Source organism: Electrophorus electricus, unplaced genomic scaffold, assembly GCF_041902795.1.
Source record: "Electrophorus electricus isolate QZ-2024a unplaced genomic scaffold, ASM4190279v1 Scaffold103, whole genome shotgun sequence".
NCBI classification, from domain to species: domain Eukaryota; kingdom Metazoa; phylum Chordata; class Actinopteri; order Gymnotiformes; family Gymnotidae; genus Electrophorus; species Electrophorus electricus.
In genome coordinates this window covers 19,309-91,397 of record NW_027658385.1, presented here as the reverse complement: position 1 = coordinate 91,397, position 72,089 = coordinate 19,309, and the positions used below count along the sequence as shown (strand labels likewise).

The 72,089-nt window shown below is 40.5% G+C and overlaps 2 protein-coding genes, 1 long non-coding RNA gene and 2 other non-coding genes across 5 annotated transcripts in view; 2 read left to right on the top strand and 3 right to left on the bottom strand.

Moving 5' to 3' along the window:
• Positions 1-13,905: 13,905 nt before the first annotated feature.
• LOC118242346 (eukaryotic translation initiation factor 4 gamma 1-like) lies at positions 13,906-32,208 on the top strand. Its single transcript, XM_081708671.1, has 11 exons — positions 13,906-14,814; positions 24,566-24,881; positions 25,079-25,203; positions 25,297-25,416; positions 25,542-25,694; positions 26,871-27,068; positions 27,252-27,398; positions 27,557-27,793; positions 28,755-28,859; positions 28,952-29,146; positions 32,200-32,208. Exons 1-11 carry the CDS (start codon positions 13,906-13,908, stop codon positions 32,206-32,208), a joined length of 2,514 nt encoding a protein of 837 aa, XP_081564797.1.
• Positions 32,209-34,887: 2,679 nt separating this feature from the next.
• On the bottom strand, positions 34,888-41,478 carry LOC145653993 (uncharacterized). The gene is made up of 4 exons (XR_014120228.1): positions 41,356-41,478; positions 36,065-36,112; positions 35,654-35,836; positions 34,888-35,379 (listed from the first exon to the last, which is right to left on the bottom strand). It is a non-coding gene; the product is annotated as an uncharacterized LOC145653993 (long non-coding RNA).
• trnai-aau (transfer RNA isoleucine (anticodon AAU)) lies at positions 37,495-37,568 on the bottom strand. Its single transcript has one exon. It is a non-coding gene; the product is annotated as a tRNA-Ile (tRNA).
• trnae-uuc (transfer RNA glutamic acid (anticodon UUC)) lies at positions 40,756-40,827 on the bottom strand. Its single transcript has one exon. It is a non-coding gene; the product is annotated as a tRNA-Glu (tRNA).
• A 28,492-nt stretch (positions 41,479-69,970) lies between the features above and the next one.
• The window catches only part of LOC118241219 (eukaryotic translation initiation factor 4 gamma 3-like), a gene marked incomplete at its 5' end in the record, with an annotated part of 4,736 nt that continues 2,617 nt past the window's right edge, over positions 69,971-72,089 (top strand). The window contains 4 exons of the mRNA XM_081708670.1: positions 69,971-70,103; positions 70,301-70,425; positions 70,519-70,638; positions 70,764-70,916. Coding sequence (XP_081564796.1) covers positions 69,971-70,103; positions 70,301-70,425; positions 70,519-70,638; positions 70,764-70,916 — 531 coding nt within the window. The remainder of the gene's footprint in view (positions 70,104-70,300; positions 70,426-70,518; positions 70,639-70,763; positions 70,917-72,089) is intronic.

Here is a 72,089-nt window from a genome sequence, read left to right as displayed (position 1 = left end):
TGAGTGGCAAGATGCTGCAGATTAACAATGACCCGCAATATTTTTGGCAGGTCTTCACTGACCTGAAGAACATGATGCTTCATTAAAGGATTAAAGAATAAAATATTTTATTAATTAAACATTTTGTTAAAATTTAATTTAATTTTAGTTATAAAAAAACCCACATAACTGCAAAGTCAGTTGTTATAATGTGTGATGTAATTTCTCCCCACCTAGCGTTATTACATCTCCTAATCTTACCAAAAATGTGCCACTTGATTTAGTTATGTTAACTTCATATCAAAGATGTCAAAAGCAGCTATTAATGTCAGCTGATGCTTGTTGGCATAAGCATTTATAAATGTTCAAGTATGTTTATGTCAATTGTCATTAAGGGCTTATGTGGGAGTCATCTAGCACTCTGAACAGTGCCCTTCAGTAATGTTACCCAAATTTCTTATCTGCACCATCAAATGAGCTCCACTAGACCTAATCTGCCATATGACAGCACTCAAACACTGCCAGTTTGAAGTGGTTCTGCTGTGCCCCACAACTCTAGATATGTCTCCCTATTCTGAGGGAAAACATTTATTTTCACAAAATGAATTCTATACTCAGCTCAGCAGTGAGAATACTGTGAAGTAAGAACTGAAGCCTGAACCAGGCCTAAAAGCTATTTAACTTTGTGGCTCAAGGTGAAGATGCACTGACATGCAAAACAGCTCTCTGATGTATTGTGGTTGGGTGGAATGAGTCTTTGATAACTAAGATTGTAACTAACATTGAAACTGCTCACTGCACTACAACAAGTACACAAGGTGTAATGAACTTGCTATGAGAATGACCTCAGTAAGTAACTCAACAAGGATAGGCTCATCATCATGCATTAGCTAACATTCAGCACTCATACACAAGGGTGAATGTTCAATTTTTATTCAAGCATCTCATGGTCACAGTCTGTAGTGTGTACAAAAGGAATCTAAAGGAAAGGTGTGAGCAAGTACATCTTCCACTGATAAGAGATGTAAATTAAGACTCGAATTGTAACATTAGAAAAAAGATGTACAGTTCTATCAATTTATTTAAGATGCCACACCTTAAACATTTAAAGCTGTTATTTACAGTACATTTATTATAATGCAAAATAATTTTAAAATGTTATTACAATGACATCTCATGAACTATTACACAATTATTTTACAAGGGACAGACTGACTAAATTTAAAATTAAGAAAAGCTTAAACAAATTTTAAACAATACAGAAACTCTACATATAGAATATAAAAAGTTAATAACAACAATCACAATAATAATAAGAATAATAGCAATAATACAAACAAGGATGACAATAACAGTAACAATAATAATAATAAAGTCAGTGTCTTCGGCTTTTCTTCTTAGGCTGTTCAGGCATGGGTTCTCCACTCATGTCCACTTCAAAGTGCGGCACGAAGCTGTTGAAAATTGGAGTAGAGAAGCTCTCAGTCACGTCGAACTGTCCATCAGGCTTCACTTCCTCTCGCAGAGTCGGACAGAAGAGCGCTTCCCACAGGCGCTGCTTGATCCTGCGGCCCAGTACAAGGCTGTAGGGCTTGGCCTGTCTGGAGGGACTTTAAGTTCAAGTTCAAGTTCAAGAGGTTTTATTGTCATTTCAGCTATATAGAAGTACACAACAAAAACGAGACAATGTTCCTCCAAGACCATGGTGCAACCTGAAAACAACAGTGCAACAGACAACATGCTACACAAGTGCAAACAGTCCAATATAGTGCAAAATGTCATTAAATAAACATTAAATAAACAATAATAAACACAGGACAGGACAAATAAAAAATAGAAAATGAGTAGACAGTGCAATTTAGTACAGTACACAGTACTGGGCATATGTAAAGCGATTTGTGCATAGCAATCAGTGATATGCTACCCTGAACATAGCAGTCACCGGTAGCAGCCAGAACAGTTCAGAGTACAGTGTTGGTTTAGTACAGTACTCTAGCAGCAAGTAGGATAATGTGCAAGACTTCAACAGGAGTGCATAGTTTATTTGTGTGACGTTTGACTTCAGCACTGGTCCAATGCAAAACAATGTGTGAGTGTGTGTATAGATATGTATGTATATATGTATGTATGTATGTATGTATGTATGTATGTATGTATGTACGTATGTATGTTTGTGTGTGTGTGTTTGTGTGTGTGTGTGTGTGTGTGTGTGTGTGTGTGTGTGTGTGTGAGTGACTGTCTATAAGCATGTATAAAAGTGCCCATTTTGGAATCTGAATTGGAATTGGAGTTAGCCAGAGTTCAGGAGTCTAATGGCTTCTGGGAAGAAGCTGTTGCACAGTCTGGAGGTGCGGGACTGGATGCTGCGGTACCTTCTTCCAGATGGCAAAAGGGTGAACAGTTCATGTGAGGGGTGTGTGGGGTCTTTCACAATGTTGGTGGCTTTCCGGATGCAGCGTGTTATGTAGATGTTCGTGATGGAGGGAAGAAAGACCTCAATGATCTTCTCAGCTGTTCTCACTAATCTTTGGAGGGTCTTGCGGTCAAAGGTGGTGCAGTTCCCAAACCAGGTAATGATGCAGCTGCTTTTGGCCAATGTTTTTTTAAAAAGAGATAAGGAGATACCAGAACAAAATAGAAAAGCAAATAATAGAGGAAGATGGCATGGGATGGAGGGATGGAGGGATGGAGGGATGATAAAAGACAGGGGTAGCAACGGATAATTTATTCTATTCCCTCAGCTATTTAACTAATTCTGAAGTCTGCATTTTTATTTTCTATTTGAATGTTAACTTCACAACTAGCTGATTGGGGATTTAGGAATGACACTAGCATTGATTTTGATTCTAGCCACAGTTCTAGTAATAAGCAGAGTTACAACTCTGCATGCAAACTCACTGAACTTTTGACTGTTAATTCTGTAGTAAGCATAATGCAAAAAATACAACAACATGTTTTGTTGTGATTGAAAAACTTACATGTCCTAAATGCATGTGTTGTAAATACATTGACATTAGTATTTTTAATTAATTTCTATCATTCGGAGACATTCAGAGGTGTTTCTATAAGGCCCAGAGTCAGCTAGGTCCCCACTCTCTAATTACTCCATGAACCTCAATGGTCTCCCAATCACATCTTATCTAACGGTTAAAGATCTTGGAGTTATGGATCCCACCCTCTCGTTCGAAGCTCATGTACATAAATAATGTTTCTAGGACCGCCTTTCTCCATTTTTAAATTGACTTTATTAAGAAAATTCAATTCAATTCAATAAAAACACTCCATCACAAAAACCTCACAAACAATATCTACCAGAGGACACAGACTACCTTCACTCTATACATTAATAATTAACAATACAATTTACATCTGTAAATTAGGTATACATCATCCATTTATATGTCTAAAAGAGTCCAGGGAATTTTTCCTCTCATATCAAACGTCTTCAACCTTTTCAACTCACACACAATCCGTTTAAAAACTATTTCTGCAGGTATTATACATTGCTCACTAATAATAATAAAATAAGGAGCATGTTTCTTTTCTTCCACTGATTTACATCTCCTACCCAAATTGCTTTCCGAAATATAGCTTTCGTTACATTTTTGCAAAAGGCATTTTCTAATTTCCGAGTTAACTCAACTCCCCCTAATCCGCCTTTATCTTTCGACTTGTACATAATTTCCCGTTTTGTCACTTCTCTGTTATTTCCCCAAATAAAATGAACACACATTTTATTCAACCTCTTAATACATTTCTCATCCGGAGGGAAAACCGTAGTCAAAAACAACAATTTCGACAAAACAAAGGTCTTAACCTCCTGTTTTCTAGTCTTATAGTTTGACACCCTCCATTTTCCCAATTCTAGTTTAATTTCACAATCCTTCTTCTCCCAATTCCATTCGCTACATCTACCATTTACTACCATCAAACCTAATATTTTAATTTCATTTTTTATTTCTACATCTATTGGTACAGGTTGCCCATCTCCTATCCATACCCCTTCACTTTTACTTTCATTTAATTTCCCTCCAGCCACAACTTCATACATTTCAAAGTGTCTCTTAACTATATGAAACTCATTTTGATTCTTGACATAAGCCGTCACATCATCTGCGTACGCAGATATTTTCCATCTTTCCATAACTAACATTCGAACACCTTGTAATTGCTGATCATTTTTTAATTTTATATAATAGTGGGCTAATAGCGATGACATATAATGCAGCACTCAATGGGCATCCTTGTTTAACCCCTCTATGTATTTCAAAATCTTCAGTTAACACACCATTAACATTAATTTGTACTTTTGATTTACTATACAATAATGTAATCATATTTACAAACCTCTCTGGAAAACCATAATGTTCCAATGTACACCATAAGTAGTCTCTAGAAATATAATCGAAGGCCTTTTTCTGATCCAGTCCTATTATATAAAAATCCCTCTCAGACCCTTTAGTAACCAAACTCCTTATTTCTCCTAAACTATCCCACATGTATCTTCCTCTTATCACACATATCTGTTCCAACTCTATGATATCATTCAATATTTCTGACAACCTATTAACAATTATTTTTACACAAATTTTGTACTCCAAATTCAATAGGGTTAACCTGTCTCCAATTATCCAACTTACAAGGATCTCCTTTTTTATATATTAATGATATCACACTATGATAAAATGAATCATGCAATTGCCCCCCATCTAATGCTTCATTAAAAACATCAGCCTGAAGATCAGCAATTTCACTAACGCACACCTTATGAAATTCAGCAGGTAAACCATCGGCTCCTGGAGTCTTGCGTGTGTTTAATTCCTCTATTGCTCTGATAACTTCTTTTTTCCTAATTAATTCTTCCAACTTCTGCAGCTCCTCCCCTTGAATTCTAAAATAATAACCTGGAATGTAAACCTAGCCGAGGTCCACAACGAGGTGCAATTTGTAAAAGGACATTTTTTTTTCTCTCAGAGTTAGAAATCTGGAGAAATAAATATATTAATTTACTACCCCTCATCAGAGGACCTTTAGAGCTTTATTATTAAAAATAAGACAGACAGATGAACAGACAAACGCAAAATGTATATAGAATATTTTTAAGTATTTGCCATCTGCACCATTACAGGAATGATGTGTGTGTGTGTGTGTGTGTGTGTGCGTGTGTGTATGTATGTATGTATGTATGTATGTATATATATATATATGTGTATATATATATATATATATATATATATATATATATATAGTTATGTGCAAGTACATGTATGTTGGATTGTATATGTACACGTATTAGAGTGTGATATTTATCGTTTATGGATTGGCTCTGTATGGATTTTATCAAAGGTGTCCAGTCTAGATTATTGGTTCTGTTATTGATTAATTCTGAGAATTATTCTATTGCTATACAGTCTATCAATAGATTTTTCTATTGGGTGACACTAACGTTCTTTTTTGTTTTCCAGTTCATGAGTATGTTTTTTTGTTTGTTGTTTTTTTGCAATAATATTTTTATTAAATCAATATTATAATGTTATACATAGTATCCTGTCATATTGGTTGATGATATGTCACCTAGGAGACATAAAGATGGTGTTGGATGGATATGGTTATTTAAAGCATGGGATATGATGGTGATGACGACTTGCTAAAATTGCTTGATAGGTGTGCTCTGCCATGTGGCGTGAATGTAATCGTCAGCTGTGTTTTGAGTAAAGTATGTACAGATTGCTGAGCTTGTGAAACCAATTTTAAACATCCAATGTGTAGTATAATGTACTCTGTATTATTTTGTACTGAATGCATTGTAGGTTAGTGTTGCTGTCATGTGGTAATTATTAATCCAAACTGCGGCGCCGGGGGCTGGTAATAAATCTTCCTCCCATTGTCTCGATGGTAGGGTAATTGTGAGATTTGATTTCACTATTATTTTGTATATCTTAGATAATAGGTTTTTTGTATTAAGAATGTTTGTTTATAAATTCTGATATGGATGTAGGTATCGGAATTGATTTTTGAACACATAGGCGATCTTAGCTGATGGTATTATAGGAACTGGGTGCTTTCTATACCGTATTTTGGGGCTAGTTGTGGGCGTGACATGAAAGAAGTCTTATGATAAATATGTTTAAGGTGTGTAATGCCCTTTTCTATCCAAGATGTAAAGTTTAATATTTTTGTTCATGGTAAAGCCTGGCTTGTTCCAAATGGGAGAATGAATAGTTTGTGTGAGTGTGGAGTTTGATATCTTGTGGAATTTCCACCAGACTGTTAGTGTCATGGCCACCTTCAAACTGTCGAAACATGGATATTTTTGAATATGAGTCTGGGCACATTTGGAACACCTGCCGCAAACATTACTGACATTATATCTTGTTTATGTGATTGGCTGTGTTTCTCTAGCCACAAGTACTTTTTGATTTATTTATTTTTTAATTTGGTAATTTTATATATAACAGCAACAAATGACATCTTAAGTTTTATGACAAAATGTGCAAACAAGCTGGCATGAGAGGTGTGTAGCGGGATATGACTCAGTGCATCTCTGCTGCTGCTTTTGATGAGTACAGTGTTATGAGTGTGTCTGTCCAGCAGTGCAAAGAGGGGATACAGCTTCTTCTCCCGGAGGTTTCCGATAAATATGTAGATATGTTAGTATGTAATAGAAAGACAGCTGTCCATCCTCATAGTCTAGGTACATGCCCACATTCCTGGGCAGTTGTGTCAGGGGCAGAGGGGTCTCAGGCATGGTGCAGGTGTACAACTTCTGGGTGTTCCTCCAGAGCACCCAGAAATCCTCACAGTGGCTTTCTCAACTTGCTCAGACTCAAATCTGAATATCGGCGTCCGAAAGGTCTTAGAGAAGAACAAAAAACACAACACATTTGATTAAATCGTTCCAGTATAAATATGGTTATCAAACATGCTTTTAAAAATATACTTCCATGGAGATGGTGCCCTACAGGGTAGTGTTGGAACAGTGTGTATAGGCTTAGTGTCATGTTGTGGCCCCGCCCCCTCCTCAAACATCTTGGTGTGTGTGTGTTCGTCTGTGTTGCCACACCCTCTCGTGTCGTTCACCTGTTCTCTGTTATGTGTAATCGGCTTGGGTGTATATATGTCTCGTGTGTCATAGTACGTGTGTTGGTGTTTGAGATGTGCATAGTGTTCGAGCTTTGTTGTATGTTTTGCAAATTTGCAAAAATAAAAGTGCGTTTCATCGTGCCTCGTCCCCGCATCCTGCTTATCCTCGCAACGTCACAATTAGACCACTTTAGATGTAACTTTTAACCTCCAGTGACCTCTGTATGTGTTTCTTTAGTTGTATGAGCTCCACTGGAAGACTCTGAATAGTTGACAATGGAAGAGGGGTACATCACATTCACCCCTTCTGCCTCGGTGTGACAGATTAACACACTGCATTAACATTTAGAAATAAAAAGATATGGTAGACACAGTCTAGAAAATATTACCTTGCAACAATTCATTCAGTATATGAACTGTTTTCTGTGTCCTTATGTCTATAAATTAAAAGTAATAAAACATTTAAATGATAAATAAATTACATAAAATGTATAAATGTTCACAAATAAGAAACTACATTGGTCTGCACTTTTCTCCACAGATTCAAGGAACTCATGAAAGTTGGAAGCTATAGAAACACATAATACAGAATTATAGACTGACTGATGTGTGAGCAGAAAGATCACTGTGATGTTCTCCTATCTAAAGCACTCAAAGCATTGATGTTATGTAAATGAACTGCGATCTGATTGGTTTAACGAAATAGATTCACCTACTTTGAAGTTCAAGTTTTTATCAAAAGGTTAGAACTGGTTGACTATACTTTGTCTGTTCTGCAACAGGAAATTTAAACATTTATATCCAAAGTATTACGCGATAGAAATCAATTGAAGACTACCCGTTATTGACCGCTAGATGGCGGAAGATACGAAGAAATAAATTAGTCCAGATCCTCCTGCGCGACTTTACGGTGAGACTCTGCTTTTACGTCATTAAAACGCTAAAGAAAAAAGGCCGCCATATTTGTAGTTCCACAACATGAAAAGGCGTCATTTTGTATGCCAAAGAATGAATAAACACCATGCCATGCCTTGAAGACCACGCAATTGCAATCTATTTAGCTAGCCATAAGAATAAGAATAGCTGTATGATTTACATAATCACAAATATATTACATGTACATACATCTACATTTCAGTCGATCAAAATGTTTCACGTACTCATAACCGCAACTTTATGTTACAGCGGTCATATCAGAGATTTACCAGTAATCGTCATAATATAGACATTTAACAGCTTTTCACAATAGCCTTTCCTAGGTAGCTCGCAAATAATAATAACAAGAACACCTGTCGAGGAAAGCGCCGTCATTCCGGGTGCCCTGCTGACCTCTCCATCGGTACCGTCAAAAACCAACAGCTCTACGGTAGCTTCAACCACCTATTTTGACTGGTACCTACCTGGTGCTGTGATTTGAGAGCAGAACCGCACCCTGGTCGCCTGGAACAACGGCGGAAAACCGAGACGCGCACCTGCTTTTAAAATGGACTGCTGCTCCACAAAGTCCTGAGAGTGCGTCGCGCCTTCAGATGGAAGCAGAGCTGCTCGCTTGCCCTCCTCGCTCGAAATGATTGAACTGATTATGAAAACGCCCGCATGTGGGTTGCAGTACTGTTCATGTAAAAAATAAACAAATAGCAAACATGAGCCCTTGTGTTTGGCTTTATGGTGTATATGTACTGAACAGACATAAATAGCCAGTATATTGTGAAAATACATGTACGTGAGTTCTACAGCAGACTACTGTGCCCTGCACACTTTACACTTAAACGCAAGATAGTATTGTTTCCCACGTATCTCATCAGTGTGGGACTGTTGTGTAGAAATGGCTGTTCATTTGATCCTCGTATGCAGAGTTTGGATGGAAAAATACAGGTTTTGCATGGTGTTTGCTTTTTCCAAAGCAAGTAGTATTAAATTATCCTTATAGAATTAATTTCACAAAGACATGGACTTATCAGTTGACCGTGGAAAGAGGTTAATTGTATTTAATTTCTTTAAAGCGAATCAATGTGTGTAGGTTACCACTGCTACGCTTCACCACTATCAAGGTAAGACCTCGAAAGGACGCCAAAAATGTTCTTAATAACAGCTTCTGCTGATTTATTCAATAACTGTATGACACCGTTCGAGTGTATGTACCGACTGAAAACAATCTCAAATTATTAGAGACACTCTTACTGCGTCTCCACATTGAAACATATCAGTTAGTTAGCTAGGCTGGCTAACTATCTTAGCTTTGTTAGCTAGCTAAGCTAATGGCGAAGAGGATTACGTTAAATAACCCCTGGTCTACAGTTGTGCACATACAGGAAAATTAATGAATAGCATGGTAATACATGCATTTATTGGAACAGTTATGTAGCTAATATGTATTTGTAGTATGTGCGCCTGGCGTAGAAATGAGTCTTTGTTAGCCCATTAAGGCTATCTTAGCTAGGCTAGTTCGATCAAGCTAAGTGCTGGTTGCTATGACAACGCGCTTGGTGTATTTTGCGAGCTTGTCGGGTACATAAGACAAGTGTTTATTGCTTTACTACTGCGGTGAAATGTTATTATTGTAGCGCTCTGCTAATTCCAGATGTGTAGAATAACTCACTAGTGATATTTACTCCGAGACTTTGGCAGTTTTAAGATGGATAGATAGCGAATGATCCAGCTTGTTGTCCTAGCTAACATACAAGCTTCTGTACATCCCTGAAAACATTCAGGGGTCTTCTAGGTGATATTCAGTAAAACTATAATATGTGAAGAATTTTGTGGTAAGCATTCAACTATAAGAATGTTAGTTTCATCTTGTGAAATATTATAGAAACATTGCATATATTGTTAATCCATAAATAATCTTTCAAGTGTGTTGTATTTTAGATATTTAGGGTATTCTCACAACCTTTTAGAGAGAAGAGAATTTGCTGTTTTGGGTTGTCACTAACTCTTACATAGCCATGTCTTGTCTAGTGTTTTGAAATGGCACATTCAGTTTGTTGTGTTCTTACTCATTGTACACCCCTCAGATGAGGTTTGCCTATTTAATCATAGCAAGAGGAAAATGTTACACATCATTGATGTTAAATGTTGGAGTGAGAGAGCAGGAGGCTAGGCCAGTAGCCTGTCAGTGTAGTCCAAACATTATGACCCTCATAGTAAGTTCATCCATACTTTGTAACTCTCGTATTAAGGTTTCACTGTGGCCAGGCCATAGTTAGGAACCTCTTCCAGGAGTGTGAAAGCACTTTAGGTTTGCAACTGGCAAAGTTTTATTATTTCATTCCAAATAATCCAACTAAGCGTCTCCCATTTCTGACATCCTGCCATTTATACAGTATTCTATCCAAGTAATCCCAACACCCTTTGCTTGTAATCCATTTAAATCCAACTTATTTTTATACATGCCGCTTTAAAAAGAAGAAAGGAATTCAGTAATAGGATTAGGGCCGGAAAGACGCACGGTGTGAAGGGAGGGTTAAAAGGCAGTTAAGCGGAGGTGACTGTCGCGCTGTCCAAACTGGGGACACGTTACAGGCAGAGCACACAAGCAGAGAGCCAGCCGAGAAGGTAAGAGCAGGCCGGGCCGATTCTTTAGCCCCATCACCAAGGGCAGGAGAGAGCCACGGCCGACTTGATCACGGGGCAAGCAGCTCCAACCCCCGAGTAGTAGCAGAGGGTTGAGTTAGCAGCCTAGTGCCTATTATATTTTTAATTCTCTTTTCTTGTAAAGCAATCAAAATATATCAAATAACAGTATAATCATTTGGATGGTGTATACATAGTCAAAAAGCATTTAAAATTACATTTATATTTCTGGCATTTGGCAGACTCTCTTATCCAGAGGGGCTTAAAAAAGTGCTCTGTCATTTTCTCATAGTGGTACATATTTTAATTATCTAAGATTTACATTTAGAAATTGAAAAGTATAAAACAGATAACTGTTACCTAATTGACTGTGGATAAACTAATATTAAAATGTCCAAATCCAAATCAGACATTTGCCACACTGTATGATTCAATCTTAATCATTTCAAAACAAGGTGTTGCATGAAGGCTGTTGTACTGGAACACTCTTCCTTCCTGCCATTATAACTTTTCCCATTGCAGAAATGTCAGCTGAATAACCGAAACCATGGCAAAGTAAGAACTGACATATTAAGTCATCCCAATGTCAACGGGCAACAAAATTTGCCCTGTCATGCAAGGTTTTTAAGTGAGAGGAATTCAATTTTCCAATAAGTATATATTACATATTCATAAATAAGTGTTATTACACTTAAATATATACAAGATTACTTTCTATAATGGACAGGTGTGTGAGTGTTGCCCCTGTCTTTGCTACCTCTTTTCCATATCATACTTGATATTCCAGTATACTAGAACAAAAAAAACCCTATTTGGATTCAGTGCACAAACATACATAAGAAAAATATTTATTTATATGTTTGCTTGTCTGTTTTTGCATTGGACAAAATCTTAGTTAACCTGTGTATGTCTCAAGCCATAGCTCGCAATCCCAGAGAGGATGCGTGGGGAGCCGCACCCCTTGGGAGGGGGTTCTGTCACGGGACGCTCCCCCCCCACAAGTCACTTGGTACGGCTTGCCGCGTGCAGTGGGGGTTCACTCTTGTTTGTGGCCACACCCCCGTGGCACGCACCTGTATGGGGCTAATTGTTAGTCTTCGTCAGTCTATGTAAAACCCCGTCGGTGCGTTCCTCGGTGTTGGTCACTGTTTGTTAGCATCTGACAGAGTATGTTTGTGTCCAGATTTGTGTAGCCATTGTATTTGTTTGTCTCGCCCATGTTAATCGTCATTAGTATAATGTCATTAAATGTTGCACAAAGTCCAGGGAGTCTGTGCATCCTGTTCCACGCCCTGTGGCACTCAGGCCGTTACAGTTGTACTGTCAGTTGGATGGAGCTGTGCGTGTGTGACTGTCTCTTCTGTCAGTTGGGAGGGGCTGTATGCGTGAGTGTAAGGTGATCCCTGTTCCTCAGCTGGGAGGCGCTGTGTGGGTGTGTCTGAAAGAGCTTACTTTTCTCTCTCCCGACTGCGCTTCTTTCCTGCTGTTAGAACTCACTCTCCTCTCCCTTCTCTTAACCTTGTCCTAAATAAGATTATTTTTCTATACGGTCCTGAGCCTGGTGGAGAGGTCATCCTACCCTGAGGTCCACCAAAGCCTACCCAGGATCCTTTGCTGAAGCCTTCAGAGGCCTTTACAGAGGCCTCTGCCCTGTACGCAAATCATTCTGAAAGGGCAAAGAATCTCTATACTCCCTTATGTTTTATGTTATTAATATGTCACATAGTTTACACTTGTTACTCTGCTGCGCTCCGTTCATTGGCAACAAGTAGCTGCATGCATCAGATTTAAAACCTTGATACTTGCCTACAAAACCAAAAATGGACCAGCCCCTTCATACATGAGGTCAATGGTCAAATTCCGATCCGTACCTTGAGTACTTCGAACCTAAAGTACTGCTCGGCTTGAAATACTTCATGGACGACAAGCATCGAGACTATTTTCTGTCCTGTCTCCAAGATGGTGGAATGAATTCCCACTTGCTGTCCGGACAGCAGAGTCCCTTGCAGTCTTCAAAAGCAGACTGAAGACCCATCTATTTGCAGAATATTTAAAGGACAACTGACACTGCTCCCATATTGACTGACTAAATTAGTACTTATTGTAGGGTATTGTTTATTACACTGATGTTGTTTAACACACTCTAGCACTTATTGTTTATTGCACACATCATTGTTTAAGATAGACCTTATGTATTTTGTACTTCTAAGTATCAGCATTGATCCCTGTATTCTACAGTATTCTAGTTCATTGGTATGTTGGACTCTAACCTACTGTACTGCACTAGGATATTCTATGAGTAAATGACAAAGAACATTTGTAAATCACTCTGGATAAGAGCGTCTGCTAAATGCCGTAAATGTAAATGTAAAATGTCTAATACAAATAATAGGCCTGTTTTCCCTGCTAACGCTCTATTACTTCATTTCCCCCCTTTTTTGACTTTGTCACAAACCAATCTACTATTATTTTATGCTCTATTTATACTCTTTCCTCTTAAGCTTGTCCTAAAGAAGATTGTTTGTCTATATGGTCCTGAGCCTAGTGGAGAGGTAATACATCTTACCCTGAGCTCCACCAAAGTCTACTCAGGATCCTTTGCTGAAGCCTGCAGAGGCCTCTGCCCTGTACGCAAATTATTCGGAAAGGACAAAGACTCCCTATACTCCCTTATGTTTTATGTTATTAATATGTCTAATGCAATGTTATGCCTCTTTTCCCAGTTAACACTCTTTTTATTACCTCAAACTTATGCTTATTTTGCATCTCTTCTAGGTATTTTAGCAGTATTCTAGTTCAGCAGTATCTTTGTCTCTAACCTACTGTACTTGCTAGGATACAGTAGATGACAAAGTATTTTTGTAAGTCACTCTGGATAAAAGCATCTGATAAATGCCAAAAATGTAAATGTAAATGGAGGGTTGTATTAATATAGAATCCTGTTGTTGTGAAGCATAGTGTCATAGCATTTAAATTGATACTGTATGTATATCAACTTGGCAACTCAGCTCAGCCAATCAGATTTTAAGGCCAGATCTCTCTATGCCTTTTTATACTTCCAGCCAGCTGCTTCAGCAGTGCGCAGTGATGTAGCTATCCAGCTGAAATCTAGAACTGTGAGAACTGTTCTGCAGTGACACCCTTGCTGACATCACAAGTCCAGAGAACCACTAAGAAACAAGATCTGTCTGTTTTAGTGCATTTGACACTTCTTGGTCTGTGATACCACATTTAATTTATAAAGAACAATTAAATGCATACTGTATCGCTATGGGACAAAAACATAGCGAGATGAAAATCAGCCCTCTGCCAACTGAACAAAATAAGTCAGAGCAGCAGAGGAAGAAGAAAAAGGAACTCTCTCTGCCAGCCATCTACTTCAGGATAGCTGCCCTGCTGTGCAGCGTCAAGGGAAGCGTCTCCGTTGCAGAGGATGTCTGCTCAGTCAGCTGTAGCAGGCAGTCTTCACGCAGGAGCACTCAGAGGCCTGGATCAGCTTCTTTGAAACCGACATCCCGAACCATGGAAAACTGTCCTATGAATACGGTTATCGATTTCAGCAAGAGTGCTGAACATGTGGAGACTCACTCAACCAGCCAAAGAAAGCACAGTGGACTAGCTAAAAAAGTGCAGAATCTGGTTACTGAAAATGAGCGTGACTCCTGGACAGCTATTTCCCAAACCCAGAGATTCCCGACATGGCAATCAAGAAATTCAGCAATGACTACACCAAGAAGCCTTATGATAACGCCTGTTGAGGAAATCTGTTTGAATCTGGGCACCCTATTTGCCACTCCACGAAGTTCCAAGTGTTCATTTTCAACTAGAAACAGCCCTACTTCTTCACTGATGTGTTTTGACCTACCTAGTGTGCCCATTTATGAGCTGGACCACACTTTGACTGTCCGGGACAAAGCTAGAAGTTGCTCACCTGATCTTAAAATGGACACAAATCCACAAAGCCGCAAGTGTGCATCTGCGCCTTCGGCTGGACGCAGAGCTGCTCTCTTGCCCTCTGCTTTGGACTTTCTGCCACACGATGTTCGTCCTTCTGAGCCAGCCAAATCTCGGACTTTCCTGGATGAAGCTAACAGTAGAGCCCTCTTACTTGACCTGGATGAACTGAGTGTGAGGACGCCTGAGCTGTTTGACCTGGAAGAGCAGGACAGCTGTCGTGTGGTATATGTTATTACATATCCCATGCTTTAAATAAATAACAATATCCATCCAACACCATCTTTATGTCTCCTAGGAGACATATCATCAACCAATATGACAGGATACTATGTATAACATTATTATATTGATATAATAAAAATATTATTGCAAAAAAAACAACAAACAAAAAAAACATACTCATGAACTGGAAAACAAAAAATAATATTAGTGTCACCCAATAGAAAAATCTATTGATAGACTATATATCAATAGAATAATTCTCAGAATTAATCAATAACAGAACCAATAATCTAGACTGGACACCTTTGATAAAATCCATACAGAGCCAATCCATAAACGATAAATATCACACTCTAATACATGTACATATACAATCCAACATACATGTACTTGCACATAACCATATATATATATATATATATATAATGTTTCTCTCATACTCGAGGTTGCTTCACATAATTCATACGACATAGAACAGTTAACAAATGAAAAATCAGAAACCCTAGAGGCAGGAGTCACTGCTGAATAAAAGCAAACCATAGAGGGCATGAGTTCATGCTGGATTTACATTTATGGCATTTAGCTGACACATTTTTATCCAAAGCAACTTACAATTATGACTGAGTACAACTTGAGCAATTGAGGGTTAAGAGCCTTACTCAGGGGCCCAGCAGTGGTAAGTTGGCAGTGGGGGGGCTTGAAGCAGCAGCCTTCTGATACCTTAACCACTGAGCTACCACTGGAAAAAAAAAAGCTAACCCTAGCAGACCAGCTCTACTGTCCATCCTGCTCTCCAATGTCTGTTCCCTGGTCAACAGGTCAACTCTAGCATAGCACCCAACGCGAGTGTAGAGACTGTTGTGCTTTAGTTTTCACAGAACTGTGGCTCAGTGACAGAATTCCTGACACTGAGGTAACAAAATGATATTATTTATGTAATAATATGATGGCAGGAAGTGTAAAAGACCAAATTAGGCTGCATGTAGACATCTGAAAATCGGTAAGCAGGTAATTGTTTTATTCCTAAGAAATGTTATCTCGAAAAATGTACTGCACTTTAAGAATATTGGACGTTATAAAGTGATTTATTTGAGTATGCCAGTGTGAGTTCTCCCGCGGGCCCGCTAGGGGGCGAAGTGCAGCATAAAGTTAGCCCTAAGATGCAGTAACCGTTAGTGAGCAAAGCTAGCCATCAAGCTAGGATAGCTAACGTTAGCTAGTTAACTATTCATCCCATTAAATCACGCTTTTAATACTGTAAATGCTGTAATACTGTAAATAATTGTATATTTCCTCGTTTATACATTTTGTACCAGAATTATGATCGTAGCTAGTCCATGCTAGAAGCCACTGAACCAACGCTTAGCTTCCAGCTCATAGCTGCCCCCAAACAACTCCACGTACACATCAGCTAAAATAAGCCTCTTTTATTCCATGATGTCTAAAGGTATCGGCGATCAAATCATTCTTATGGCTGCATAAGTTTCATCAAACGGCGTCAAACTATTTATCTGCCTAACGGAAACGCAGTTTGACATTTCAGACCTTTAAATGGTTAAAGGGTCTAACCTAGGTTAGCTATCTTAGCTACCTAACGAGGTAAGATAAGGAACGGGGTGTTTGCAGTTGTTCATTTTTACACCTTCCTGTGTGGTCCGTTTTCAGATATTACAGTTACGTTAACAATATTGTGAAAATTGTAAAGGATACTTTATTCATGTGCTCATTGTTAAAAATTGTATCGCTTTATCGCAGCGATAAGCTAGTTAGCTAGCTAATAGTTGAGGTCAGCGAGTGTCTAACTCGGGGCTATAAACCATTCCTTGTGGAACCATTTCATTGTTCATCTTTCAACTTTGATCGTTTAGGTGCTGGTAGTTTGTTAGCTAGCTAGCTGTTCAGAAATAGAAAACCTACTTTTGTCTGATTTAGAGACCCAAATTCACAAACCTGTGGGTTTTCAAATGTATCGTTCTCTCTAAATAAGCAAAATGAGTTAAGCCATTACTACAGCTATCGGACTGTTTGAACTACAATATTCGACTGTTCATTTATTGTTAGTTAGATTAAATTAACTTTCATAAACATTCTTAATTAATAGAATGTGTTTTTTTAATGACTGATTAACTGTGTATATTTAACATGAAGCTATTTATATAAAGTTTCAAGTTTGGTTTATTTGTCACATACATTTGTCACTTTCCAGTTCATGTCATTGTGAATTGCTGGTTCTGTAATCAAAACACTGAGGTTCCATATGGGAACAGAAACTGCTGGGACTGTCCATTCTGTGTGGAGTACAATGGCTTCTAAGAGGTATTGCTGTATTTGAGACATGGTGAGGACATATTTTAGTGAAAGTCTTCCAATGATGCACCCTTAACTGAACCATTTTTTGTTGTTGCTGCTGTTAAAAAATGCAGAATGGTGATTATAACGAACCGATCCTTGCACAATATATGGAGCACCTCAACCATGGGGTATCAGCTGGTGTCCCTGTGCTTGATGCATCCAAGACTCAACCAGACACTGAAGATCAAGCAGCTGGCTTCCTTCACTCCCAGAAAGGAAGTAGGTTTTCCATTTGAACTGTTGCCTTCTTAGTTAAGACATATGCAGGGTTGATTGCAGTGCCAGAGTTGTGAAACTATGAAAGGTAATGCATGTCCAGTGCTGGAATTAAGATCATAGCTGTAAATAGTCTCTGACTTGGGCAGAGATTGTGAGTGGGTCTTCAAGGGCAAACAGGATCTGATGGCCCACATGTAGTTTGATATTATTCCTAAATAACTAAGTTGACATGGCTATTTGAAAGAATCATGTAAGCAGCAAAGACAGAATATCATTCTCTGACTAAGGATTTAGTTGGCTCATGTTTAGCCCAACTAAACTGTGGTCCTGGCTGATTTTAGTTGGACTATTGAGCCACTGACTCATGCACAGAGTTTTCTGAGTATTTTGCAGTTTCTTACTGTACTGAGTTCTTACTGAGTATAACACCAACTTTGATGCATTTGTTTTCTTTTCACTGAACAAAGCCTTCAACCTTGAATGTGGTGACATGAATTCCAGATCTGCAGAGTGTTTTTTTCAGTAATGCATCTTTTGCCCGTGCATTTTGATTGCAGTGTTAGGAGGTCATAACTGCTGATCAGAACTTTGGACAAGAGGGCTTATCCTCATGGCTCACTGACTTTCATATACAACAACAAACAATCTTTTCTTATTTATTTTTTTCCAGTTGTAACAAACCGTTCTGCTGTTTTTTAACTTCTGTCAAATTTTTAATGGTTGTACAGGACAATTACGATGGAAATTGAGGTGTACAAGCGCCATCTTGAACAGACCTATGAGTTGTGCATGCCTGTCAGACCGCTGAGCAGTATGACATCCAGCACCAGAACCGACAGCTGCGGGCCCTGCTTTTCAACCACCAGCTCAGATGCAGCCAAGATGCGGACAAAGCATTCATTAAGGTGAGTAATTATTGTCAGTGGTTGTCTTAGAATGGTGCTGAAGTGCTTAAGATACTTTTTGGCGATTCCATAGCCAAGAATTCTCAAGGTCACAACAAGCTGCATTCCTGTTGGGTGTGAATGACAGTTGCTCCTTCCCGGTTGATACAAAGTGACGATAGAAAAAAAGGCGTACACGGAACTGGTACACTGTCCTTCAAGTGCATATAAGTGCATACAGTGTTTGAGCCTGCAATCCAGTTCATTACCCTGTCCAACAGGCTCCCAGGTTCCCCTCCACATCTTCCTTGTCAGAGATGAAAATTGATATAAAAAAAATGGGGAACAGTTGAAATGACTGAGCCAATACACTGCACATTTTACCTTGAATACTTTTGGTTACTTTTTTGTTCCTGGCTACCATGCTTTTTTAAGCATTGATTATATCAAACTCTGATTTATCTAAGATAAGCAAAGACCTGTTCTCTCTTGCTGCATTTTGTTGGGTTTTTTGTTTTTTTTTTCCAAATGAAGCTGTTGTTTTCATTTTTGGTGGGTTTCATACTATCCACACCAGCTTCCAGGTTTCTCTCCTTTTACATACCAAGCAATCAGCTTCCTTTCTCTTTGCTACAGAGCACCTCTTTTCTGTCCACACCTGCTTGGCTGGTAGCTTTCAGAAGCCTTGCCTTCCTCACCTGTGCTTTTCTGGTTGCGGTGGCCATATGTGGGTCTGGATGTGACTCTGGAGACACATCCTCTCTCCACAACAGCCCGCACACTCTCAGCGGGGGAATCATCCCACCCAAAGAAGCCCACCAAAGTGACATTGAAGCCAAAGCAAAGAGCATCACCAAAACTATGCAAATGTGGAATGACCTGGTGGGTATTCTGCCAGAGAGAGGCAATAGAGAATATCAAGCTGATCTGGTAGTCTGGAAGCAACCACCAGATGGCTGTTGCTTCTGTTGGCCTTTTGACTTCCATCAACATCTACTCAGGCAGTAAAAAGAAATGGTGTACTGGGAGGTAGTAAATCTTGCTAATCAGTACTTGTTTTTGGCCTGTGAAAATACAAACAAACAATACACATATTCAAACACTTCTGAACTACAATTGCTTATCAGGATTTACACAGGCTTATGTTCTTAATGCCTCTTTGCTTACAACTTCATCAAAGCGGTTTTGTTCTACAGTATGTGCAAAGTCTACTTTCCCACACAGTTCACATCAGTCTTGGTTCGTCCTGCTGGTTCTTCATGTCTGTGAATGTGAAAAATCAAACTTTTTTGCTTGGCTTCAAGCAGTGATCCTTTGATTGCATCAATCATGATTCATTTAGGATTACAACCAAGTGGTTCAATATCCAGCCAGAGGTGTACTCAAGTGAGGTAATAAAATGAAATTATTAATGTAATAATATGATGGCAGGAATTGTAAAAGACCAAATTAGGCTTCGGAAGTAAGCAGGAAGTGAGAATGACCAAATATGGGCTCTGTGGCAAGTCCGGGATTGAGGCCAGGATACCACCTAAAGATACAATTTTAATAAAAAATGGTTTTGTAACTTGATGAAAATGTATAAAGATTGAACCCACCTGAGACTGTTAGACATTCTGTGGACAATACCTCGTCTGTATGCAACATTGAGCTCAGAATAAAGATGGCACCGGCTATTCTCTTCAATTAATTACTGCGTCTATATCTTTATTTTCTATTTAAAGTGTACTTGAGAAAAGGACTGGAATGTGGGAAAAATCTAGGAACCACACAAGAATGTCTGGAGGTAAAAATTCAAGGCTGCATAGCTATACCTTAATGTGAGAGATCCTCCATTTCAGAGTCTGCTGTGTGAGAGTCCTGTGCCTTTTTTCTCTAGCTTGGACTAGGACTGTTGCTTCTGCTTCTTAAGGTTTTCAATCAACAAGGACGGTGGCTCCACCTGCAATGAACCATGAGCTTGTTATATTGAACTGCACAAGACAGTAAAATAACTCTTGTATTCATTCTGTATGAAGTGCACCTCACTTGAGATGTCAGCCAAAGTTTAGCAGTAAATATGCTTATCTGCAGTTAAGTGTGTTGCTGTTGATAGACATCTTCAGCTAAAAATAAGTCTTCCTTGACCCTACTATACCAAGCCCAGATACAACACAGACATGCATGTGCTGTAGTTGGCTTCAAAACATTCAATGAACTTGTCAGCAACATGGTCCAGATTCCTGCAGCATGTGACATGCGTCTGCACGCATCCTGCCCCCACAGTCTCTGCCTGGCTCCCCCCACCCTCCTCCACCCTCAGTTTGCTCTCTCGTATTGCCCACCAGCAGCTAATGTCCGCCGCCGCAGCGCAGCACCTCCCACTGTATGCTGCAGGCCCCTCTGTGTGCCTGTGGTAAAACCTCGCCAAGTTTAGTGTTCTAGCCACTGCACTCCCCTCCCCAACTCACACATCAGTCTCAGAGGCAGATGGATTCCTGTCTCCCAGCCGCATCCCAGCTTTTTGACCTGTACACATACTTGGATAAATGTTCTCTGTGAATACAAAACAGCAACATTTGTCTAGTGTACCGGAGACCTCTTGGAAGTTTTGTAGACAGATGAGGCCGGGCTGTGCTAGCTGAGAGAGACGATATTTGAGCTTGAATCTGACTAGCACATGCACAGAAGCATAGGGTATTATGAAGGCTCTGCATGATATCGTGACCCAAGGTTGAGCTTACAGTAGGTGGCCATATTGCCTCATATCAAGGGCAGTGTACGTTGGAAGACCATAGCAGAGACGTGTGACCGAACTATGTGCACGAGTGCATAACATGCCGCATTCCTTGTTTTCTCCCATTTTTGAGTGAAGCTAATTGATAGTGCCATCTGCCATCTCCTTTTAGAAAGCCAGTGCAGTGCCTTGGCTGTTGATGTGAGTTGTTTTGTCAAAGGAAAGAATTGAAAATGTGAGCGGTGATCTCCATGTAATACTTAGGCTTTAATGCCCTTTACCACTCATTCAGTGCTTGTCTGTGTTTTTGTTTTCAGTGTTACAGTGTGATTTTATTTAGGTGAAATTTGTTTTCAGTCTATCTGCAGTAGTGCACTTAAAGGGCCAGGAAGGTTAGTGGAACACATTTGCTCTGCCTCTGACCTCACAATTCCACTGTAACAACAGTGTTCAATTCCGTCATTTAAAAAACAAAACAAAACTTGGTTTGGTTTAAATTTGTTTAAAGATTTGTTTAAATTGTGTGTGCCAGTGTATTTGAGCGTGTTACAGTCTCTCTGACCCTCCACACCCATTAGTGCGTTCTTCCACTAGCTTCTCTCTCGTTCCTGCTTCAATATTCAAGGGAGGATTGAGATCCATTCAGGTAATTTTGCAGTCTTGAAAAAATGCATTGAAAGACATTCCAGTAGCTCAGTGGTGCACCTGCGCTCCACTCTGCTCCCCAGTTCGGAGGATGCCAGCACCTATGTTTAGTCTTTTATGTTTAGTCTTTTTTAGTCTGTTTCTCTTTATTTCCTTTGGACTCCAGTGCTTTTTAATAATCTGTTTTGGACATGGTATGGCTGCTCCATTACTCAGGAGCACATACAAAGGTTCATTTCTGCCTGCCTGCATAACTGCTGGAGGGAGGATTTTATGTCCAGAAAATGTTAAGACGGCAACAGCTCGGTGGGAGACAGTATGTGAGAATCACCTCTTAGGCTCATTTTACTGTTTCTCATGTACAAGGAATTCCCTCACTATGTTCCCATTCTGAGCATCAAAGCCGACTGGGATGGGGGTTTGTCACATTCTGAATTCTAGCTCATGTCATGATATTTTGTCAGCTTTGGCATTGATAGACTCAGGTTATCAGTACAAATTTACGTTCAAGATTGGTTGTCTTTTACATATATATCCCCTCTCCTGCAATCATGGTTAATTAGCTGCATCCGTCATTGTAATTGTTTAATTTTTCATGCTAGTTCATTCACCCTTGTATTAGTGCCATGCATGTGAAACAGACTCTTGAAAGGTTTTCTTTTTGTATCTTGCATGCCTAGCATAATAGGACATTCAAAATCCCTTGAAAATATTAAACTTTTTTTTTTTATGTATATATCTCCTCAACATTCCCAGTACAACTGCTGTAGAGTCCACGACTCAACTCTTGACTAAAGTCTTCACTCCGAGCGTCTGAGCCGGCTGCTGCGGCATACGCCACGCTGCTCTGTGACCCTCACTCTCCACTCCTCTCCTCTCCCAGCTTTTCCAGATCCCTCAGATGCAGACAGCCCAGCCTGCCATTCCAAGTAACAGCCCTTCCATTCGACCCGTGTCCAGCCAGCCCATCATGATGTTCCTGACGCCCATGCCCTTCACCTCATCCCAGACCGCCCAGTACTACGTACTCCAGTATTACGTGCCTCAGGTACCCAGAGCAGAGAAAAGCGCCTGTGCAAATATGTACACAGTGTAGCAAATGGGTTGAAAATCTGTCTATAAACAGGTTGGCCAGCAATAAATAAACTGCTCCTAAAATGTGTAGATAAAAATATGTTTTATCTTGGAAGCAGAAATGAGAAGTTCTAGTTTAGTTTTTTTTTCAGTGTAAAAACTAAATGTTTTTGTATTTTTTGTTTGTTTACTGCTTCGAATATCTCTTTTAGGAGTGTCCTATATGAATGGCCATGTCTGGTGCTAGGCCCTTTACCTCTGCTGTTCTGTTTCATTCTCAGTATCGCCACAGTGGCCTTCCCTCCGTGGGACATCCCCAGCAGTACTCCGTCCAGCCCACAGGACCCAGTACATTCTACCCTGGGCTCTTTCCTGCAGACTGCCCACTAGCATATGGTGAGTTTGGACTTCCCTTTCTCTACCCCCACCTGGGAAACACACATGCGTGCTCTCACCGATAAAGAGACCTTTCTTCTGGGTATTCCCGCTGGCTGAAACTGTTTTTTCTTTTGCTCTCTTACTGAAACAAGTGCTTTTTTTGGTCACCACTAGTGGCAGGGCCTTCATACTATCCTGGCCAGACCATATACACCAAATCTCCATCCATAATAGTGCATACAGCTCAGCAGCCTCCACCCACTAAGAGGGTAAAGAAAACAGTGAGTATTCCCCATGCCTCAGAGGTGAAATTAATTTAATTGTAGCTTGACTTAATAGATGCAATAACTTGCTGTTCGCTAAGATCCGTATCCGAGACCCTAACCAGGATGGCAAGGATATCACAGAGGAGATCATGTCAGGAGTAGGCATTAGCCAGAACACAAGCCCACCAGTGGGACGTCCCTGCACTACCCTTACTGCTCCACAGGTAAGCCATTCAGTCCCACAGCCCGAGCCCCTGATCGGCTGCAGACTGCTGCTTCGCGTGATCCACTCCACAGGTCAAAGTACTCTCTCATCTAGTCCTCCCTCATAATGAGCTCTGAGCTGATTGTTTGGTTGTTTGGCTGGCTTTCATTGTCTTGTCCTGTTAAAAGCATCATACAATCAGCAACAAAATCTGATGGTGTAGTTTGATTTCCGGCCATTCTCTCTTCCTTCTTCAGTGATTCGGTCGCACCGTTGACCCTCCTCCGTCATATTTGACTTGTTCCAGTAGCTTGTGTGATTGTGGCTGTTCTGATTTCAAAAGGCTTCTCAGATGTGTTTTGATGTTCCGACTTGCCGTGCCTATTCTTTCGTCTGCCTCCATCTTAGTTCTCCCTCACAGCCACTCGAATCCTCCTGATCTTCCCTCGTGTTCCCTCTACACAGACAGCCCACATAAAGGCCCTGTAAGAAGGATTCAGCCAAACCCTGAGCACCTCAGCTCCTCTGAGGAAAGGCCTCTCTGTAAAGGGAACACTCACTACTGCGCTGTTGCACTTACTTTGTGTCCTCTTTCCCTAAATGTTAACAGTGTTCCTCTTTCCTCTCTTTCTCTATTTCTCCTGCCCATTTTTTTAAGCACCCCATGCTTGTCTGCTGTCTCTTGCTGTCTTTGTGTCTTCACCCTCCACACACACACACATTTTGTGCCTTTGCAGCTGGATCTTTTGCCCTCTTGTGCTTTCTCATTTCCTCTCTCTCTCTCTCTTTGCCTCTTGCTCTACTCACTTCTCTAATTATGCTGTGCTGTGCTGTGCTGTGCTGTGCTGTGCTCACCCCCCCACCCTCGTTGCCATTCCCCTTCTTCTGCATGTGTGTGCAGTATCTCTCTCTCTCTCTCTCTCTCTCTCTCTCTCTCTCCATCTTTTCTGTCTTTTGCTAGTTTTTATGTCCACACCCTCATTATCCTCACATTTTATACCTCAAATCCCAGCAGCTGAACAGCCAGGTAGCAGAGCAGGGGAATGTCAGTGTCGGCCTGGCCCTGGAGGCCCACTGTCCGGCGAAGGTTGCAAGTCCAGCAGCCGGAGAGGCGGTTGCCTCAGGCACGCTGACGCCCTCATTGCCTTCCAGCACTGCTGCTCCTTCAGGCCTCACTCTCCCAGGCCAGGCTGTTATAGAGGCAGTCCAGGCCTGTGGAGCCTCCACTGGGGCAGAGCTGAAAGAGACTGGGAAGGATCCAGAGGTCTTGCTGGAGGATAAAGTGGGGCCCATCTTACAGTCCAAGCTTAGGCAAAGCTTGAGTCAAGGTAAATAACCACATGCATGACATGCTATGTTAGAACACTAAAAAGACACCAGACTGATTTGTTATGTTTTACAGCTATTAGTTTATCCAACACCTGGAAGAAGCCAAAAGAGGACACTCCTGTGGGGCAGGCCCAGTGTCCTGACAGAGAGGTGATTCCTCTCTCCAGGTGCTCACTGTACCCCTCTCTGCATGCAGAGCCAGAGCTGAAGGATGGGAAGAGGCAGTATGATAGAGACTTCCTGTTGGCCTTCCAGTTCATGCCTGCCTGCATGCAGAAGCCAGAGGGGCTTCCTCCCATCTCTGATGTGGTACTGGACAAGGTTAGCCTGCTAAAACATTGGCCTTAGGGGACCTTTAAAACCATTCCATGGAGAGGGGCTGATGGACTTCGACTTGACTCTGTTGTTTTCTAGATCAAACAAAACAAGCTGCCCCTGCAGCAGGTGGACCCTCGCCTTATCGCCAGAGACCCAGGCTTCAACCCAGCCTCTGCAGACTTCAGCAGGGCAATTCCTGGAGGCAGGGGTGCACCGGTGGGTCTCTCCGCTCGTCCCTTCTCTTCTGTCACAAATTAATGAGCGCCTGGTCATCTTATGTGACCGAGGTCTTTGTGACATTGTTACCGCCCATAATAAAGAGCACCCATTCGTTGCTTCAGCTGCTCAGTGTAGGCCCGAGACAGCCGTCTCCCCGCAAGATCATCACCAACGTGTCCATGAACGACGAGGTGCAGCTGAAGAAGGCAGAGAATGCCTGGAAACCTGGCAGGAAAAGGGAGAACACCCAGAACCCCGAGACCCAGAAAACTCAGGTCAGCACCTCACTCCGCCATGCCCTGTTTTCAGATTTCAGAGTCACAGCCTGTTATGGTTGGCTTGAAAGCTACTTAATTTTTTTTGCGATATGCTCTTCAAGAATTGGATATTTAAATTATAGAGTCGTTGTTTAATTGGGTGGGTGTGTGGGGAGTGTGCACGAATGTAGCTATGCAGGGGGACATTGGTTTCTAGTGTAAACAGGGGGTGTGATGATACTGAGGGCCAGATCTTGTGTGCTTGTTGTTCCTTTTGTTGATTGTGGTGTTGATTTTGGTGAGAGAGTATTGTTGATTATTGAAGTGAGGTGTTCAGACTTGAGTTAAAAAAGAGTAGTTTTGTTTTTGATGCATGCATAAAACTTTTGCCATTGCAATTCAGTAGTAAGTTTCTCTAGTGAGTAATGGTGCTTTCTTGTTTGTCAGTTCAGAAGTATGGTTTTCTTGGATTAATGGTGTATGCTTTGGAGGCCCTCTCTGTCCCAGTGATTGCTGATGTGTCTCCTAGCAGACACTGCTGGAGATGAGGACCGAAGGATATTTAGAGAGTGTGATAAAAGGTTGGCAGCTTCCTGCCAAAAATGTTTTATGGGTGTACTGTGCCATATGGCATGCATAGTTATCTACGGTGTTATGTGTGAACAGTAGTGTATTCTGTGGATGATCTTGTATATATTATAGGTTAGCGCCCAGTGGTTGTGTTTAAAATATTCTTGCAAATTTGTGCGCAATTCAGCATTGGGAGAGATTGACAGATCTTCATTGCATTGTCTGGTCGGTAGGGTTATTATTGGATCAGATTTGGTTATTATGTATATATTATTTTGTTTGTAGGAGTTATATGTTGATTAAATCTGAAATTCTTGTAGGTAGTTCTAATGGGTTTTCTTTTAATTTGAATTTGGAGCACATGAGGGGTTTTAGTTGATAAGATTTGATAAACTGTTTGCTGCCGGTGCTACGCTTCTCGGAAAGTGTGATTGATGTATGATGCCTTTATCTGTCTATATAGTAAAGCTGAGTGATTTTTGTTCATGACAAAGTTCCAAATGGCAGAGTAAATATTTGGTGAAAGTGAGGAGTTAGTCATTATGTGGAAGAACTGCTGAATTTAACAAAAGATTGGGTTCTTTGTAATGGAAAGCTTAGTTGGTAGTCTGTTTTCCTCTCCAGGAGCTTTTCCAGAAGGTGCGCAGTATCTTGAACAAACTGACACCACAGATGTTTAACCAGCTGATGAAGCAGGTGATGGACCTCACCATCGACACGGAGGAGCGCCTCAAAGGCGTGGTTGACCTGGTTTTTGAAAAAGCCATCGATGAGCCCAGCTTCTCTATGGCCTATGGCAATATGTGCAGCTGCCTGGCTATGGTGAGTAACATGTTCCCATACATTGCTGCTGAAGTTCCATACAAAAGCAAATGCCACACAGAAGTGAACTCTGTTTGAACCACTCTAAACGGACATGGAGCTTTAATCAGCTTCTGTTTAGTAACAGAACTCTCAACACTATCTTATACCCAAGTGTTTCTCCTACATGTCTTTCCTGTGTAGTTAAAAGTGCCCATGGCAGACAAGCCCACCAGCACTGTGAGTTTCCAAAAGCTGCTGCTGAACCGCTGTCAGAAGGAGTTTGAGAAGGACAAGGTCAACGATGATGTTTTGGAGAAGCTGCGGCACCAGCTGGAAGCGGCCACTTCAGTAAGCAGCACTCCTGTCTAGTTTACCCGACTCACCAACCCACAGATCAGGAGAAAGGGGACTGAAATCGGCAGCAGTGCTGGGAGGCGGCCAGGTCGTTATCGGGTCCAAACGCGCTGTTTCTTGCTTTTGTCTTTGTTCTGGTTACTCCTCGCAAGGCCAGCGAGCGGGAGAGGCTGGAGGAGGATCTGGAGGAGGCGAAGGACAAGGCCCACAGGAGGTCCATCGGCAACATCAAGTTCATCGGGGAGCTGTTCAAGCTGCGCATGCTGTCGGAGGCCATCATGCACGACTGCGTGGTCAAATTATTCATGAACCACAACGAGGAGAGCCTGGAGCATCTGTGCCACTTCCTCACAGCCATCGGCAAAGACCTGGACTTGGAGAAGGCCAGGGTAAGCAGGCCGCGGGCCTGGTCTGGATTGATTTAATATTCTCAGCAGATGCTCAGCACTTGCATCGGATTATCTTTAATATGTCATGTAAAGGTTTACGGTGCATGTGTAGATGAGTGCTAGTCTGCAGTGCAGCGTCTGTGCACATTTTTCCGGATTTTGTCCATGATGTGTTTTTCACAGCAAGTACTTTACACAACAAAACTGAATGAAGATGTTTTGAATATTGTATCTTGACTGTCCATTTTGTCTCTGGTAGGAACAACAGTTGTAATGTTGACAGTTCAGTCACCACCTAGTGTGACAGTTATTTGTGTTTCATTTTCCTGGTCTTTTTTATTGTATATTTTTTTCTCCATGCACGCTTTTAACCAAAAAACAAGCATGTTGAAATGTTGTCTATAAAAGTTTTGCTGTCAGTGTTTTCTGTTGCTTGCCTGTTGCCTGCACTCTGACTACAGGGTAGCCAACTAATTAGGATCATCATCTATAGTGCGACTAGCATGCTGTGCTGATATCAGTGTATTATTAGGCCTTGGCAATGATTTTAAAAGTGTCCAAGTTCATGTTGTTTAGAGAAGTTGTCAGTGTGGTTGTTAGCTCTGCTCCTACTGCAGCTGACAAAATGAAAGGCTTTTATTCAGGACTGGTCAGCTGTTAGAAGGTTTTGCTCTCACAGCCTCCTCCACGTTTGCCGCCTCCTGCTGCTGCACCCTGGATTCCCCAAAGCCAAGTGCAGCTGATGACAGCACAGCTACACCCACAGTGGCAGTGAACTGCTTTACAGCACTGACCAACGTGCAAGGCAGCAGGGTTTACATAAGAGTCATAAACGTCTTGCGACATGAGTTCAGCTGAGAGCACACCTGATCGAATCGAAAGGGGAAGAATACCTGAAATTTGTCGACTTTTCTCTCACACTCTCTCTCTCTCTCTCTCTCTCTCTCTCTCTCTCTCCCAGCCAAAAATGGATCACTACTTTAAATATATAGAAAAGACAATGAAGGAGAGGAGGGCTTCCTCACGCATTCGGTTCCTGCTCCAGGACGTCATCGACCTGCGACTGGTTAGAGACTCTGCCTGTGTTTGTGTGTTTGTGTTTGCCATTCCAGCGCATGGTGATGCAAAAGAATGCATCTGCTGATTTTGCTTTTCTAGCATAACTGGGTGTCGCGGCGAGCTGACCACGGGCCCAAGACCATCGAGCAAATCCATAAGGAGGCCAAACTTGAGGAGCAGGAGGAGCAGAGGAAGGTGCACCAGCAGCTGCTGTCCAAGCAAAACAAGAGGCAAAGGTGTGGCCCTCAAATCCGTGACAGCCTTTTTCACCTGGTTGTGCGAGGCCGAGGACAGGTCCAAGGACAATTGACAGAAGGATGGACACATTTGCCAACGTGTGCTAAAAGACAATTCAATAATTCAAAACAATAATAAAACTGTGTGACAAAGAAACAAAAGTTCTGACTCTAATGTATTTTTGCTTTTTCCTTTATGAACTGCAGTTAAAACTAAATGTAACATCTGCAGATGTTCCAAACAAAAGGCAGAGATGAATATAGAAATATTATTATTTATTTTTATTTTATTCTTCCTTGGCTTTTCCTGAATTCAGATAGGCTCTGCCCATTAGATTTAACTTTTTTTGTTTGTTTGTTTGTTTGTTTTTGCTAATTTCATACCAGTCCTAGGATTTTCACACAATCTGAGTGAAATTTGTGTCAAAATATTTGAATCTGAATTTGAGTCTGAATCTCAATAATTATTTAAACAAAAACCTGACATAAAAAATACAGCTGTCCTATTCCAGTCTAATAGTAGTACAAAGTAGTAGTACAAAGGTCAGGCTTTAACTTTAACTAGCTGTCACTCCTGAAGGACATGTTCAGATTTCATGAAATTTAAAAGACTTATACCAGTATTGACTTTGAGGTAGCTTACCAAATGTAGCAGTTTTGTCAATATGGGGCATTATAATATGCAAATAACTTTCTCAACAACTGTTCTTCTGATCAAGATGAAATTTTGCATACTGCTTCTGTAAGCAAGCTGGAAGATTCCTAAGGATGACTCAAACATTGGCTAATGTTTTTCAGGTAATTGGCTAATCATAGAACTGGCTTCAGTGGACTGCTATAACATTGATTCTTGTAGAAATTACTTTGAATTTAAATATCCTACTGCTTTGTATGTTGCTGATGAACTGTAACACTAGTCGTAGGACCTTTCTCCAATCTTCACAAATTTGGTATCAAAATGTTGATGAGACTGAAACATGTTGATATTTGTATGGTATATGGCCCCTACATACATATCAATCCTTCCAAGGTGTACTGATTCATTCAAAACAGCTGAAAAAAATTAATACTTCTTTGAGTAATTCTTATGAAACTTGACATGAGTACCGATTTATGGACTTTGAGCTAGCATGGCAATTATAGGACATTTTTGCCAATAGAGCCCCTCTGACATATGAAAAGGTATTTAAAAACAGAAAAATGAGTCAATCCCATTGTGTTCAAATTGTGCATGAGAAATGTGGTACAATACTTTGTGACCATTCCACAAATAAATTCAATACGTTTCGTAAACCTTTTTTTAGCCTGTTTTTGATACCTAAATTAGTTTGTCAAATGTACCTTTCAAACAAGTCAGTGACCTTTTGATCTAGAGATACCCTTTAAATGTAAAAAATGCAGATCTTCTCGTAAATAATGCTCAAAAATATGTGTATTTAACTGTCAATCCCCAAGAGCAGGATTTTTCTTAATTAATAGCATAAAACTTAGCCATAGAGTGTTAGATTATCACCAAACTTCAATGGTGTATATGAACATACTGTGAATGCAAGTACATTTGGGGTGAACTGACCTTCTGGGGGAACTATATTTCTTACTCATGTCAAATCAGAAAAAAATATATTTATATAAAGCAATTCAGCAGAGAAAATTGAGAGATTAGATTTAAACTACAACATTCCTGGGAACAAAACCTCAAAACCAACCACAGAGGCTGGTGAACTTAATGTGGGATGTGATCAGCAACCAAGTTGTGCAGCTGTGATAAAATGATTGGACCCCTTAATTGCCACCTGCAGCTATAATAAATGTAATTCTAATGTATGTTATGAATTCAACAGATAAAGGAAATTAGACATTTCAATAGCAACACACCTCCCTTGATGGAATGACTGGGTACAGAAACTAGTTGGAAGGGCAGAAAGGCCAGAAAAATAGCACAACCACCGCCTTCAAACCAGACAACAAATCTGTTTAGTTCTGACAAAGTTTTTTTTTTTTCAATTAAAAAATACAGACTCACTCTCAATAAATAACCATTTGATGAACTAATGCAGAATATAAATTAAGACAGTGACACAAGCTTTACTGTAGTTACTAAGCATTTAGGTTTCAGTGTTTTTAGGACTTGGTGGGATGGTTACGAGAAAATATTGGCATATTAGATAAGCAGAAAAATACTACGAATGGGCTCAACACCTGATGTGCGGACTCGTTTGACTTTGGATCTTGAGTATATGGCACAGTAGATTTCACGCCAATAACTGTTGCAAAGAAAAACAACCACCTGAATGCTAAAACATTTAATGGAAATAAATGTTTTATGCAATACGAGAATTATGGAAATCGGATCATCTTTGGAATAGAGAGGAGCGTTAGGCACATACTGATAATACATTTTCAGAGACAAACATTATCCCTCATGTAGATAATACAAACTCGCTAGACCTAATGGTACAGAACCTATTATTAATACAAACCCACTAGACCTAATGGTACAGAACCTATTATTAATACAAACCCACTAGACCTAATGGTATAGAACCTATTATTAATACAAACCCTCAGCAAAATGCCATCAGAGGCACAGACCAAAAGGGTCAGGAAATAATTGGAGACAGCAACAGTACTAAAATGAAGCAAGTCTAAAATCAAAAGCAGACAGAGACAAAAAAAACAGGTAGCAAACAAAACACCGGGAAAAACAGTTTCAGAAATGCCCACAATGAAAGGATGGCAAGACTCCACAAAGATAGGGGTTTAGGCCTGGGTAATGACTGTAGACTAATAGGTAGACTCACCTCTGAACCAGTTCTGGAAACGGTTAGAATTCAGAGGATCTTTGGCGGTTATAGCTGGTGGTGCCTCCAGGTTGATGAATGAGGGCAGACCTGACACTGAAAAACTGTCAAATGGCTAAAACAAAACAAAAAGTTTTAACTCATCTTAAGTGTGCAGCACCAAACAACAATCACTTTCCTTCTATAAGCCGATTTATCATTATTCAGGGGTGACAAGCTACAGAAACCTCAATATAGTTTCATCACATCAAATTCATGTCACCTATCCTGCTTACACTACATGATTATCACTGTGTTAACTATCTGCTAGGTAAAGTAAATTAATTCACCTGGTCACCAATTTAACTTGGGCTGATAAATGACATTATTGAATATTGTCATAATTTTTTAATTTGTGACAATATAATGCAAATGATTGTTCTGTTGATTTGTGTCACATATCAAGACCACTTTTTAAAGATTTTGCCTTTATTTAATCATATTCTTGTACAAGCTTTTTCATCTGTGGCTAGTTAACATGTATACAGTAGAAAAGATTGCATTTGATTATAGCCCACACAAACACAAAATTGATACATTTCTTAAAAAGAAACTTAAAGACATAACAGATTTTTCAGTCTGGCAAAGCATGCTGCAGTCTGTGCAGATGAAGCAGAGACTCTGGTACCAGTGACCTCCTCTCCAGTAGACAGTGAGAATGGACGAGCTTGATCAGAAAAAGGGGATCAATATGCCAGTTAGACAGTGTTTTGGTTTCCAACCAAATGGACAACACGGCAAACTTGTTTAATTATCAAACTTGTTTAGTGTTACATAAAAAAAATAAAATAAAATCTCAACTCGGTGTAACTTCTTTCATTTAAATTCACTGGGCTTCCTGCTTATTTTCAGCCACTTTTTGGTAACTGCATTTATATTATGTCAAATGAGATTTTAATGCTTTAATTTCTGTGTATTAAGAAATGGTGCTTGATCAATTTATGTTATTTATCCTCATATGGAAAGATTTGCTTCCATATTTTCCATATTTCAAATTTTGTGGGAAAAAGATGTCTGGAGATTTTACACTCTCTTATAGCTTGCAAGTTATAGGACAGTGCCAGACCTGTGAAACAGTGCCACTTCATCCAGTGTTTAGATGACGTTTGATGCTTAGACCTCATTAGTCATATGCTAATAGTAACTTTGATACAATCTTCAATACAGTGTTGAATAAATGTGCTTTGCAATAGTGAGCTTTGATGCCTCAGTATCTAACATCCCATCACTACATTGGAGTTCTACCATATGTATTCTTGCTCTGCCTGTTCGTTTTCCATATTGTTCTCCGTTCCCGTGTTCTTAATATCTGTGTTATCTGACTTTTACCTCTGTGTTTTCTTCTTCCTGGTTAGCCTCTCTTTGTTTTTGTTTCTCATGTATTCTGGTAACCTGCTCTTGGATAATGTTTCTGCTCCTCCTAATAAACAAAGTTCGACAACACGCTTGTGTCTTGCCCTGCCTGTCTCAGCATTACAGCTAATCTAAAGGTCAAAGGATAAACTTCACTGGCAGATACACCTATTTTTAAGCATTACCACGTATGTACACAGTTTTCTAAATACATTTACATATTAACAAATAAGCAGACATCTAGCTTCTGGACATCTGAATATTTTCAAAAATTAGATTCTTTAAAAGGTGGGTTTAAATGATACAGCACTACAAAAAGCACGCCAACCATAGGCAACAAGCAATCCTTGAATTAGAATAACTTAATATTTCTGTACGTGTGCAAAATAATAATATGATTCTTAGTCCACGTTATATTTAGGCTCCATGCATGTAAATATATCTTTTATTTAAAAATGAACACATTGTCTTTTTTTTACCACTAGTCACTTTGAAACCATTTAAGCCCACTACACTCCATTTAAGATGACCTTAGAGTGTTTTAATGAGGAGTTCCTTCAAGTACAAACTTGCATCAGTTTTCACTGTACTGGCTGCAAATAAGAAATTATGATATGCAAAATAATTGCTGTTTGATGGAATAAATGAATAACAAATATGAAGTTACAATGTGATCATAAAATGGCTTAGGCTAATGTGTCCATGTGTTCTTACAATCCTGGCAGGTGATGTGTGACTTGTGGTTGGAGCTTCACTGAAACAGATGTTTTACATCTTGTTCTGGATTAGAATTTGGCTAGTGGAATTCAGAGCCCTTTCCCCAATGGGAGAAAATGATTTTATTGTTTTATGTGAGATCATCCTGAGCAGACCATTCACAAATCAGAACAGTTTCCTGTGGCTACAGTGAGGACCTCAGCTGATACTGGAATATTCACCCACTGCTTTGATATGCTTATCTCACAGATTTCACAACAAAATCCCAGAATATCTACAATGTAGATGAGACAGGATTTGTCACTGGTCCATGACAAATCCTGTAAGATTATGTACCAGACTACAGGTGGAAGTGGGAGGGAACAGATAACAGTCCACATCACTGGGAATGTTGTTGGGCAGATTCATCATCTACAAAGGGAAACGGTTGTACAATTCTTGGTGTCAAGGAGGTCCAGACCGCAACCCCATTTTTGGATGGAACATGGATGGTTGGACAAATCTCTTCCTTAAACTATTCACTCAGATCTCAGACTGAACATTTCTCAGGGTTTTAATATTTGATGGTTAAACCTCGCATGTGACTCTGGGACTGGGGGACTAGGGGGCTTCTTAACATTTTTTCTACTCCTGAACCTCTTACTGAATAAATGTTGGGCTGTTAATTCTTTCAAAACTATACATTTTTTTAATATTTTGTCAATACATCATGACATGATCTTACTTGGAACACTTAAATGGACTTAAATGGTCCAACTGTACCTATTAAGCTGATGCCAGACTTTTCACTTATTTAATAAAATATCTTTATTTATATTATAAAACAGACATGAACTAATGAGCACATTTTGAAATAAGACATTCATATTTAAATCAATTCAAAATCTATGAAAAATGCCTGGAAAATTATTTTGGCAGGCTTATTGCATAAAGGAAAAGAGTAAAGTTATGTTAATATGGAAAGGACATGAAATTCTAAACCACACAGCTATTTTTGAAAGAAAGACTTAATTCCTTTAAATCCTTTCCATACAATCGTAATACGAAATCTCTTCTTCTCACATTTTCTTGCTTCCGTGGCTCCATTCGCTTCTTTCGTTGTCTGCTCTATGTCTTTTTGCTGACGTTTCAGTTTCTTCTTCTCATGTGTCTCCTTGAACAGCTTCTTCTCTGCATTTGGTGCTGCCCTCACATCTGAGTGATAGGACAGGGGAGGCAGTAGTGGACGGCTAGGTCTGTAGGGTCTGGATGATGGGGCTTCTTGGAGCCAGTGGGGCTCACCAGGTGCAAATCTGGTAGGCTGTCTGAGGGAGAGTGAGGGAAACCTGTTGTCTCGTGGTTTGGGAGACTCCAGGGGGAAACTGGGCCTTGGGCTTTCCAACTGTGAAAAAGCATTTAATTTAGCATCACTATTAAATACATGCATGTGCACACACTTTGATATACTATCAAAAATATAATATAAGTTAAGACTGTGATATTGTAGTGTCATAGGCAATCCATTTGTTGATTTGCCCTAACACATTTATGCTCACTATTTACCTGGATTTTAATTATAGTTCCTTATTTCAATCTAAAATCATCTCCTGTGTATAGCAGAACATTGCTTCATTGGATGTGCACTGCAGTGTAACTAAGTGTTTCACTTTTCCTACTTTCTCAAGCTGTGCTCTCAGCCTGCTCAATTCAGCTTTGATCATCACATTCTCCCTCTGCAGTTCTTGCACTGCTAGCTCGAGGTCTAGACCTCCAAGATACCGCCCAACACGTGCAGCCTTCCGTCGGTTGTCCTCCCTTGTCTTCCTCCGACATTCACCCAGGGTCTCTTCCTCCTCCACCTTATGGTTTCCCATTTGAAACATGCAGAGACATATGACTCAGCAATGTGTATTCGGTCCCTAGAGATCTTCGGCCATCAAAGATTCTATATATATATTTTTCAATCTGAGATGCTGCAGAGCCTCATTCTAATCCCTAACAGGCAATCTCTATCTAAAAAGGGCCTCATATCAAAATTTAAAGTGGTGTGTTAGTTGTAACAGTCGCCAGCTGTGTTGATAACTCACTCTACGATGCGCTGACACGGTGGAATCTTCCAGCTGCTTACCGTCCTCCTACAAAACAGAAACCTGCTTAACACACTGATATCCAGCTCAACAGGAGGATGTCTTACAATGTAGGTCGGAGAATTGTGTGAATTGCTGCAACTAACTTCAAAAGGATGAACGCTGTTCTGCCAAAAATGCATCTCACTTTTGTAATCTTATCTTTTTTAAATGTTTGTACTACTGCTTGTCTTCTGTTTATTCTGACTAGCAGTTGCTATCACACCACGCGACTAGAATGTTATACGTATGACGCCGCATGGTTACAGAATTCAAAAGATTACAGCTCGGACGATATTGAACGCGCGTTAAAATACGCTCATGAATGAGTTTAACAGACACCTGTTCATTTCAACACAAAGGGAGAAATTACTCAGCTCACAGAGCTTAGTAACGCGTTAGAGGAAAATTCGCTGCTGCTCTTTAAAACACACCAAGTCACTGCACTATATTGCACTATATTGGACTGTTTGCACTTGTGTAGCATGTTGTCTGTTGCACTGTTGTTTTTCTGTTGCACCATGGCCCTGGAGGAACATTGTCTCGTTTTTGTTGTGTACTAGTATATAGCTGAAATGACAATAAAACCTCTTGAACTTGAACTCGAACTTGATGATGACTTGCCAAAATTGCTTGATAGGTGTGCTCTGCCACGTGGCGTGAATGTAATCGTCAACTGTGATTTGAGTAAAGTATGTACAGATTGCTGAGCTTGTGAAACCAATTTTAAACATCCAATGTGTAGTATAATGTACTCTGTATTATTTTGTACTGAATGCATTGTAGGTTAGTGTTGCTGTCATGTGGTAATGATTATTACACATTTTAATCCAAACTGCGGCGTCGGGGGCTGGTAATAAATCTTCTTCCCATTGTCTCGATGGGAGGGTAACTGAGATTTGATTTCACTATTATTTTGTATATCTTAGATAATAGGTTTTTTGTATTAAGAATGTTTGTTTATAAATTCTGATATGGATGTAGGTATCGGAGTTGATTTTTGAACACAGGTGATCTTAGCTGATGGTATTGTAGGAGCTGTAGGAACAGACACCTAACTTGCTATAATTTGATGGGGAGGATGCAGGTCATCTGCATGCCTCTGGAATGGCTTCCTTGACCAATTCACACAGCGATCGAGAGCCTTACACTAATGCCAGAGTCCCTCTGATTTCATACTTTTCTCCGCAATATCCAAAATTTGTAAATAAGCACAAATCCATGGGTAAAGTTGTGTAATCAAGAACATACTCTCAATTTCCTGTACTTGGAACATGTCTTAGCAGATTGTGGTTTACAAGCAATGTTATAAGCAACACAAGTTCAAACAGGTGCCCTTTTTGCAACAGGTGGTTTGTTGACAAGGGGTCGTTCATCAGCCAAAACTCACATGGCCTATATGGGGATCGAACCCATGACCTTGGCGTTATTAGCACCACGCTCTGACCAACTGAGCTAATCGGCCTTTCGCAGGTAGCTTCACAGTTCTTGGTGCAGCAGTGAAGGGAACCTTTCCATAAAATTGTAGACTTGGTATCAACAAGATTTTCGACCGAGCATAGGTGAAAGTTGACACATATTGTTCCCTCTGACAAATGGTTATTCTGCAGCCAACTTTTGAATTAAACTTCAAAAGCAAATGTGCAGAAGCTTTTGTTAAAGAGCAATTCAGTGCAGTTGTACACTGAGAAAATCATCAATTGCAAAGTCCACCTAGCTTTATTGCTGTGAGTTACATAGTGCTGTCTATTACACCATGAAATCTGCCTTAACAACAAAAATGTCATGTCTGATTCTGTGAGCCAAGGAATATAAACCTTTTAGGGACATATTTGATGTATGGCTCACATTGCACAACTCTATGTCTTGGAATCTGGAGTCCTTAATTTGTGGTATCTCAGTGGCAGACATAATCAGTGATAAACCACTGATATGTCAACTGGTCTTAACGCAAACCAGATTTAACTTTCTCTGTGGAGACTGTGTCTAACTTAAACCTTTCCTTCAAATAGAAGAGATCCTTGTTGCAGAGGTAATGTTTTTACCTTTATATGGTTTTCCCACTCATAGTCAGGCAACACACACAAATGCAAACCTCTCACAGACTCTCTCACACACATCCAGAGCAGACATTAATATCTGACAATGTATATTTTACAGCACACTGCTGGCCATCTGAACACATGATGGATAGATATGGTATAGACTGTAGATATGGTATTATACAAAATGGATCTGTACATTCTGTAGATTGTGTACATATATACCCAACCATATACATTGTACATTGTGAATATAATCATAATATACATATATTGTACATACATTGTTAATATATTTTTGTACATACTTAGAATATATATATTTATCTGTATATATATATATATATATATATTTTTTTTTTTTTATTTTTTTATTTTTTTATTTTTTTTTTTATTATTTTTTTTTTTTCTCTATGCACCCCTGGTTCTCTTCCTCAGTTTGGATAGAGCACTCTCCACCATTTCACTGCGTGTTATACTGTGTATGACTATGTATGTGACGAATAAACTGAACTTGAACTTGAACTTGAACTTGATATGATTCTAATCTGCACTATTCATCTAACACATTCATAGTTATTCATCTGAACACATGATGTTTCTGTCTCTGTACCGCTATTAGTTATGCAATGGTGCCTCAATACTAGCAGTAACTGAACAGGGTTCTGTATAAATATGATCTTTATAACAGCTGCCATAACAGCAAAAATGTAATGTCTGATTCTGTGAGCCAAGGAATTATTATTGATATTGTGAATATTTAATAACCTCCAATGCCAGCAGATTAAATTTTCACAATATTGTGAAAATTGTAAAGGATACTTTATTCATGTCCTCATTGCTAAAGATTGTATCGCTTTATCACAGAGATAAGCTAGTTAGCTAGCTAACAGTTGGGGTCAGCAAGTGTCAAACTCGGGGCTATAAACCATTCCTTGTGGAACCATTTCATTGTTCAGCTTTAAACTTTGATCATTTAGGTGCTGGTAGTTTGTTAGCTAGCTAACTGTTCAGCAATAGAAAACCTACTTTTGTATGATTTAGAGACCCAAATTTACAAACCTGTGGGTTTTCAGATTTATCGTTCTCTCTAAATAAGCAAAATGAGTTAAGCCATTACTACAGCTATTGGACTGTTTGAACTACAATATTCGACTGTTCATTTATTGTTAATTAGATTAAATTAACTTTCATAAACATTCTGTATTAATAGAATGTAGTTTTTGGCTGTGATTCATTACATTTTGGCAATTGTGAAAACAAACTGGATGATACTTCTAAAAGTAATTGTGTTTGCAGTTTATTTGCACAGGTACATGAACAACACTGGTAGCATAGTCAACAGGCTTGATGGTTTTCCAGTGCATGACACTGTGATACCAGGGCTGGCCCAATCCTGTGTGGGGCCCTATGAAGAAATTTGAGCTGCCACTGACATAACATAGGTAAAAAACCAAATAGAAATAAATACATGGTCTTTGGCACCCTCTTGGTGGCCTTAGCAGGCTCTCATTTTGCTTATATGGTGGGACAATTGTTCTGCTGTTATCCTATCTATCGAGCAGTCCTACCTAGATTTAATGCACTTATGTACATTAGCCTTAGTCCAGGTTTCTGGTGTTTATTTTAGATGCATTTTTGGTTGTATATGTTATAATTAGGCTACTGTGAACAATTGTATACCGTATAGCTACAGCACCTGTACTTCACACACATGTAGTAATCGGATCTAGAAAGTTGCCAACCCTATTAAAATATTAGGTTTATAGTATAATATTTGAATTAAACAGACAAAGCGTTAATCACAATCATTTGCATGATGATTAAATCTTGAAACAAAAATGTATCAGAGAGCTCTAGTGTTTTTTAGAGACACACACCCAATAAAACTGTGCTTGACCATTTCTTGCCCTCTATATCATTCTCTGCAGTTTACTGAGAAAGACCTGACACTGGGTAATGCCGTTGTCTATTCGAAGGCCAAAACAACAACAATCTTGGTTATCAAAGACTCACTCCACCCTGACCACAGCCTCTTGTTTTAGAAGCCATGATAAAGCCACCATTGCAGCTTGAGAGCACAAATCTAGCCTCTTAAGAGGTGTTATGTTCCACAGGCAGTTCGATATCTCAATGCGGTCCACATGAAAGCAATTTTCTTTCCATGAGTGCAAATTGCACTTTTAATGCCTGATATTTCAGCCGCTCATTTCTCTCACTACATGACAAAACTCTCGAAACTTTTCTCCAAAAGCACTGAATGTTATTCTAACCATTTATGGCCTTTCTCCATTCATGTACACAAAGTCCAGTATGATTCCAAATGTCATCAAAAGGTATATCTGTTTGTAGCTGAACAACTTATACAATGTGATCTTTCTTCTTTCTATCAAATGAACTTAACAATTGAAACATACAAAACTGGCTGTGTTTCTTGCCAACATACTTGTGTTTGGACATGTGGGATCACTTGCATGACACTTTCAATAGCTCAGTTGGTAGAGTAGAAGTTAAAACTGTCATCCTTAGGCTGTCGGTTCAACTCCGACTCCCGCAAACTTTATGTTTTAATGCAGAATCTGTCATTTTATATGAGCAAAAAAAGAGATTTTCCCTGACCGGGAATCGAACCCGGGCCGCGGCGGTGAAAGCGCCAAATCCTAACCACTAGACAACCAGGGACAAAGCTGCAAAGTCTGCACTGCATACTGGAATTGGTATGCATGAGTGGAAAAAGGCCATAAAGTGAGTTATTAATCTTTCTCTTTGTTCTACAAAAAAATGAAGTTTGCAAGAGTCAGGGCTCTTTTTTACCATCTGGGAAAAGAGGGAACGCTGGTGTCACTAACACATGGAAAGAGCTGTTATAGTATTCCCCATTTGTCCCCTTAATGTTTCTGACATTTTAGCCACTCATTTCTCTCTCTACATGAAAACACTCTAGAAAATTTTCTCCAAAAAGTACGGAATGTTATTCTAAGTACTCGGAAAATAGTCTTTTCCTCCCCCTTCTGACGCGTGAACTTATAGACGCCCTTGATTGCACGGTGTCTCTGTAATTGACAGGGGAGAGAGCGTATGCCACTCCCTCTCTCCCTAAGAGTACAGCCAATTATGCTCTTTTAGACTCCTGGCCACAAATGGCTGTGACACCATCAGTTTCAAAGTTAAACACAACTCCTATAGTACTAATAAAAGCTTCACACTCACCTCAGCTGGGACATGGCAGACACTGAAGGAAACTCCTCACTTCACTCTCTTTATCTGACCAGTCATTAAGCTCCACTGGTTTCTTCACTGTTTGGAGTTTCAGCACTTCTAGGAAGAGGGAGGTCTTTCTCTCTGAGGTCTATGTACCAGACTGCAGAAGCTAACTGGTAAACTGGCTGTAATGCTGGAAGGACACTCCTGCCTGTCTGAGTCTCAGAGTCCTTCATATGAGATTACAGATCCAGCAGGAAAACTTGTTCATCATATGCATATGACATCAGTTTCTTTATAGGTCTGTTAATAGTCTCTCTCTGATGAATAGCTGGTTGCAGACTCAGGTTCAGCAGAAATTTAAAAAAATAATAATTTTCCCACTTATAGGAACCTGTCTGATCCTGTGTTGAATCAAACCTGCAAACACAACAACCCATTTATTACATTTTTTTTCATTTAAGTTTGATTCAAAATAGCTTTATAGTCAAGACTATCCTGTATAATATTATGGAATAATTAAAAGGCAGGTTTAAAGTTTAATGCAAAGAAACAGCAAAGATCATTTGAAGATGTCATTTATCAGAACACTGGACATAGTGATTTGTAATATTAGAATAGAATCCCTTTATTTACTAAAGGTACACAGAAATGTACACAGGTACACAGAAACTTACTGTATGTAAGAGTGCAAGAGTTCAAAGCAGTATAATTGCAGATAAAAACCACTACAGTGCCATTGCAGCTTTTAATGCTGTTTCAGTGTCAGGGTCTTCAGGAAGGCTCCACCTGGCAACTCTGAAGTGCCTTGCTATGCTTAAAACTGCACACACACACACACACACACACACACACACACACACACACACAAACAAACACTCAACAAGGTGAGTTCTGCTTATTTGTTATTGGAGATTTGTTAAGAAGGCTGATCGCCATTTAAAATTAGATTTCACACACTGTAATTGTTACACTGGTGAGTTTGAGGTAGAGATGCACTTTCATTAATACTGCTTACACTGTGTTTCTTTACAACACGCATGGACGTGTTGAAGCACCTCATATGCATGGAACACTACTACTCAGAGCATTGGATGAATGAAAACAGAAGCTATCTGGCTCACACAATGTTTTAAATGTGCCAAGGGAAAGTCCAAGTGTGGCCATCCTTGAGTGGAGTGGAAGATAAATACGTTTTTTGTCTTTCAAAGCAGCTGTAAGAGTTAGTGGGTCTCATGCAAGAATATTTTCATTATGCTACATTTATTTTGAATTCTTATAACTGTGCCACATCAGATTAATCTTTTAAATTCACCAAATGATAATAATGTTTGTCCATTTGTTCAAAGTTTGCATATAATACTGTGTATCTATAAATTATTGTATTTGATAATTGCCCCCAAAATGCCCTATAAGGCTAAGTGCCTTCCCTGTTTTCATCTCTGGGTAAAAGGAGCCAATTTCCTAATCTGAGGGATTAATAAATGAAAACTTCACTATGACATCATTAGTAGTGGAATTAAGAGCTGTTAAAGGCAAGAAACAGAAAACCATGTTACTCTATTTGTTCATGTTGTCACATAAGATCCCCACTGTCACGTAGATAAATAAGATATGGTCTGATAATTATATTAAAACACATAAATAAGATATGGGGTGATAATTATAGTAAAACACATAAATAAAATATGGTCTGATAGTTAGATTTTCAAAAAGCTCTATAAACCTTGATAATTATATTCATAAAGAAAAAAGGTGTGTAGTTGCGCTCAATCCAGGAAAAAAAAAAGAAAACATATCCTGTAGGTGCATAAAGTAAATAGTAGAATGTAGCTTGCACATTACCAGAAGGAGAATCAAGAGGTTTTGTTAAGTTTTATTGCATTATTGTGTTAGCTGTTGTGTGTGATATCAGCCAGTGAAACAAGAGCAAGTGTTTCATATTTCAAGATGTCGCCAGCGCTCAGAGCTAGTTTAAAACACATAAATAAGATATGGTTTGATAGATTCAAATACAGTCTCACTAAAGAATGGCCATAAATGACTATAATGAGGTGAAGGGGAGGACAGATGAGAGAACATTTGTCCTGACAGGTGATGTTACACTGACAAGTGCTGGAATGGAGCCTGTTAATTTGAACATTGGCTGTCAATATCAACATCACAAAGTATTAATATTGCAGTGTTTTGGGATTTTAAATAGCATTGACATATGGAGGCCCATGTATAATAATAATAATAATAATAATAATTAGAAACTGGATCAAAGTGACCAGTCCCTCAGGTTCGATCTCGTCCAAGTTACCCTCTGCCCTCTGTCCTCTGTAGCCGGATCCGGGGAAGTAAAGAGACACTGACACCAAGGTAGTGAATGAAGAGAGTTCAACTTTATTGAGGAAAGCACAGAGTATATATGTGTCCTATATCTACAATCTAAATCTACAGGATGACAGGGAAAAGTGAGGCAAGTTCTAAGGGTCTATGTAGAAAGGAAAGAGACAAGGTTAGTAAAAATTAGATGTTCTTTGCATGAACGACCCACGAGCTGTTCCCGTACCCGCCAAGAGGTACTCCTGTGCTTAAAGAGAGACAGGGTGAGAAAGAGAAAGGGAGGGGTAAAGCAGACAAGAAGAAGGAGTGGAAGACCTCGGGCGACCAGCTCGCGGTCAAGACGCCATGTCATGGCTGATAGGCAGAGACCTTGCGTTGGGTGCCTGAATAGAGAAAGGCTCCAGTATCTAACACTTCTAGGCATCAGCAGTAATCCCTGTATTTCTACAGTATTCTAGATCATTGCTATATTGGACTCTAACCTATTGGACTGGCTAGGATGTATTCTATGAATAAATAACAAAGAACTTTTGTAAGTCGCTCTGGATAAGAGTGTCTGCTAAATGCAATAAATGTAAACGTCCAAGGAAAGCCGCCACTAGCAGGCAAACCGAGCATTGCACAGGCCATACTTGAAATTCCCACAATGCTTTTCTCACCGGGCGTATGTCGGGGCAATAACGTCAGTTGGTCCTACCAGACAATTATCAGCATGACGAGAGTCTTTCATATCAATAAATTCTGACAACACTTTGAAAGTGATAAGCAGTGGTTAGCTCGAAAGTTATTCATAAACAAGCACATTGAAAATTACGAAGCAAGAGACTTAGATCAGTTGTCTCTATCGATAGTATGGGTGACCCATGTGTTCTTAGGATGCAGGTAGGGTCTAACGCCTTCTGTGCTGAGTTGCTGTTTCCAGATTTTAAAAATAGAACATTGTTAAACAGCATCTGTAATATTTAAGGAACATGTGTTATAAGTATAAAGTGTTAGAGTAAGTGTTTTGGCCCCTGACTGCCATTAGGATAAGCCAAGACAACCGCTCACTACATTAGCTTATCTACTTGTTAAATCAGCCTGAAATTAAGATACAGCTAAAAGTGTAGATTTTTGTACTAACATTTTAACAACTTCAGCCAAAGTATTCAGAATGTAAATGTTTGGTCTAGCAGGTATGGCCCACAACTGATGCAGAGAGTGCATGACATGGCAGAGGGGATTCATGTTGGCAAAATGCCCTCCTACAAATTAGTCAAATACTGAAGCAAAAAAGAGGCCGAATTAATCTGATGGAAGTAAGTCTAAAAGGGCTTCTTGATGATGTTACCCTGGTGACTTGCATTCTTTCCAGATGCTCAACAACCACTAAAAGTAGTGCATTGCTAAAAACTACTACTTGTTGTGCTGGAGGTGTTGAAAATATGGTTTCCTTGTCATTGTCAGTTTGATTTTATAAGGTTCTACGTGGGTATCGATAGGAGCTGAAACTGTGCATGTGTTGCCTCTCTGAGGAGATGAGCCAATGAGGAAGATGCCCGTGTTCAAATTTGGCTCTAGACCACGCTTTGAGCCGGTGCACTTTATCAGCGGTTGAAGTTGCAGCAGCATTGGCGGAGTGGGACGCAATGGTGAGAAGGAGAACGAGAAGGATCTCAGGAGTGAGAAGCTGAACAGCGGCAAGCAGCGGGAGGCTGGAGACAAAGCCTCTCCTCTCCCTTCTCTGACACAAACACAGTCACGTGTTATATACTCACAAAATCCAGCATCTTTTATTTGCTGTTAGCTGGCAAAGAGTAATCAGTATAGTCAGATTCCTTTAATGTAAACACTTGGGAAAATTCCTGCCATGATATCACTTTGGACACAGGGAAGATCTGATAGTAAATATTCTGGCAGGGACGGGCCATGATGGCTAAGGAAAGTTTATAATGAAGGTTAATTACACAATTCCATAAAATATAGATTCAGTTAAAATGATCAAACTTTTAAGTCATTCATTTTTATTTTTATGTAGTTAACTCTTTCTTACCGACTTAGTACAATGACAGGAGTTCATCAGAAACGCTCTCAGTGGCATTTCTGCTTGAATTGGCTTGACTTAGAAATGGTTGGCTAGAAGATTCCTGCCATAAGATCACTTTGGACACAGGGAAGATCTGATAGTAAATATTATGACAGGGTGAGGTCATGACTGCTTAGAAAAGTTTATAATGAAGGTCATGAAAGGTCAGTTTTGACTAATTGCAAAAAACGCCATGTAAACTTTAGAATGGGAAAGTCAAGTGGTCTGAGCGAAGCGAACTGCGAACGAGGCATGGACCAGACTAACCAGGACCAATATTTTGAAAGGGATCAGAGGAGGATGACATCAAGAATCATTATGATGATCAAGTGGCGCACGGTCAAGCAAATTGCAACCAGATACAATGCTGTTGCTCCAACTAACATGTCTGAATGCACAGGTCATCGTCCCTTAGCACATTTGGATGACCTGTTCAGATGACCTGTTCGAGTGTCATTGCTGTCTGAGGCAAACAGAATGGCAAGGCTCCAGTGGGCAGAAGAGCAGAAAACTAAACAGGGGAACATCATCTTGTCAGATGAATCCAAAATTCTGTTGCACTATGATGATGGGAGGGTAAGAATTTGGCATAAGCAGCATGAATTAACGAGTCCTTCCTGTCAGATGTCAGCAGTTCAAGCTGGTAGAGATGGCATAAAGGTGTGAGGAATGTTTTCTTGGCACACCATGGGTCCTCTGAAATCAGTAGATGTTTGAAAAGAAGGGCTTACCTATGTATTGCGACCGAGTGCATCCCTTCATGCAGCTGCTTAAACTATGGCAGAAGGACACTTTCAACAAGACAAGAAACCCTGCCGCAAGGGTTGTATAATCACGGATTTGTTCCAGTATCAAGACAGCAAATTTTCAATGTTTCCCTGGCCTTCACAGTCCCCCAATCTTAATCCTATAGAACATCCCTGGGTAAAGGTATAACAGGCAGTTTAGAACATGTCAGTCCCTCCATGTAATTTGAGAGAAAATATCCTATGAAGATTGGACCAGGATTCCTGCAGGGTATTTTCAGCATATAGTGGAAACTATGCCAGAAAGAATTGCTGCAGTTCTGGAGGCGAAAGAAGGTCCAACATGCTATTAAATGGGTGTACTTAAGCCAGATACACTGTGTCCTATAATAGGATGTTGCTGGAATGTATGTGGATGTTGTTGGAATGGCCGCAGAGTTGCAGCAGCAGTACAGGTAGTCTGTGATCCTTTCCCCCATCCGAGTGAGTTTGCCCTATTACACGGGGTCGAGTTATGATGTGAATGTTTAATTACACAGGATGGATTGTGGGCGACGGAACCGAACAGCCTTCAGGATTCAAATAGAAAAAGGTGAAACTTCTCCAGCCTTTGAGTTAATCACAGGACTATTGCATAGCAATTAGGGATAACAGAACAGCTTTCGGGGGGTTTGGGTGGGTTGCCTTATCCGCCCCTTTAACAGAGTAGTCACAGTTCAAATTTCCCTTCTTCCATTGTTTACAAGGCAATATACATGTGTTTTATTTATAGTGCACGGAGTAATAAGCAGCAAGTCTGGTCTGTCTGCTTTGGAAGAGAAACATTTGGCCAAAAGAGCAAGACACAGCCAGGAGGATGATTGGTAAGAGCAGATTAGTATATGCACCTTAAAGCTGTGCTCTACGGCTAGGTCCTGTTCCATGACTGCATATATACATTTACTACTGACATTGCCATTTGTATCTGGCCATTTACAGTGCACTCTTGCTCAATGGAGCACTTGAAGCTGATTTTCCATTGTGTCATTATTATGTTCAAGAGATGTTTGACCCGGTCAGGGTGACACACTTTAGTGAGGGCAGCAGTATCCTAGAGGACAGGACACTACAGACAGTGACGAGGTGAGAGGTTGAGTTTTTTGTTACTCTCTCTATGACATACTTTTCATGCCAGGTACTATTGTCCAGTTCAGCCCAATTTAATTTACTGCCTTGTATTATCATATATAAATTGCTGAACATCTTATCACTCAGTTTCAAACATCCCCTCAGCTGTTTTAATCCATTTCGGTTATTCAGAAGTACTGCTAAATGGATGTGGTGGGAAAATGAGAGCACATCAAACACAGACAGCTTTATGCATTGAGTAGTAAAGAGTAAAAGTTTATTGAGTTCTGTCCCCTGTATAACAGAGTAAGAGGACTGAACCGCAGTACGGTCCCCCTCCCCTTATACACAGAACAGAAGAAAGAGAAAAAAAAGAAAAACGACTCCTACAGAGTATCTGCTAATTCATGTTTTGGTTAGCCTGAGCGCTGAAGGCTTCTTCTATCTCTATGGTTAGAACGGTATGTGAGCAGCTGGTGTCCCTGACTCACATGCTTATCTGCAGACTGTTATGCTGTGACTATAGAAACATAAAGCAAAGTAAAATAAAGCAAAGTAAATTTCCACAAAATGAAGCAAAGTAAATTTCCACAACATTTCCCCCCTTTATTCTAGATCACACATTATCACACATTTATTCAGCAAATAGCACTACGATGTCTTCATGTGGATCACCAGCACAGCCCATCTTCGGGAGCAGAATGTCTTCAAAGAGCTGGCGTTGGTCATTGGCATGGCCGCTGAGCGCTGGCATGGTGAACACACTAGAAAGACGTCTGACACGCAATGACAAAAAAGGAGGTAAACACAGAAGAAGAAGAAAAAGAAGAAGAATGGGTAGCAGAATGGGCAACGCTACAGCCGCTACTGGAACTGTAGGCTGCGGAGTGAAGGCAGATCACATATGATTCATATAATCAGTAATATTAGCGCTGAGATCTGGAATGTAAAAACAGCAGGAAGTGTTAATCATTTTGCACACTCCTCCTTCCTTCATGGTTAGGAGATCTAATACCATTCTATGTTGAAGCACTGCTGCCCTTATCGCTTGTTGTTCTATCTTTAAGGCACTTGCTGCTGAGGTGTCATTAACAACTTGCAGTAACTGATAAGCTAAGCCATTGATCTTTTGCAGGTCTGCTACTGTGCCACCGCCCAGGAAAAGGGACCAACCAATGGTTTCACCCGGAGTGGTCCATGGGTCCCTCAGAATTCTACCGCAAAAGTCTGTGCTGGTTATGTCTCTCCTCACCCTGTGCTGCTTGGCATGGGGAAGTGTATACACCTGCGTCCTTGGGCGCACTACAGCTGGATAACAACAACCAGTCCAGTTCTGTGGCAATTCACCATAGGCCACCGAACCACAGACCCACATTACATTCCAATACCCCTGCAGGGTTGTCATGGAGCAATTCCACAGGGAACTGCTATTGGAGTCACTGCAAGTGCCATTGCTGTGCACCTGCACATAGTCGACGCATCTGGACCAGCCTTCCGGCACCTGCTGCTTCATCTACTATACAAATATCTCACCCTTTCTAGCTGCCACATGCAGCATCATTTTCGGTGGTGCGGGGTTAGTGGGACTGGGACAGTTTGAGGTCTGGTTAATAACCTGGCACATAGAGATTGTCATATTCACTTCTCCTACGTCTGCGTTTTTCAGAGGGATTACAGTCCTTGGAACACTGGTGTGCTGGCACACCAGGCACTCTTGCTTGATATGTTGGGCATGCACAATGGCTGACATACACGCTGTATTTTGTTGGCATTTAGCTGCTAATCGTTCTGCCTCAGTGGCGTTGGGACCCTGAAATGGTAACAAGTCTTCTGATAAGTCATGGGATTCTTCATCCATATTAATATGCAGTCTATGTTCTGACTGTGTTAGCTGTGTCTGATTTTCTCTACCGTCTCTTGACAGTTCCGAGTGTCGAAAGGGTAGGCCTTGCCTTTAACACCCTACTCAACACAGTTCCGACCTAGTCTGTTGGGGTGCTGTTGCTTGGATTTGGGGCTGGTGTCGGAGCCTTCTTACAGTGTGTGTGATGTACCCAGGTTCCTCGTCCTTCTATTTTGACAGCAGTGTGGGTTGTTAACAGGAGGTTCTAGTTGTCTCCACCTGGTGCCTTCAGTGGCGGTAGCCCCTGACTGAATTTCCCGTAATGTGGCCTGCGGGGTAGCAGCGGTTTCCTTTATAGCTTGCACAGCGGTTTTAGTTGCAGCTGCCTTTGCTACTCTATCTGCAAAATTATTCCCCTTGCTGATTTGGTCTTCTGTAGTCCTGTGAGCTGCACACTTAACAACTGCAATTGTCTTTGGCAGCGAAATGGCTTCTAGCAAGATGGTGATGTCTAATATATTTACCCGAGCTTGTCAGGAATTGCCTATGTTTCCATATGGCTCCAAAATCAACAGTTTTGTCTGCAGCTAGTTTGCATGCTTCCGTCAGTGCTACTAGTTCAGCAGCCTGCGCTGAATAGGAGGATGGTAATACTTCTGTTTTAAGTATTTCATGATCTGTTACTACCGCGTATGCTGCCCTATTGACCCCTGTGTCGTCCCTGCTTGCTGACCCATCCACATAGAGGCATTACTTATGGCTTCTTCAAAGAGATCAACCCACGGTATATATACTTCAGCTAAGACTGCTGTGCAGTCTTGTGGATCTCCATCCTCCTTCGTAGGAAGGAGTCTAGCTCGGTTCAGTGTTATACACCTTTTGACAGTTATATTAGGCATATCTAAGAGGGTGGTGTGGTATCTCAGCTACCACTGGGCTGATAAGTGTGACACTCTTTGGTCCTGCAGTATTCGGTGTACTGCGTGTGGGACTAAAACAGTAAGAGGGGAGTATGCCACTATGGTTTAGGTAGCGACATTATGTCTTGTGGTCAGTTTTGAGACAGCTTGTGTGTATTTCCCTTAATGATATGCCCCAAGAACGTCACTTCCTCCTTACAATTCTGTAATTTTGCTCTACTAGGTCAGTTACATGTATGTTACATCTGAAATATTTCCATGAGCTTTTACGCAACATACTAAACAAAGGTTAGGAACAGGCTAAATCAAATCAGGCTAACTCTCAGCAGGTCAAAAGTACTTCAGACTGCAAACTATGATCCAGTATTTTATCAAATTTTATCAGAATTGTAACGCAGGGAGGCTTGGCAGGATACAAAAGAGGAGCAGTGATGCATAGAACGATGTTTATTTAGAGACATGGAAGACAACGTAGCACTAAGGCTATCGTGGGATCAAACACTGACAATGTTAACGTTTACACAAATGACTTATATGTGCAAACAATAACAACACAACGAAGAGCAGGCATGAAACACAAGGGAGCGTGGCCACACGGAACACACACATAAGCAAACACACACACGGGGAGACGTTTGGGGGGGGGCGTACTGTGTTCACACATGCTCTCTCTCTCTCTCTCTCTCTTTCTCTCTCTCTCTCTCTCTCTCTCTCTCTCTCTCTGTCTCTCTCTCTCTCTCTCTCTCCATCCTTTGGGTTTCAATAATACCCCCAGGGCAGACAGAGCCACTATTCAAGCAATGTAATATTCTGTTCTGGCTCCTCCTACCTCTGCAATGACATCCTCAGCTTTTATTTTAGTGGGTGTTGCATAGCCACTCATAAGTATAAATATGCCCCTGCCTGAGCTCCTGAAATTACTACAGCCTATTAAAAAAAACCCTAATGAAATATGCAATTGCTTATAGTAGATTGTTCAGCCTTTTATATTCAGTTATTCATGACTATAGCTAGGCACCCCTGTGTGCAATTATATCCGCATTTCAATGATTGTGCTCATTTTTGAGTATCGTGTGAGCTAGTAACATCTCAGCAAAAGAAAGGATTTCAAATGTGCATTAGTCTTTACAGCAACCTAAGATAATCCTTTTGCAGGAAAGGAACTGGTAACTATGCACACCCTCCATAATGTTCAGAAGATATTTAAAGTGCTGGACAGTCGAAGCATTATGTGTGCGCGTGCGTGATGTTATTAACGTGACAGTAAAAGCTCACCATTTTTAAACGGGGGCTGATCGACTTTCCACTTATGCAAGACTTATGTCAAGAGTACATGTCAAAAATTAGAGATGGAATGAGGGGCTAAATGCAACAGTCATACAAGGCATACAACAGTCAAAGGTAATGTGGAAACACACTTAAAAACAAACTATAAGATCATGATTGTCAATTACATTAAGAAAACAAACAAACAAAAAAATATATAACTGTCATATAGAAACAGAATACAAACTGTCTTCCAAGATTGCAACATATTTACATAATTAACAAAATATTAATTAATTAAAATTCTAATTATTCACACCAATAATGCTCGGTGACTAGAAATCGTTTTTGGTTGTAGCTTCATGTAATCCTGTAGCTACCAGTCTCTTTCAGTGAAAATGGTCAGGTACATGTATGTTACATCTGAAATAATTCCATGAGCTTTTACGTAACATACTAAACAAAGGTTACGAACAAGCTAAATCAAATCAGGCTAACTCTCAGCAGGTCAGAAGTACTTCAGACTGCAAACCATGACCTAGTATTTTGTCAAACATGTTTGTTATTACATTATCAGTGACTTAGCCTTGTTAAAGTAGATGAGGGCTTGTGCTCGTGAGAGAGTGACAATAAGCAGCAGCATAACCTTGTAGAGCAGCACCTGCTCCGAGTTACGCATACGCACCAACGGGTCCGTGTATCTCTGACTACAGGTGAACAAACCGGTACAGTGTGCTGGCGTAAGTGCCATTAACCACTCTAAACTGGAGTTTTGAGTGTATATACGTGGAGGAAGGACAAGTAGTTAAAGAGGATTACGTCTCCACGTGTTGTGGTTGCTGGCGGTACTGGTCAGCGCAGGGCACGTGTGGCAAAGCTGGACATACTCCTGTCCAGCGATCTGGCAATGCAAAACAGAGAGAGTGAGCTGCAACACAGTTCCAGAGTTTTAACAAGAATTTTGACTTATTGACAACTCGCATATAAGAACAAAGTGAAAGATTTAGGATCATGCTTTTATGTTTCCAGAAGATTAACTCACCTGCCTTTCAGAGACGTGCAGAGCGGAACTTTCAAAAAGCTTATCAACGTGACGAGAATGTGACGTTTAGGTTCATCTATAGTGTTACAGTAACAATGTGAAATATGGATATTGAGGTCAGCATCACTTAAGAGTGTATGTGTGAAACATCCTTGTAACCATAAATGTTGTGTTGTTACAAAATTAAGCAGTCCATCCAGTTTCATTTACCTGATTTATTAGCAGCCTGTGCCCACGGTCTGACTCAAGTATCTTTATTTTAATTTCCTCCATGTTGTTTATAATAGGCCTACAGTAAGAAATCCTTTTAAAGGTGATCGCCATTTCTCCCACCGTATACTGTTGAAGCATACAAGATTTTATTCAGTGAGAGATATGTCATTTATGGGGATTAGGTACAGCGCGTTTTGTTCAGGACATTCACGACGATATATGTGCTAAATGGGATTGTAAAATAAATAGCTAGCTAGCCATGTATTTAGACAGAACCTGAATTGTGTTACATGGGTATTTTTATCCCATGTTTTTAAGGCTGCGTTATGTACAGCCTAGCATAAATAAATACGCAAGAATGCAGAGCACGAATAGTCATTGCTTGCAATCACTAGACAATCACTAGCAACTACATTTGCTAATCATTTTCTCTTTAAAGTTGGTGTAAATTGGAAACTATTGCAGACGTGACGTGTGATGTCATAATGCAGCCGCATCAATTAAGCGATTATGATGTAGTCAAAGAACAGATTTTTCAAATGAACAATTTCTGTGAACCATTTTTAGTCTACAGATCACAGATAACGGTTACACCTGGATTTTCAAACTAAATTTATTATGGGTCAGTCTGGTAGTTATGATTGCAATCCAAGACGCAAGGAACATGTTCCTTCTGAGAAATATGAAAAGGAAAAGCACGGGATATTTGCTAAATATGGGAAAAAGAAAAACGAAAAAACACGAGCCCAGATCCCTGCTAGAATAGAGGATGACTTCTTTAAGGGTAAGTTCTGACCACAGCCACCACTTGGATGAACTGTGTGTGTGTGTGTTTGTCTGAGAGAGAGAGATCTACATAGAAGTGTTCTAAGTATCTTTACAACACTAATAAGACATTTTCTGTTACTTTTTAAACAGATACTAGAACAAAGTGTTTAATGAAGAATGACTTCACTATTGAGAGAACTCAATCAGCCATAGTAAGTAAAGTAGAACCAAGACAAATGATTTAAAGCCATACTGTGGCAATGGACAAAAGCCACAAAAAAATGGAAAAACAGCTATGGTGAACAGTGATGCTAATTTAATGCTTGTACTTAAGTACACTGAAATGTCTCTGAATATAATTTACAAATGCATTTCAACAAATGTTTGAGAAATTAATTAAAAACACTAATGTAAATGTATTCAGAATATATTTAGGACACATACATTTAGCATATGCAATCTTTGTCAGTTACAGGAAAAAAAAATACTGTTGGTGGGTTTTTTGTTTGTTTGTTTTACATTCTCCTTACTATAGAATTAACAGTCGACTGTTCGGTGACTTTGCATGCTGAGTTGTAACACTGATTATTAGTATAATTGTGGCAAGAATTAAAATCAACACTAGCTAAAATGACTGAATGCATTGGAATTTATTATTCCAATAGCACAATTTGAATGGGTCTACGGTACCTTAGTGTGTCAGGTCCTGTTATTTCTGTTGAACATTTGATGTTTGCGGGCACATTTTTACATCATTAGGCCTGCAGGCTATGTGATTACGGCTATGCGATAAAAATTGTATTTGTTTCCTTTCCAGTCCAATACAAATTATACATTACAAATGTATCAAAATGTAATTAAAGTCATATTTCAATTAAATGTATTTAAATACTGTTCAACAATATTTCTACTCATATCTACAGGTGGAACCTAAAGATATGAATGTCAATGAGAGGGATAAATGTATTGAGGACCTGGAAGCCATGATTGCTAGAGTGAGAAAGTCTGCAATGCAGCAGAGCAGTCCTAACACTTGTTTTCCATAAATACTAACAATGAAATTAAATATGCATTTCAAGTAGATGTAATTAAATATTGCTCAACACGGTATTTGTGTCTGCAGGTGGCCAAACTGTTAGGATTAGAAGCCGTACTTGCTCGGGAGGATATGGCTGCATAACCTCTGATGACAGCAATAAACAGCATTAAAAATACTCATTTTTCAGTCTAATCCCTGCCTATGTTGTCTGCAACACAGTCAATTAAACCATGGATAGTAATTATATCTTATTTTTTTTGTCTCACAAACATTCTGAATGTAACATTTCCTACAGCTTTTAAGATACAATCACCATACTTGGCACCCACACTATTTTTTCCCTTCATGTCCACTTACATCTATGTGGCTTAACAATCACAATTCATTTTTACACAACCAATTTCCAATTCTATATATATCGCTCGGAATTCAACAGACACCTGACTCAAGTATTTTTATTTTAATTTCCTCCATGTTGTTTATAATAGGCCTACAGTAAGAAATCCTTTTAAAGGTGATCGCCATTTCTACCACTGTATACTGCTGAAGCATACAAGTTTTTATTCAGTGAGAGATATGTCATTTGTGGGGATTAGGTACAGCGTGTTTTGTTCAGGACATTCACGACGATATATGTTCTAAATGGGACTGTAAAATAACTAGCTAGCTAGCCATGTATTTAGACAGAACCTGAATTGTGTTACATGGGGATTTTTATCCTATGTATTTAAGGCTGCATTATGTACAGCCTAGCATAAATAAATACGCAAGAATGCAGAGCACAAATAGTCCATAGTTTATTTTCCCTTCTATATAAGCCCGCAGGTTCATAGGTGACTAGCTTTTATAATTTCATGTGTAATTTGAGCATAATGGTGGAAACTTCAAAGAACAATATGGAAAAAAAAGGAGGGTTGTTTACATAATTGCCCTTGAAAAGGTTTATAAGAATTAAACTCTTGTGTACCCCTCCAACATTCTCCGGAGGGTCCCTCAAAAGCATGTTTCTATTTAAGTTGCAATAAAGGACGGGACCAGCTATTCTCTTCAACTAATTCTGATATCAAGTGGAAACAAGTTGTCAGGTTCTGGTCCGCACCCAACCAGGAACACACACACAGACACGTACACACATATCCGCACAAATCACCTACCACGACCACTGCTCGGTTGACAATCACACACTTATCAACCATCATGATCACCTGCTACTAATTAACTCTCTCCCTATTTAAACCCCTCACGTACCATCCTCCAGTGTTTCCCATTTAGCATACTGTGGAGTAAAGCTGAGCCTGTCTTCATGAGCTTCCCCACATCTGTGTTTTTAAAACTTTTTGCCAGTGCTTTGTGTGACTAATATCCTGCCTTTTTATCCCTCACTCATGTCTTGCTCAGGTGTCAATATGTCACACAACTAAATTAGTGTTCTATTATTTTCTTAGTTTGTACAAGAAGTACAAATATGTAGCTACCTAACATTTATAATGTGTGTTTTTTTCTTATATTGTTAACATTAAAATGTAAAACCAAGTGAAAACATTTAAATGTAAAAACAGGTTTGGATCTAGTGAAAATACTAGAAGCTGTCAACACCATGACCTGAGCAGACTGCATTTAACACATAGAGAGAGACAGAGACGATGTACGACAACAACCAAAGGTATTCAGATCTTAAGGGAATCCTTTTACTTAGTCTTCAATTATGCACTCCATAGATGTCATGAGGGACAGCCTCACAAGAAAGGAGGCCTGGTGCATGGCATGCAGTGGTGCCTATCATGCGAACACAGAGAGAGACAGAGACAAGGTAGCAGACAACAACCAAAGGTGTTCAACTACTGTCAGGTCTTTCTCAGTAAACTTCAGAGAATGAAGTACAGGGCAAGCACTTGAACATGCACATGTTCTTGCCTGGATACAGACACTTTGCCTCAAAGACAGTTGCCTCACAGGTTTGTTCCAAAATGACTTCCCTTATCCCTTATTCCCTTATGCAACAGGAATCGAAAAGAAAGGTGTGAGCAAGTACACCCTCCACTGACAAGCTCCTGTTGTTTAAGTGTAAATAGATTCTGTGACTTGAACAAGTCTGCTCCTTCTCTCATCCAATATAGAAATTGCTCACCGAACTACAATAAGTGAACAAGGTGTAATGAACTTGCTGTGAGAATGATCTCAGTAATTAACTCAAAAATGATAGGCTCAGAAGTGTTGATTTTTTTTAAAGTCGGAAGGATTTTGATATTTCAAGCTTGCCAGCAGAACTAGCTAGCCTAACCTGGGATGACAGCCAATGCACAGCATCACAGCTGGGGGAAACGGATGTGAAATGTCAGTTTAATCGGCAAGGCTCAAGGCAATAGGGTCCTGTCCCTTGACTGAGGTTGATCTAGAGGTATTTCAAGAAACTTCTCAAGCACACTTTAGTGGCAAAGAACAATATTTTCACTTGAACAGGGACCTCAGATTAAAAGTCTGATGCTCTACTGACTGAGCTATTCAGGATAGAAGCAATATCAGAAACATTCCAAGTGCAATGTACATGTATGCAAAGAATACATGATTGAGTTCATGTGTATCGCATTAAGATGTCAATCTGCCTGTGGAACATAACACCTCTTAAGAGGCTCGATTTTTGTTCTCAAGCTGCGATGGTTTTGTCATGTTGTCTAAGAGAAGAGGCTTTGGTCGGTGGAGTGAGTCTTTGATAACTAAGATTGTAACTAAGATTGAAACTGCTCACCGCACTACATCGAGTACACAAGGTGTAATGAACTTGCTATGAGAATGATCTCAGTAAGTAACTCAAAAAGGATAGGCTCATCATGATGCATTAGCTAACAGTCGGCACTCATACACAAGTGTGAATGTTCAACATTCATTCAAGCATCTCGAGGTCACAGTCTGTAGTGTGTACAAAAGGAATCTAAAGGAAAGGTTTGAGCAAGTGCATCCTCCACTGATAAGATATATAACTTTAGACTCCAATTGTAACATTTGAAAAAAGATGTACATACAGTCCATTTGTTTAAAATGTTCATTGATGTGAAGCTCATATTATTTTGCCCCCACTTACGCAGAACTTGATTGGTGGAAGAATACAACAGGGGAACTTTCAGTGGTACTTCACATGACTGACACTGTGTAGACTTTAACTAATGTACAGTTGTGTAGCTTTAGAGTTGTGTACAATTAGAGCAAGTGACCTAAGCAACATGTATTGCATACACAGTTTGCCTTAACAAACCTATCACATCATCATGGTCAGAATATTTGTTATAGATACATGTAATGCTTCAGCATTGCTACTAGTTCTAATACACTCAAACTAGTGCACCAGAGTGGGTGATGGTAATGGTACTGTTAGAAGCAAACCTATATGACTGGGGTTGGGCTTCCACACACTGTCCCTTTCTCCCAATTCACAGAGCGGAAACGACTCGTTTTCAGCCTGTTTTTTTTTTTTTTTACACAACCAATTTCCAACCTCTATAGATATCGCTTGGAATTCAACAGGCACCTGTTGCTACTGCACCTTTTAAGACGGATGTAAGATAAATGAGCTCCTTTATGATTGGTTGCCCTGTATTGTGCTTCATTCAAAAGGTACTCAGAGCTGAAATGCCTGAGAAAGGCAATTTAAGTGGGTGTGCTAAACCTCTATAGGCTGAATAGGCAGAGATAGGTAAATAAAGTGTTCTTGTGACATTAGAAATACAAATTTCAAAAGGGGCATTTTTGGCAGCTTAACTGACATAGTTAAGAATTTTAACATTTAAAATATATATATTAAAAGGAGAATGTTACTTATTTCACTCTGACTGTAAAACAGTACATATTGTGTTAAATGGGATTTCCATCCCATGTTTTTAAGGCTGCCTTATGTATAAATAAATATGCAAGAATGCAGAGCATGAATAGGTCGGTCTTCCATTCTGTATCACATACCTACCCTTGATAACACTGTGGTGACTGGAAAAAAAAACAACCCTTTTTACTCAGTTGTCACTACTTCCAATAGACTTCACTCTAATCTCATAGAAGTCTACCCCTTTCCGTGTCCTCCGGAAACAGCACTTCCGTTGTGTTGTGACAGGATTTGTTCCTGAAGTTGTATGCGTTTTCTAAATTTGCACCGCATTTCTAAAGTGTGTTACCACTTTGATGAATATGCTTTGTGTATTTGCAGCACGATGGGTTTTCCAGGACACTGTAATTTATGCATGTTTAATTCCATCTTTTATTCACGTACTAAGCCCAACTCTATAGGCTAATATTTATAAAACCGAGATAACCATAGAAACGTCTTCATCTGTGCCTGATACTTTCACGGAAAAACGGAACTGCTGCTTGTCAAGCTTGTTTCATCAGGTTTTATATCGTCGTCATGACGTGTTTGAATTGATCCCAGGCATATGCAGTCCTCATCAAAATCCATGCATGTCCTAGGCTGTGAGTAAGGTAGCTAGCTATGTTCTCTCTCTGGTCACAGTTGGCAAATAAATTATGCATATAGATTGTGGGGAAAACACTTTAGCACGTGTTCTCCAAAGAAGTGTCTTAATATGAGCTATCTAGCTAGTTCCAATGTCAACTGTAGTCATAACACTGGGTTTCTCTCTGTGCTCAGGTGTCTTATTCGCATGCCAGTAAGATGTTAGTGATATTGCAGTAGTGTGAATTTTTATGTTGCCCGTGATGAAAGGTGACAGCGAATAAAAATCCAAACATTTTTTTGGTTCAGGTCTTTTTAACGGTCATAACCGACACATATTTATCTAACAAAAAAATCAGGTTCCTCTAAATGTGTGGAAGAACTGCTGTGTATATTTTTGTTTCCAGTGGCCTGAGTACCTAAAATATCACCATTTTAGGAAGCAGGAAAGCACGGCTGCTTACAAACATGACATTAGTAAATTATTTTTGGGATATTTTCATTTATGATTTTCCCCTTTTTGTTGTTTGTTTGCTTTTTTACTTTCATTTTTTGTAGGGACTGTGATATATATTTTGTTATTTGAATGCATAATATAGCTTTGGCACTCCCACAGACACTTGTGTATATACACATATTAGGGGAGATTTTTTCCATTGGTTTGTATATGTTTGTGAAGGAATGCACATAGTTCTTATGTTTGAGCCACTTTAAAGATATTTTTTGACTTGTATCAGAAAGGAATGCAAGCATTTATTCATATCAACATTTTCCTTGCAGAGTCATTTCAAAGACGATGCAACAGAATAGTTTTGCTTTTCTATTCTGTACTTTGTTTATTGACCGGTAATTCCACATAGTCAAAAAGCATTTAAAATTACATTTATATTTCTGGTATTTCGCAGACTCTCTTATCCAGAGGGGCTTAAAAAAGTGCTCTGTCATTTTCTCATAGTGGTACATATTTTAATTATCTAAGATTTACATTTAGAAATTGAAAAGTATAAAACAGATAACTGTTACCTAATTGACTGTGGATAAACTAATCTTAAAATGTCCAAATCCAAATCAGACATTTGCCACACTGTATGATTCAATCTTAATCATTTCAAAACAAGGTGTTGCATGAAGGCTGTTATACTGGAACACTCTTCCTTCCTGCCATTATAACTTTTCCCATTGCAGAAATGTCAGCTGAATAACCGAAACCATGGCAAAGTAAGAACTGACATATTAAGTCATCCCAATGTCAACGGGCAACAAAATTTGCCCTGTCATGCAAGGTTTTTAAGTGAGAGGAATTCAATTTTCCAATAAGTATATATTACATATTCATAAATAAGTGTTATTACACTTAAATATATACAAGATTACTTTCTATAATGGACAGGTGTGTGAGTGTTGCCCCTGTCTTTGCTACCTCTTTTCCATATCATACATGATATTCCAGTATACTAGAACAAAAAAAAACCTATTTGGATTTAGTGCACAAACATACATAAGAAAAATATTTATTTATATGTTTGCTTGTCTGTTTTTGCATTGGACAAAATCTTAGTTAACCTGTGTATGTCTCAAGCCATAGCTCGCAATCCCAGAGAGGATGCGTGGGGAGCCGCACCCCTTGGGAGGGGGTTCTGTCACGGGACGCTCCCCCCCCACAAGTCACTTGGTACGGCTTGCCGCGTGCAGTGGGGGTTCACTCTTGTTTGTGGCCACACCCCCGTGGCACGCACCTGTATGGGGCTAATTGTTAGTCTTCGTCAGTCTATGTAAAACCCCGTCGGTGCGTGCCTCGGTGTTGGTCACTGTTTGTTAGCATCTGACAGAGTATGTTTGTGTCCAGGTTTGTGTAGCCATTGTATTTGTTTGTCTCGCCCATGTTAATCGTCATTAGTATAATGTCATAAAATGTTGCACAAAGTCCAGGGAGTCTGTGCATCCTGTTCCACGCCCTGTGGCACTCAGGCCGTTACAGTTGTACTGTCAGTTGGATGGAGCTGTGCGTGTGTGACTGTCTCTTCTGTCAGTTGGGAGGGGCTGTATGCGTGAGTGTAAGGTGATCCCTGTTCCTCAGCTGGGAGGCGCTGTGTGGGTGTGTCTGAAAGAGCTTACTTTTCTCTCTCCCGACTGCGCTTCTTTCCTGCTGTTAGAACTCACTCTCCTATCCCTTCTCTTAACCTTGTCCTAAATAAGATTGTTTTTCTATACGGTCCTGAGCCTGGTGGAGAGGTCATCCTACCCTGAGGTCCACCAAAGCCTACCCAGGATCCTTTGCTGAAGCCTTCAGAGGCCTTTACAGAGGCCTCTGCCCTGTACGCAAATCATTCTGAAAGGGCAAAGAATCTCTATACTCCCTTATGTTTTATGTTATTAATATGTCACATAGTTTACACTTGTTACTCTGCTGCGCTCCGTTCATTGGCAACAAGTAGCTGCATGCATCAGATTTAAAACCTTGATACTTGCCTACAAAACCAAAAATGGACCAGCCCCTTCATACATGAGGTCAATGGTCAAATTCCGATCCGTACCTTGAGTACTTCGAACCTAAAGTACTGCTCGGCTTGAAATACTTCATGGACGACAAGCATCGAGACTATTTTCTGTCCTGGCTCCAAGATGGTGGAATGAATTCCCACTTGCTGTCCGGACAGCAGAGTCCCTTGCAGTCTTCAAAAGCAGACTGAAGACCCATCTATTTGCAGAATATTTAAAGGACAACTGACACTGCTCCCATATTGACTGACTAAATTAGTACTTATTGTAGGGTATTGTTTATTACACTGATGTTGTTTAACACAATGTAGCACTTATTGTTTATTGCACTCATCATTGTTTAAGATAGACCTTATGTATTTTGTACTTCTAAGTATCAGCATTGATCCCTGTATTCTACAGTATTCTAGTTCATTGGTATGTTGGACTCTAACCTACTGTACTGCACTAGGATATTCTATGAGTAAATGACAAAGAACATTTGTAAATCACTCTGGATAAGAGCGTCTGCTAAATGCCGTAAATGTAAATGTAAAATGTCTAATACAAATAATAGGCCTGTTTTCCCTGCTAACACTCTATTACTTCATTTCCCCCCTTTTTTGACTTTGTCACAAACCAATCTACTATTATTTTATGCTCTATTTATACTCTTTCCTCTTAAGCTTGTCCTAAAGAAGATTGTTTGTCTATATGGTCCTGAGCCTAGTGGAGAGGTAATACATCTTACCCTGAGCTCCACCAAAGTCTACTCAGGATCCTTTGCTGAAGCCTGCAGAGGCCTCTGCCCTGTACGCAAATTATTCGGAAAGGACAAAGACTCCCTATACTCCCTTATGTTTTATGGTATTAATATGTCTAATGCAATGTTATGCCTCTTTTCCCAGTTAACACTCTTTTTATTACCTCAAACTTATGCTTATTTTGCATCTCTTCTAGGTATTTTAGCAGTATTCTAGTTCAGCAGTATCTTTGTCTCTAACCTACTGTACTTGCTAGGATACAGTAGATGACAAAGTATTTTTGTAAGTCACTCTGGATAAAAGCATCTGATAAATGCCAAAAATGTAAATGTAAATGGAGGGTTGTATTAATACAGAATCCTGTTGTTGTGAAGCATAGTGTCATAGCATTTAAATTGATACTGTATGTATATCAACTTGGCAACTCAGCTCAGCCAATCAGATTTTAAGGCCAGATCTCTCTATGCCTTTTTATACTTCCAGCCAGCTGCTTCAGCAGTGCGCAGTGATGTAGCTATCCAGCTGAAATCTAGAACTGTGAGAACTGTTCTGCAGTGACACCCTTGCTGACATCACAAGTCCAGAGAACCACTAAGAAACAAGATCTGTCTGTTTTAGTGCATTTGACACTTCTTGGTCTGTGATACCACATTTAATTTATAAAGAACAATTAAATGCATACTGTATCGCTATGGGACAAAAACATATCGAGATGAAAATCAGCCCTCTGCCAACTGAACAAAATAAGTCAGAGCAGCAGAGGAAGAAGAAAAAGGAACTCTCTCTGCCAGCCATCTACTTCAGGATAGCTGCCCTGCTGTGCAGCGTCAAGGGAAGCGTCTCCGTTGCAGAGGATGTCTGCTCAGTCAGCTGTAGCAGGCAGTCTTCATGCAGAAGCACTCAGAGGCCTGGATCAGCTTCTTTGCGACCGACGTCACCGTTCTGCTGTTTTTTAACTTCTGTCAAATTTTTAATGGTTGTACAGGACAATTACGATGGAAATTGAGGTGTACAAGCGCCACCTTGAACAGACCTATGAGTTGTGCGTGCCTGTCAGACCGCTGAGCAGTATGACATCCAGCACCAGAACCGACAGCTGCGGGCCCTGCTTTTCAACCACCAGCTCAGATGCAGCCAAGATGCGGACAAAGCATTCATTAAGGTGAGTAATTATTGTCAGTGGTTGTCTTAGAATGGTGCTGAAGTGCTTAAGATACTTTTTGGCGATTCCATAGCCAAGAATTCTCAAGGTCACAACAAGCTGCATTCCTGTTGGGTGTGAATGACAGTTGCTCCTTCCCGGTTGATACAAAGTGACGATAGAAAAAAAGGCGTACACGGAACTGGTACACTGTCCTTCAAGTGCATATAAGTGCATACAGTGTTTGAGCCTGCAATCCAGTTCATTACCCTGTCCAACAGGCTCCCAGGTTCCCCTCCACATCTTCCTTGTCAGAGATGAAAATTGATATAAAAAAAATGGGGAACAGTTGAAATGACTGAGCCAATACACTGCACATTTTACCTTGAATACTTTTGGTTCCTTTTTTGTTCCTGGCTACCATGCTTTTTTAAGCATTGATTATATCAAACACTGATTTATCTAAGATAAGCAAAGACCTGTTCTCTCTTGCTGCATTTTGTTGGGTTTTTTGTTTTTTTTTTCCAAATGAAGCTGTTGTTTTCATTTTTGGTGGGTTTCATACTATCCACACCAGCTTCCAGGTTTCTCTCCTTTTACATACCAAGCAATCAGCTTCCTTTCTCTTTGCTACAGAGCACCTCTTTTCTGTCCACACCTGCTTGGCTGGTAGCTCTCAGAAGCCTTGCCTTCCTCACCTGTGCTTTTCTGGTTGCGGTGGCCATATGTGGGTCTGGATGTGACTCTGGAGACACATCCTCTCTCCACAACAGCCCGCACACTCTCAGCGGGGGAATCATCCCACCCAAAGAAGCCCACCAAAGTGACATTGAAGCCAAAGCAAAGAGCATCACCAAAACTATGCAAATGTGGAATGACCTGGTGGGTATTCTGCCAGAGAGAGGCAATAGAGAATATCAAGCTGATCTGGTAGTCTGGAAGCAACCACCAGATGGCTGTTGCTTCTGTTGGCCTTTTGACTTCCATCAACATCTACTCAGGCAGTAAAAAGAAATGGTGTACTGGGAGGTAGTAAATCTTGCTAATCAGTACTTGTATTTGGCCAGTGAAAATAGAAACAAACAATACACATATTCAAACACTTCTGAACTACAGTTCCTTATCAGGATTTACACAGGCTTATGTTCTTAATAGCTCTTTGCTTACAACTTCATCAAAGCGGTTTTGTTCTACAGTATGGGCAAAGTCTACTTTCCCACACAGTTCACATCAGTCTTGGTTCGTCCTGCTGGTTCTTCATGTCTGTGAATGTGAAAAATCTAACTTTTTTGCTTGGCTTCAAGCAGTGATCCTTTGATTGCATCATTCATGATTCATTTAGGATTACAACCAAGTGGTTCAATATCCAGCCAGAGGTGTACTCAAGTGAGGTAATAATATGAAATTATTAATGTAATAATATGATGGCAGGAATTGTAAAAGACCAAATTAGGCTTCGGAAGTAAGCAGGAAGTGAGAATGAACAAATATGGCCTCTGTGGCAAGTCCGGGATTGAGACCAGGATACCACCTAAAGATACAATTTTAATAAAAAATGGTTTTGTAACTTGATGAAAATGTATAAAGATTGAACCCACCTGAGACTGTTAGACATTCTGTGGACAATACCTCGTCTGTATGCAACAATGAGCTCAGAATAAAGATGGCACTGGCTATTCCCTTCAATTAATTACTGCGTCTATATCTTTATTTTCTATTTAAAGTGTACTTGAGAAAAGGACTGGAATGTGGGAAAAATCTAGGAACCGCACAAGAATGTCTGGAGGTAAAAATTCAAGGCTGCATAGCCATACCTTAATGTGAGAGATCCTCCATTTCAGAGTCTGCTGTGTGAGAGTCCTGTGCCTTTTTTCTCTAGCTTGGAATAGGACTGTTGCTTCTGCTTCTTAAGGTTTTCAGTCAACAAGAACGGTGGCTCCACCTGCTATGAACCATGAGCTTGTCATATTGAACTGCACAAGACAGTAAATTAACTCTTGTATTCATTCTGTATGAAGTGCACCTCACTTGAGATGTCAGCCAAAGTTTAGCAGTAAATATGCTTATCTGCAGTTAAGTGTGTTGCTATTGATAGACATCTTCAGCTAAAAATAAATCTTCCTTGACCCTACTCCACCAAGCCCAGATACAACACAAACATGCATGTGCTGTAGTTGGCTTCAAAACATTCAATGAACTTGTCAGCAACATGGTCCAGATTCCTGCAGCATGTGACATGCGTCTGCACACATCCTGCCCCCACAGTCTCTGCCTGGCTCCCCCCACCCTCCTCCACCCCCAGTTTGCTCTCTCGTCCTGCCCACCAGCAGCTAATGTCTGCCTCTGCAGCGCAGCACCTCCCACTGTATGCTGCATGCTCCTCTGTGTGCCTGTGGTAAAACCTCGCCAAGTTTAGTGTTCTAGCCACTGCACTCCCCTCCCCAACTCACACATCAATCTCAGAGGCAGATGGATTCCTGCCTCCCAGCCGCATCCCAACTTTTTGACCTGTACACATACTTGGATAAATGTTCTCTGTGAATACAAAACAGCAACATTTGTCTAGTGTACCGGAGACCTCTTGGAAGTTTTGTAGACAGATGAGGTCGGGCTGTGCTAGCTGAGCGAGACGATATTTGAGCTTGAATCTGACTAGCACATGCACAGAAGCATAGGGTATTATGAAGGCTCTGCATGATATCGTGACCCAAGGTTGAGCTTACAGTAGGTGGCCATATTGCCTCATATCAAGGGCAGTGTACGTTGGAAGACCATAGCAGAGACGTGTGACCGAACTATGTGCACGAGCGCATAACATGCTGCATTCCTTGTTTTCTCCCATTTTTGAGTGAAGCTAATTGATAGTGCCATCTGTCATCTCCTTTTAGAAAGCCAGTGCAGTGCCTTGGCTGTTAATGTGAGTTGTTTTATCAAAGGAAAGAATTGAACATCTGAGCGGTGATCTCCATGTAATACTTAGGCTTTAATGCCCTTTACCACTCATTCAGTGCTTGTCTGTGTTTATGTTTTCATTGTTACAGTGTGATTTTATTTAGGTGAAATTTGTTTTCAGTCTATCTGCAGTAGTGCACTTAAAGGGCCAGGAAGGTTAGTGGAACACATTTGCTCTGCCTCTGACCTCACAATTCCACTGTAACAACAGTGTTCAATTCCGTCATTTAAAAAAAAAAAAAAAACTTGGTTTGGTTTAAATTTGTTTAAAGATTTGTTTAAATTGTGTGTGCCAGTGTATGTGAGCGTGTTACAGTCTCTCTGACCCTCCACACCCATTAGTGTGTTCTTCCACTAGCTTCTCTCTCGTTCCAGCTTCAATATTCAAGGGAGGATTGAGATCCATTCAGGTAATTTTGCAGTCTTCAAAAAATGCATTGAAAGACATTCCAGTAGCTCAGTGGTGCACCTGCGCTCCACTCTGCTCCCCAGTTCGGAGGATGCCAGCACCTATGTTTAGTCTTTTATGTTTAGTCTTTTTTAGTCTGTTTCTCTTTATTTCCTTTGGACTCCAGTGCTTTTTAATAATCTGTTTTGGACATGGTATGGCTGCTCCATTACCCAGGAGCCCATACAAAGGTTCATTTCTGCCTGCCTGCATAACTGCTGGAGGGAGGATTTTATGTCCAGAAAATGTTAAGATGGCAACAGCTCGGTGGGAGACAGTATGTGAGAATCACCTCTTAGGCTCATTTTACTGTTTCTCATGTAGAAGGAATTCCCTCACTATGTTCCCATTCTGAGCATCAAAGCCAACTGGGATGGGGGTTTGTCACATTCTGAATTCTAGCTCATGTCATATTTTGTCAGCATTGGCTTTGATAGACTCAGGTTATCAGTACAAATTTACATTCAAGATTAGTTGTCTTTTACATATATATCCCCTCTCCTGCAATCATGGCTAATTAGCTGCATCCGTCATTGTAATTGTTTAATTTTTCATGCTAGTTCATTCACCCTTGTATTAGTGCCATGCATGTGAAACAGACTCTTAAAAGGTTTTCTTTTTGTATCTTGCATGCCTAGCATAATAGGACATTCAAAATCCCTTGAAAATATTAAACTTTTTTTTTTTATGTATATATCTCCTCAACATTCCCAGTACAACTGCTGTAGAGTCCACGACTCAACTCTTGACTAAAGTCTTCACTCCGAGCGTCTGAGCCGGCTGCTGCGGCATACGCCACGCTGCTCTGTGACCCTCACTCTCCACTCCTCTCCTCTCCCAGCTTTTCCAGATCCCTCAGATGCAGACAGCCCAGCCTGCCATTCCAAGTAACAGCGCTTCCATTCGACCCGTGTCCAGCCAGCCCATCATGATGTTCCTGACGCCCATGCCCTTCACCTCATCCCAGACCACCCAGTACTACGTACTCCAGTATTACGTGCCCCAGGTACCCAGAGCAGAGAAAAGCGCCTGTGCAAATATGTACACAGTGTAGCAAATGGGTTGAAAATCTGTCTATAAACAGGTTGGCCAGCAATAAATAAACTGCTCCTAAAATGTGTAGATAAAAATATGTTTTATCTTGGAAGCAGAAATGAGAAGTTCTAGTTTAGTTTTTTTTTTCAGTGTAAAAACTAAATGTTTTTGTATTTTTTGTTTGTTTACTGCTTCGAATAGCTCTTTTAGGAGTGTCCTATATGAATGGCCATGTCTGGTGCTAGGCCCTTTACCTCTGCTGTTCTGTTTCATTCTCAGTATCGCCACAGTGGCCTTCCCTACGTGGGACATCCCCAGCAGTACTCCGTCCAGCCCACAGGACCCAGTACATTCTACCCTGGGCTCTTTCCTGCAGACTGCCCACTAGCATATGGTGAGTTTGGACTTCCCTTTCTCTACCCCCACCTGGGAAACACACATGCGTGCTCTCACCGATAAAGAGACCTTTCTTCTGGGTATTCCCGCTGGCTGAAACTGTTTTTTCTTTTGCTCTCTTACTGAAACAAGTGCTTTTTTTGGTCACCACTAGTGGCAGGGCCTTCATACTATCCTGGCCAGACCATATACACCAAATCTGTGCATACAGCTCAGCAGCCTCCACCCACTAAGAGGGTAAAGAAAACAGTGAGTATTCCCCATGCCTCAGAGGTGAAATTAATTTAATTGTAGCTTGACTTAATAGATGCAATAACTTGCTGTTCGCTAAGATCCGTATCCGAGACCCTAACCAGGATGGCAAGGATATCACAGAGGAGATCATGTCAGGAGTAGGCATTAGCCAGAACACAAGCCCAACAGTGGGACGTCCCTGCACTACCCTTACTGCTCCACAGGTAAGCCATTCAGTCCCACAGCCCGAGCCCCTGATCGGCTGCAGACTGCTGCTTCGCGTGATCCACTCCACAGGTCAAAGTACTCTCTCATCTAGTCCTCCCTCATAATGAGCTCTGAGCTGATTGTTTGGTTGTTTGGCTGGCTTTCATTGTCTTGTCCTGTTAAAAGCATCATACAATCAGCAACAAAATCTGATGGTGTAGTTTGATTTCCAGCCATTCTCTCTTCCTCCTTCAGTGATTCGGTCGCACCGTTGACCCTCCTCCGTCATATTCGACTTGTTCCAGTAGCTTGTGTGATTGTGGCTGTTCTGATTTCAGAAGGCTTCTCAGATGTGTTTTGATGTTCCGACTTGCCGTGCCTATTCTTTCGTCTGCCTCCATCTTAGTTCTCCCTCACAGCCACTCGAATCCTCCTGATCTTCCCTCGTGTTCCCTCTACACAGACAGCCCACGTAAAGGCCCTGTAAGAAGGATTCAGCCAAACCCTGAGCACCTCAGCTCCTCTGAGGAAAAGCCTCTCTGTAAAGGGAACACTCACTACTGCGCTGTTGCACTTACTTTGTGTCCTCTTTCCCTAAATGTTAACAGTGTTCCTCTTTCCTCTCTTTCTCTATTTCTCCTGCCCATTTATTTAAGCACCCCATGCTTGTCTGCTGTCTCTTGCTGTCTTTGTGTCTTCACCCTCCACACACACACACATTTTGTGCCTTTGCAGCTGGATCTTTTGCCCTCTTGTGCTTTCTCATTTCCTCTCTCTCTCTCTCTTTGCCTCTTGCTCTACTCACTTCTCTAATTATGCTGTGCTGTGCTGTGCTGTGCTGTGCTGTGCTCACCCCCCCACCCTCGTTGCCATTCCCCTTCTTCTGCATGTGTGTGCAGTATCTCTCTCTCTCTCTCTCTCTCTCTCTCTCTCTCCATCTTTTCTGTCTTTTGCTAGTTTTTATGTCCACACCCTCATTATCCTCACATTTTATACCTCAAATCCCAGCAGCTGAACAGCCAGGTAGCAGAGCAGGGGAATGTCAGTGTCGGCCTGGCCCTGGAGGCCCACTGTCTGGCGAAGGTTGCAAGTCCAGCAGCCGGAGAGGCGGTTGCCTCAGGCACGCTGACGCCCTCATTGCCTTCCAGCACTGCTGCTCCTTCAGGCCTCACTCTCCCAGGCCAGGCTGTTATAGAGGCAGTCCAGGCCTGTGGAGCCTCCACTGGGACAGAGCTGAAAGAGACTGGGAAGGATCCAGAGGTCTTGCTGGAGGATAAAGTGGGGCCCATCTTACAGTCCAAGCTTAGGCAAAGCTTGAGTCAAGGTAAATAACCACATGCATGACATGCTATGTTAGAACACTAAAAAGACACCAGACTGATTTGTTATGTTTTACAGCTATTAGTTTATCCAACACCTGGAAGAAGCCAAAAGAGGACACTCCTGTGGGGCAGGCCCAGTGTCCTGACAGAGAGGTGATTCCTCTCTCCAGGTGCTCACTGTACCCCTCTCTGCATGCAGAGCCAGAGCTGAAGGATGGGAAGAGGCAGTATGATAGAGACTTCCTTTCGGCCTTCCAGTTCATGCCTGCCTGCATGCAGAAGCCAGAGGGGCTTCCTCCCATCTCTGATGTGGTACTGGACAAGGTTAGCCTGCTAAAACATTGGCCTTAGGGGACCTTTAAAACCATTCCATGGAGAGGGGCTGATGGACTTCGACTTGACTCTGTTGTTTTCTAGATCAAACAAAACAAGCTGCCCCTGCAGCAGGTGGACCCTCGCCTTATCGCCAGAGACCCAGGCTTCAACCCAGCCTCTGCAGACTTCAGCAGGGCAATTCCTGGAGGCAGGGGTGCACCGGTGGGTCTCTCCGCTCGTCCCTTCTCTTCTGTCACAAATTAATGAGCGCCTGGTCATCTTATGTGACCGAGGTCTTTGTGACATTGTTACCGCCCATAATAAAGAGCACCCATTCGTTGCTTCAGCTGCTCAGTGTAGGCCCGAGACAGCCGTCTCCCCGCAAGATCATCACCAACGTGTCCATGAACGACGAGGTGCAGCTGAAGAAGGCCGAGAATGCCTGGAAACCTGGCAGGAAAAGGGAGAACACCCAGAACCCCGAGACCCAGAAAACTCAGGTCAGCACCTCACTCCGCCATGCCCTGTTTTCAGATTTCAGAGTCACAGCCTGTTATGGTTGGCTTGAAAGCTACTTATTTTTTTTTGCGATATGCTCTTCAAGAATTGGATATTTAAATTATAGAGTCGTTGTTTAATTGGGTGGGTGTGGGGAGTGTGCACGAATGTAGCTATGCAGGGGGACATTGGTTTCTAGTGTAAACAGGGGGTGTGATGATACTGAGGGCCAGATCTTGTGTGCTTGTTGTTCCTTTTGTTGATTGTGGTGTTGATTTTGGTGAGAGAGTATTGTAGATTATTGAAGTGAGGTGTTCAGACTTGAGTTAAAAAAGAGTAGTTTTGTTTTTGATGCATGCATAAAACTTTTGCCATTGCAATTCAGTAGTAAGTTTCTCTAGTGAGTAATGGTGCTTTCTTGTTTGTCAGTTCAGAAGTATGGTTTTCTTGGATTAATGGTGTATGCTTTGGAGGCCCTCTCTGTCCCAGTGATTGCTGATGTGTCTCCTAGCAGACACTGCGGGAGATGAGGACCGAAGGATATTTAGAGAGTGTGATAAAAGGTTGGCAGCTTCCTGCCAAAAATGTTTTATGGGTGTACTGTGCCATATGGCATGCATAGTTATCTACGGTATTATGTGTGAACAGTAGTGTATTCTGTGGATGATCTTGTATATATTATAGGTTAGCGCCCAGTGGTTGTGTTTAAAATATTCTTGCAAATTTGTGCGCAATTCAGCATTGGGAGAGATTGACAGATCTTCATTGCATTGTCTGGTCGGTAGGGTTATTATTGGATCAGATTTGGTTATTATGTATATATTATTTTGTTTGTAGGAGTTATATGTTGATTAAATCTGAAATTCTTGTAGGTAGTTCTAATGGGTTTTCTTTTAATTTGAATTTGGAGCACATGAGGGGTTTTAGTTGATAAGATTTGATAAACTGTTTGCTGCCGGTGCTACGCTTCTCGGAAAGTGTGATTGATGTATGATGCCTTTATCGGTCTATATAGTAAAGCTGAGTGATTTTTGTTCATGACAAAGTTCCAAATGGCAGAGTAAATATTTGGTGAAAGTGAGGAGTTAGTCATTATGTGGAAGAACTGCTGAATTTAACAAAAGATTGGGTTCTTTGTAATGGAAAGCTTAGTTGGTAGTCTGTTTTCCTCTCCA

Bases quoted from the DNA above. Each gene is read 5' to 3' on its own strand.
- LOC118242346 (XM_081708671.1), top strand. From the start codon at position 13,906: ATGGGACAAAAACATAGCGAGATGAAAATCAGCCCTCTGCCAACTGAA. The intron at 25,417-25,541 runs GTGGGTCTCTCC...TCGTTGCTTCAG, and splicing joins CTGGAGGCAGGGGTGCACCG to CTGCTCAGTGTAGGCCCGAG. The intron at 28,860-28,951 runs GTTAGAGACTCT...TTGCTTTTCTAG, and splicing joins ACGTCATCGACCTGCGACTG to CATAACTGGGTGTCGCGGCG.